At 42.4% G+C, this 60,948-nt stretch overlaps 2 protein-coding genes and 1 long non-coding RNA gene across 5 annotated transcripts; 1 reads left to right on the top strand and 2 right to left on the bottom strand.

Moving 5' to 3' along the window:
- Positions 1-2,262: 2,262 nt before the first annotated feature.
- On the bottom strand, positions 2,263-17,069 carry cmasa (cytidine monophosphate N-acetylneuraminic acid synthetase a). Its single transcript, XM_049006548.1, has 8 exons — positions 16,178-17,069; positions 15,695-15,837; positions 12,621-12,776; positions 11,694-11,827; positions 9,575-9,669; positions 9,099-9,270; positions 8,661-8,826; positions 2,263-3,249 (listed from the first exon to the last, which is right to left on the bottom strand). Exons 1-8 carry the CDS (start codon positions 16,456-16,458, stop codon positions 3,035-3,037), a joined length of 1,362 nt encoding a protein of 453 aa, XP_048862505.1. The 5' UTR covers positions 16,459-17,069; the 3' UTR covers positions 2,263-3,034.
- A 526-nt stretch (positions 17,070-17,595) lies between these two features.
- On the top strand, positions 17,596-20,407 carry LOC125738066 (uncharacterized). Its single transcript, XR_007396689.1, has 2 exons — positions 17,596-17,873; positions 19,255-20,407. It is a non-coding gene; the product is annotated as an uncharacterized LOC125738066 (long non-coding RNA).
- Positions 20,408-32,710: 12,303 nt separating this feature from the next.
- LOC125738051 (cholinephosphotransferase 1-like) lies at positions 32,711-41,251 on the bottom strand. 3 transcript variants are annotated; one of them, XM_049006565.1, is made up of 8 exons: positions 40,876-41,251; positions 39,865-40,012; positions 39,559-39,700; positions 39,124-39,208; positions 38,750-38,881; positions 38,203-38,361; positions 34,958-35,083; positions 32,711-34,785 (listed from the first exon to the last, which is right to left on the bottom strand). In XM_049006565.1, exons 1-8 carry the CDS (start codon positions 41,113-41,115, stop codon positions 34,669-34,671), a joined length of 1,149 nt encoding a protein of 382 aa, XP_048862522.1. In that variant the 5' UTR covers positions 41,116-41,251; the 3' UTR covers positions 32,711-34,668. The 3 variants fall into 3 exon arrangements, with proteins under 3 accessions (XP_048862522.1, XP_048862523.1, XP_048862524.1); XM_049006566.1 differs by having other exon boundaries at positions 38,203-38,292; XM_049006567.1 differs by having other exon boundaries at positions 38,750-38,794.
- Between the last annotated feature and the right edge of the window lie 19,697 nt (positions 41,252-60,948).

Below are 60,948 nucleotides of genomic sequence, written 5' to 3'. Positions count from 1 at the left end.
TGTGCCCTGTGATGGGCTGGCCCCCCATCCTGGGTTGTTCCCTGCCTCGTGCCTATTGCTTTCGGGATAGGCTCCGGACCCCCTGCGACCCAATAGGATAAGCAGTTTGGAAAATGGATGGATGGATGATTAAGTTGTTGTTACATGCACAACAAACCATTTTAGAAAGAACTTGGGAGTAGAAATGTCTGAAGAGCTAAAAACTGAGGCACTGTCCCACACTCATCTTTCTTTAATAAATACTTGTCAAAGGCTAATATTGTCATACCCGGCTCGTCCGCTCCTCGTGTGTGCCACGCCCCCCTGATTATCCACGTGTGCTTCCCTGATCGTACCCAGCTGTCTTGTTACTTTGATTGATCCTGTCCTTTTAAGGCCATGTCTTGCCTGAGTCCTTCGTCCATCATTGATGTTTGTCGATGTCAGTACCTGCCCGTGTTCCGTCCTGCCCTTGCCCGCAAATAAATCCCCGTTTTCCCCGATTTTCGCCTGCCTGCCTTCTCCTTGCCTGCCTGTTCACCTCTTCCCACATCGTGAGAAATATAATTTTTTAAATTGCAAAAACTCCACTATTATTAATCTAAATAATTTGTACCCATCTACATCTGCATTTAAACAATTCTCAGTTGGTAAGCGGCCCAAAGTATGACAAGACAATATCCCCCACACCATTACACTACCACCAGCAGCCTGAATTGTTGATAAAAGGCAGGATGGATCCATGCTTTTGATGTTTACACCAAATTCTGATCCTACTCATCTATCCAAGTAATATTTTTACAATCTTCCATTGTCCAATTTTGGTGTATCAGTGCCCACTGCATCCTGAGCATCCTGTTGTTAGCTGACAGGAGTGGCACCCAGTGTGGTCTGGATGTTCTTCTCTGACCTCAAGGAGTGAAGGAATTTTCATCCAGAGAACCCCTATTCACTGGATGTTTTTTTTTTTTTTTGCCCAAGCTCTGTAAACCCTAGAAATGGTAATGTGTGAAAATCCCAGACCAGATCAGCAGTTTCTGAAATACTCTTACCAGCCTATATGGCACTAACAATCATGTAACGTTCAAAGTCACTTAAATCACCTTCCTTCCTCATTCAAGTTCAGTAATAGCATTTGTTGCAAGTGAGCATGACTATTTGTAAATGGACCTATAGACAGTAACTGCATGCCACCTCATGGAAAGTGAAAATAAAGCACTGGTCATACCTTTAATTGTAAGATTTCAGTCTCAGCATCTGATCCTTTATCACCAATGCTTTTTTAGAAGCATTCTGTGGGGGATTTTGCCTATGACTATCAAGCATTGTGTTTGAAATGAAAAGTTTATTTGCCAGAAGCTGAGGTGGTCTGAAGTATTCTTAATAGCTGTAAGCCCTCCTTGGCAGGGAAGTCAGACAATCATACCATGGATTGGACACGCCAAGCCACCTACAAAGGAGAATGATGGTGTCATATCACATGACCTGGCCACCTGACATTTAAGGTATCCAAATGTTATAATTATACATTGTTTGAACAGTTCAGGCAGTGGTGAAATTAATATATCAATTTCTTGCAGTTAAGGTAACAAGCTTACACTAAGTACAAGATTACGAAACTTCTGCATTACTACTGTTCTGCGAACATCTGTTTAGGTCAGCAGCACAATGAGTTAACACTAATGGCACGTTAGCAAAAACACAGGGCTGCATATGCTGAATTCTGAATACAATGTCTTGCTTGGCGGTTAAAGGGTGTTTGATGTTCATTGGTGTGGGAAACACTGGTTCTAGTGTTAAACCACTACCGAAAAGACTACAAAAGCTGCGGCAGTAAAAACAGAAGCGCCTCTTCCGTAACTTTCCGTTTTGGCTATCGGTCCAGGTCCGTATAGGACAGCTTCTGGGTCCGGACCCAGACCGCGGTCCGCCTGTTAGTAACCTCTGGTATAAAGCCTTATGGACTGCTTATTGCCCTTTGTAATATTAATAAAATATGACATAAATATGTAACTGTGTGCAAGGGTGCCCTGTGATGGCCTGGCTTCCTGTTCAGGATCGCTGCTGCCTTGTGCATTGTGCATTCTAGCAAAGGCCCTGGGTGTCCCTGCACTGGAGAAGCAGTTATGGAAGGTTGATGGATGTATTAGTGGGAAATTACATTTGAAGCTTTTCTGGCAAATACATAAATGGGTTTTCATATTCAAGAAGCATTGGATCCTATATACCTGCAGCTTTTCAGGTGGGAAGGAAGAAAAGATACAATATCAAATACATAAACTCTTTTAGATTCAATAATTGTTTATTAGCTGTCAAACCTGGAGATACAGCATCCACTCTGAGATCTATGCGCAAATAAATCAGATTTTCATTCATTTATTATTAATATTTGCTAATTATTTCCATATCCATTTTAAAATTGAAAATACATTCAAAAGAAATGATCTTAGCAGCTACCTCCCACAAAGAATGGCTAGGATTTGGAAAACAATACGAAGAACAACTTAATCATGTCACCAATTGTCCACCAAATAAGAGATTCAAACATACTTCATTAATCCCAGTACATAGTGTCCTCCACAATATATTTAGTTATTTAGTTATTTCACATTTAGCTATAAGGAGACATGAGGTGCCCAGTTTCATTCTTGCACTGATACTGGGAATGTCCAGATATTTTAAAGAAAGTTTTAAAAGGATACCTTATTTTTTACGTCATTAAAAAAAAAAAAAAACTTGTAGTACATATTTAAATACAATTTGGAGAAAACACAAAAAGCATGTTCTTAGGCTACAAATGGAGATCTGCGTAAACATGGGGTGAACATACAAACTCCACACACACAGGATCTTGGCAGGAATCTGGCCCGTAACCTTCTAGGGGGTGAGGCCACAACGCTACCCAGTGAGCCACAGTGCCATCTATAGCAGGCACCTGTACTTAATTACCTAGATGTACACACCCAATAAATAAAAGAATTTTCGAGGAATATTAAAAAGGAAAGTAGAGGCTCAACATCAGCCTGATGGAGACAATCATGTCGCCTACGCTACATTAGAAGTTCTCTCTCCCGATGCGGTCCTGGTCCATTTTGGACTTGGCCTTCTTCTTCAGCAGGAGGATGTGTTCGGCAAACTCCCGTAGTGCGCCCTTTCCTGCGGAGCTGCGGCAAGCATACTTGGCAGCATTGACGGCCACTGGCGGAGCATCCTTAGGCACGCCGCTGAGCCCGCACAGGTTCAGACAGTCCACATCTGGCTCATCATTGCCTGGATGGAGGATGTCAAAATTGAACAGTTAGGTGAGGCTGGCTACACTTTTCTCCAAGCAAGGATACTATGAAAAGAGACTGGGTCATGCCTGGGTGCTGGTCATACCAGTGAAACCTTATACCTTTGGTCATACCTTTAATTGTAAGATTTCAGTCTCATAATTTCATAGGTGCTATGTTTCACTGAAGCTGAATGATGTATTTCAGACCATCTTTTGACAAAACACAAAATTTTAAAGCCACCAAAATGCACTAATTAAGGTTGAGGTGATTCACCACAAGCTATTTTACATTGGCAAACATTTCTCTCAAGGATAAATTAAATTTATTCATCTCTAATTTCTTCTTTATTTTTTTTATCCTATGAGTTACACCTGTATACAAACTAGGACTGCATGATTCTGGGTAAAATAAATCTTTGTTATGATAATCCTTATGAAGACAGAACATACAACATGATCATCACTGAACTCGTACGGTTACATCAACTTTGCAGAAACAAGAGGATTTTAACAATGCATTTTCAACTGCAAAAAAATACAAAAACTTAAACCTTGTCTGGTCTTAACACCCAATAGTAAAATGTTTTTAATACAATTTTTTTTAATACATAGACATAGAAAATGACTGTGTCTAACCGCTTTCAAGTGCTTACAGCTTTAGAGCCGAAAGAGACTGGGGAGGCAGCTGGGCCCTTGGACACCAAGGAGCTGCCTACCCCCAGGAGGAAGGAGGTTGTGGTAGTAGGGGATTCAATTATTAGAGGTGTAGAGGTGCACCCGTGATAGAGGGTCCTTTATAGTGTCTTGCCTGCCTGTTGCCCAGGTAGGGGACCTTCCGAATTGTGTGGAGAGGCTTTTGGCCGCAGCCGTGGTGGATCCAGTGGTCATGGTGCATGTTGGCACCAATGACAAAGGAAAGGGCAGGTGGCCTGTTCTGCAGGAAAAATTTATAGAAGTCGCGGATAAGCTTAGAAGAAGAACTTCCATGGTGGTATTCTCTGGAATATGTCCCATGCCAGGTACAAGCCAGGCTAAGTTAGCTGAGATAAGGAGATTAAACGCGTGGCTAAAAGGGTGGTGTGGGAAAGAGGGGTGTAGATTTATGGGGTACCGGAAGCCCTTCTGGAACAGGTGGGATCTGTTCAAGCCGGATGGGTTAGATAGACAGAATCTTTATCGTCATTAGACCAAGTACGGTAAAATTGGATTTTTTTTACAGCAGTGATCATCACAACTGAAAGCTCCCTTGGAAGGCAAAAGGGGCCTGCACTTAGCCGACAGAAACTCTAAATCAGGAGAACAACGGAGTATCAATGATTTGGTTGTTTGTGCACCAGCTCTTATGCACATAAATGCATAGTCCTCCTCCTTTCTGCTTACCGGAGTCTTTGTTTCTTTCCCAATGAAAAGACATACTTCCTGTTAGTTCATTGGCCTTATCCGGGATTTGTGGATGTAGTCACATCTCCATAATCATCAAAACGCAACAATCTTCTTGATGTATTTATCAGACGCGATATTAATATTCAATTGGTCTACCTTGTTGACAGTAGATGGTGTTTGGCGTTGGTGAGTAACATACTGGGTAGTGGTGGTTTATGAGGTTGTTTCTTTAACCTATTATGTATCCCGGACCGGCAACTTCACTTCTGCTTCTGATGTCTCGTCTGCCTCCGGCACTTGCAGGTGCCGACAACAATCCACAGAGAACCTGGCACATGGGCTATCTCCTGTTATACTGTAGAAGTCCAAAAATTTCCTCGTAATAGCTTGCTCATGCTGTATTCCAAAAAGTAAAAGGTCTTGACGACTATAAGGCTATGTTCTCACTGCCATGCTGAAGTGACTCAAATCAGATTTTTTGCCTTAATGTGACACAGATCTGATCTTTTCAGGGCTGTGTGGACACGCAAATCTGATCTTTTCAAATCAGATTTGTGTCGCTTTCATATGTGGTACTACATCAGATATGTATCCGATTCGCGGCTATGCAGCCTGAATGTGAACGCTCAGATCAGAATTCATGTGGATTTTTGCTTATACGCATGCGCTGACATCATCAGCCTGCGCCGGCAGGCTCGTACCCACACATCTCTTGGTGCGGCAGTTCCAGCAATAACTACGAAAACAGAAAAAGCTAGTTGCCTGACTTTTTTTCTCCTTTTCGACCTGCTCATGTACAGCTGATTCACTGTTTGTCGTCCTCCAGAGCAAAGTGTGATACATGCGTGAGCTACTAACACCTCCATTTTTAATGCCATTAGTTGTCCCACAGATATGATGTTTTTTGTTGTTGGTAACGCAGTTGACCAGTGTAAAAACATATCATTGTATGCATGTGTGACGATTTGGAGGACCAATGCGTTCACATCACAGTCAGATTCAGGTCACCTGTAGTTATGAATGTGAACCGTCAAGATAGACAAATTCGATCTGAGCAAAAAAATCGGAATTGAACGATGTGGCTGGCAGTGTGAACATAGCCTAAGATGGATGCACGCAGTTAAAAATAATATTGATACTTATGCTTAAAAAAATTAAAGTCACTCTTAAAACACTGAAAGGGAGAGACTTGGGCCTCTGCGACTATGCACGCCACCAAAACTTTAGTCTGCATCTGAACCAGAGGGGAACCAGTGTATTGGGGAGGTGTATGTGTAGAGTGGTTGAGGAATGTTTAAAGTAGGGACTGGGGGGGGGCAGGAAAGTTAGTTAAGAATATAGGTGGGAGGAGATGGAGAGCCCCAATTAATATTGAAAGTGGGCACTGTACAAGGCCTACCCTTTGCGGTTTGTACTTAAACGCTAGGAGTATTGCAAACAAAAATCATAATTTAGAGGCTTTAATTTCATCAGACTCTTACGACATTATAGGAAAAACAGAAACAGGATAGGCAGGAAGGGAGATGGTGTTGCAGTATACGTAAAAGAAAACTTGCAGGCAAGGGAGCTCAATGATAAAAATAAAAAGTACAGAAGCCATATGGGTAAAACTACAACCCCAAATCAGAAAAAGTTGGGACAGGGTGGAAAAAAAATAAAGCAGTAACTAAATCTAAGAAACTGCAACCAAGGTGGTTTACTACAGAAATTAAGAATAAAGTCAGGAGGGAAAGGGCTCTGTTCCACAAATAAAAAATAACTAATGATTTCAAAATAAAGTAGGAGTATTTAAGTCTACAGGTTGAGTTAAAAAATACCATTAGACTCGCTAAGTAGAATGTAGAAAGGAAGATTGCACTGGAGGCTAAGGATGAGACTAAAAAAGTGTCCTCCAATATTTTAACTCCAAAAGAGCTCTAAAAACTGAATTCAGTAATTTCCAGGATACTAAGGGCCTCACAAATGAAAATGATATTATTTTACACACGTGTTCACAGTAGAGAACACAAGTACCTTACCACCATACAGCGTCGTCTATGACCAATATATGTATCACTGACTGGTGTGGCACAAAGCCTAGCTAAGCTCAAAATAAATAAATCACAGGGCCCTGATGGCATCTTACCTATAGTTTTAAAAGAGATGAGGGATATTATTAGCCAACCTTTAACTGTTCAGAAATCCTTATCTGCTGGTGTGGTACCTTCTGATTGGAAGCGTGCTAATATAACACCCATATTCAAAAAAGGGGATAGAAGTAATCCAGAAAACTGTAGGCCGATCAGTTTATGTTACATAACTGGAAAGTAATGGAAGCTATAATCCAAGTTAAAATGGTAGATAACCTGGATTCAAATAACATTATGAGGGATAGCCAACACGGATTTAGGAGAGGTAGATCCTGTTTAACTAATGTACTTGAGTTCTTTGAGGAAACTACAAGAGAAATTCATCGCAAAAAGGCCTACGATGTGAGATACTTAGATTTCCAGAAGGCATTTGATGTCCCCCAGAAATGGCTTTTGCTTAAGGTCAAAGCTGCAGGGATTTTAGGAACTGTAGCAGCTTGAATCGAAAACTGGTTAACAGACAGGAAGCAGTGAGTAGGTATTAGAGTCACAATATCACAGTGGGCCTGTGTTCGTAATGGGGTAACACAGGGTTCAATTTTAGGACCAATATTGTTCCTAATTTACATTAATGATATTGACACCAATACATACAGTAAGCTGGTTAAATTTGCAGATGCCACCAAGGTGGGTGGTGTAATTGATACTGAACTAGCAGTACAGAGGCTACAACGGGATCTTCATTTAATTAGTGACTAGGCTCGGCTGGGACCTGGCAGATGAAATTTAACACAGATAAATGTAGGGAGCAGAAATATGAAGTACAGATATTTTAAGGGTTCCACTGAAATAAAGGTAGCTGATTATGAAAAAGACCATGGTGTGTATGTTGACGGTTCCATGTCACACTCTCGCCAGTTGGGGGAAGCAATGAAAAAGGCCAATAGTATGTTGGGTTACATCTCTAGGTGTGTGGAGTTTAAGTCAAGGGAGGTGATGCTAAGATTATACAATTTCTATACAATTCCTTGGTAAGACCCCACCTAGAATATTATGTGCAGGTTTGGTCACCATACCTTAAAAAGGACATTGCTGCTTTGGAAAGAGTACAACATAGGAGTACAAGAATGATTCCTAGTCTTAGAGGAATGTCTTATGAGGAGAAGTTAGCTGAGCTCAATCTGTTTAGCCTCAAGCATAACAGACTAAGGGGGGACATGATCCAGGTATACAAGATTCTAACATGTTTGGATGCTGTTCAGCCAAATGGCTACTTCAATATAAGTTTAAATACTAGAGCTTGTGGCCATACATTGAAATTAGTGGGAGAACATTTTAAAATGAATTTGAGAAAGCACTTCTTTACACAGCATGTAGTTAGCGTATGGAATGCTCCTCCTGTTAGTGTAGTGCAAGCAAAAACCCTGGATTCCTTTAAATCAGGGCTAGATAAGATTTTAACAACTCTGAGCTATTAGTTAAGTTCTCCCCAAACAAGCTTGATGGGCTCAATGGTGCCTCCCCTCGTTTTGTAAATTTCTTATGTTCTTATGTTCAAATTTCTTGTGTTAATCCAAAAATAACACAGATGTTTTTCAGTATGAGGACAACACTATTGTTCAAACTGAGGTTGGAAAGATTTCCTTCCTCTTCCTCACTGTCATGGCAGGGTATTCAAGCCCAAATAATTTTCTTCTTGTTTTCAACTTCATTGTTTTCTTTTACCTTGTTGCACAAATTAGATTTGTTTTCATATCTGAGACTGCATAGGGGTATGAATCAAGACTGCAATTAAAAAACGATTAATTGTGTCCCTAATACATTCTATAATCTAAAGAAAATATGCAATTAGTATAATAAATTGTAGGTATACTGGGACCATATACTATTCACTATGCTGAAAAAATATACAGTGGATAGAAGGATGGATTTACAGGCCTCTGAAATGTTCTCACCTAGATATGCCACTTCCTTCCATTCCAGTCCTTTCTGCTCCATGATCATCTTCACCTTTGAGTGCTTGTCCTGCACATCCAGCCATAACTCACAGCCTATCTTCTGGGACAATTTGTCTTCCAGGGCTCTGGGGATTGGACAATCCCTTGAGGAGAGGAGGATCACCTGCAGAGATGCCACCAGGGACATGCACTGTCACTTTGGTTCAAGTGACTGGGGAAGAATGATCTGTAACAGTGACTGCTAAAGTCAGGGGGGTCAGCAGAATACTGTACTAAAATAAATGTAATAAACAAAAAATACATAAAGAAATTTAATGTAGAAGTCTGCCGCGGTCTCATGTTGCTGGGAATAGCCTTCAGCTCAAGATGTGGTTGAAATACAGATGAATGGAAGATGAATGAGAGACTTTACAGGGAAAAGCTTTGCCAAAGTACCTCCACTCCCTCCCGCTGGAGCATGCCGATGCCAACCACATCCTGGCAGTTGATAGACACCATCTCCTCGCCTGCAGCAGACATGTATATCTGACCATCTGTCAGGCATCCAGAGATGTTGCACAGCAGTAGCTTTACCACCTCCAGTTTATCCATCCCAAAGTAACCATACCTGCAGGGTTGTATCACACAGCCACTATCATCCAACAGCGTAGAAATCAGTGCACTGATTTAGTCCTAGACCCAATATGATCTTCTGTGGAACTCCAGAAGAATTTGGATTGTAGTAATTGATCCACAAATTTGATCACTACTGTTCCCAATATAGACATCCACACATGAAAAACACATATCATTCAAATTAAAAACATATCCTGGGGATCAAAAAAGTACCACTCTGCTTAAATACTACTACAAACCAGTTGATTCCATTTTACCTCATTATTCAATAAACACCAAGCTTTTAGTTGTTCTACCTCAGAACTCTTTGCTCAGCAACGGGCCAATCGATGTCCACATCAATATCCACACTGTACTCAGGGAGCATTTCAAAGTAGGCCATCTTTCCACCCTGAAAAGAGAGAGAGATCCACCTCTTAGGGGGCTTTCACATGATCAGAGCGTTGTGCCAAGCCCAGTGTGAGCGCTGTCATTGTACATGAGCAGCATTGCTGACAAGTACCATAGATCCAAGAACTGAGATCTCATCATAAGGCACTCAACTCTGATGATCTTACTTTTTGGCTGTATATATTATTTATTATTAATTAGTAGATACTTATTGTAGTAATGTTTTTTTAGGTAATAATTACCACATTAGGAACAGTAGATATAGTGTGTCACTGGTGATAAACAACGATGTAACTAATCTTGTGCAAACCTCCCACTTCAAACATTTTAGCAATTTACAAACAGGCATCCGCGCCTGACTGCTGACATTTTGCCAAGCGCATGCCTTTGTTCGTAGATTATGGAACAATTTTAAAGTTGCATTACAAATCACAGAAAAATGCTCCATACAAGCTATGAGTTTTGCCACATACAACCATTTTCTTCTTGGCTGTGCACCGGAGAGCTCAGTTGCCGGTGGGTTGGTTTAACTTTGTACACTTTTCCACTGCACCGGGTACCAAACTTCCAAAAAGTATGGTACTTCTTTGTGTTGGTTTTCCACAGGTGTAAAAACTGGTCCTGCTGCTGAATGACATCACAATGCGAAGCAGGGTATTTAATACTGAATTCCAAAAATTTTATAGTATGTTATAGGACTGGGCGAAGTGCAATATAAATATCTTTTTACATCGATACCTAATGTCTAGACATTATAGCACAGGGCAGTTTAAGTTTCATAAAAACATTTTTTACTTTGTCATAAGAAACCAAACTTAGCAAGCATTGCAACTGTAATGTTTGTTCCTTTTAGAGATTATCTAATATGTTCAAAAAAATCAGTTTCAAGTTTACAGCCACTGCTTCTGCCTGAGCTCTGCATGTGCTCTCTGAGCCAGTCATAATCATTTTCATCCTTGCTGTTTATATCACTAGACGGGTTTGTGAGGAATGTATTTATTTTGAACTCCTTTTTGCTTCATAAATATCCCAATATTTTGCAGCATTAATATATTATAGAAAATACTTTTTTTTCTTGTTATACCATCCAAATCATCATCTGGTTCTTCCCACCAGATGATGGATCTCTTCATTTCTCCATTTGTCCACACATATACTATTATTACTTATTTATTGATTTTTAAAAACTGGTTTATCGTTTTCTTTTGTAACTTTTCTCCAAGACAGCGGTTGTATTGTGCTTCAAGGGCAGGCTACATGTATAACCAATCAATAATGAGCATGTTTGCAAGTCCCCCCAAAGTACTGAAGTACCAAAAAAGTACCCCCGTTGCTTTGGTAATATGGGTACTAGAACTTTTTGTTTTTTACTAGTACTCAACTGTATGTCAACTGAAAGGGGAAGGTACCGAAAGCACAGCACCAAAAGTACGGTACCCGGTACAGTGAAAAAGTTCCCTATTAGCGCAATGCTTAAATGAAAAATCTGAACATTACGCATCACTTAAGGTGGAGTGACAGTCCTCAGGTTGAGTCAATGGTTAACTCCCCATAGACAGTAATGCAATGCCCAACTTATCTCATTAGTTGATGCTTACCATGTGAAAACCCCGTCAGTCGGGTAGAGTAATTGGCAGTGAAAGGAATGAACGCTGTTGAGAGCTGGATGGGTCACGAAGGACCAAGGGCGAGATTGGCTGGTCAGAGCAGTGTACATTGTTGCTGCTAATCTCACTGCTCACATTCTGTCATGTTTCATGCTCTGCTAACTTTGCTGTAATTCCCCAGGGTTTCAGGCATGTAACATCTAACCATTTTTCTGATAACATTTGTCATTTTTTCCGTTGCTGATTCTATAGGAATCCATTATCTGCCTGCTTCTGAATACCTCCTACATGCTATTTAAGTGCCACAGAACAAACCAAAACAATAAAAGCTTAAAAGTTGGATGTCAAAATGCAGCAAGGAACCCTTGAGAAATCATGGTCACAGAAATGAGCTGAAGCCCAGGAATCAGGCTTTTACCTGCAAAAGGCCCTTGTCTACCAGTTCACGGGTAGCAAAGTAGAATGACCCATTCTCACAAAGCTCCCCTGCCCAGTCCTGCCTGCGGGGTCGATGAGCTGGGTCGAGGTTTAGTGGCTGTGTGCAGCTGCCTGCTAGAGAAAGTCAAAGAGTAGGAGCACTTTAATGAGGCAAGTTTTATCAGACAACGCCCAACAATAGGGCTTGCAAAAAGCATCCGTACACCCTTCCAGCCAGCTATCCAATTACCCAGCACAGGGTCACAGAGAGTGAGGAACGGACCCTTATACCCCAAGGAGAATAGGGAATAGGGCAGAGGCAGATATGTGTAATATACGTCATTTTCATGTTTTTGTGGGGACTCTCCTTTCCTATGGGCAAAACACTTATCCCATCAATGACATCCTTAACCCCTATCTAGCCCTAACTTTAACCATAAGTAAACAAATGATATACAAAACTTCTGACAATTTTAGTTTTTTGACTGCAGTCACAGATTTTTACAAAATGAGTTTCCCAATATAGGGACCAAAACAACGTCCGCCCAGTCAAAACAACAGGTTTTTTTTTTGCATTGTGGGGACATATGGTTATATGTCCAAAATGTTATATATGCATGTCACACACACTCACAATTTTGAATTACCAGTTTTACTAACTGTTTCGGCTGCTAGAAGAAACCAGAGTGTACACAACACTAGGAGAACCCAAACTGCACCCACAAAAAGAGGGGGGGCAGAATTAGAACCCATACTGCTGGAGAAGAGAGGCAACAGTGCTATGATACCATAGATTTGAAAAAAATGTCAAAATCCACACATACATGTAACAGACAGATAATACAAAGCAACATTGAATGGGACAAATGTGATCATTCATGGCAAATACACACTTGGGATGTAATGATTTAGTAACAGTGAGCCATACCTTCCTTCTTGACTTCCTCCCAGCGAAAGTGATGCCTCCGGACCACAGAGAAGATCGACTCGTAGCCTTGCTTGGTGATCATCTCCAAAGCTTCCTTGAGGTGATAGGGGTGCAAGCAGGGCGAAGTGGCTTGGATGTTGCAGATGACATCCACATCTGAGGAAACAGAGAATCAGGGTTCAGCACCAAATGGTAGGGGAAATCAGATTTCTTGTTCCTTCTCAGGTACCGAGATTAATGTAATTCTTCAAAATGCTAAATGTGTTTTACATTGATCTGCTTGATCCTATTAAGTACACCCCCAGTGGCTTTCTGTTAAAGCTTAATATTAATAAGATAGATCCTTTTTCATTTACATTTATTTTGCAGACGATTTTATTCAAAGTAACGTGTAATTGAGAAGGCAGGTCAGTCAGTTTCTGGGGCAACTGGGGATTAAAGGGGGCCGCATACTTCAAACAAAATCAATGGAATCAATGTTGTTCTAACAATATGGCAGCATATCAAGGTACCGTCTGTGTACAGCTTTTTAGGCAAACTTTTTCATTTTTTGGATCCCACCCAATGTCCACAACTGACTGACATAAAGTGACACCACAGGGTTGGTAAGCAGGACTAATTATGCAGTTACTGAGAGACTTTATACTAAATCGCTGATATCTAAAGTAATATGTGTATTCATGTTGTAAACAGTAAAATATTGTAACCATGTAATATATGCATGTCATTCATGTGTAACTGACTATTTTACGGCCTTCCTTTCAAACTTCAGATTATAGTATATACCAAAGTTTGCTAACCATTTACTTACACAAGCTAAACAAATCTCCCATAATATTCCTGTTCTTCATGATTTACACTAGTTCTCAGTTACTTCCAGAATCCAACACAAAATTATACTTATTACATGCCAATCTCTCCAGAGTTACCCCTCACTATTACAATTTCTTCTTTCCTACACCCCAGCATGTGAATTAAGTCTATCATGCTGTTGTTTCATCGTATTTAATTAAATGTATTGTAAGTGTTCTTAAGTGTGAGAAAGGTGCTACATAAACAAAACTTATTATTATTAGTATTTGTCAAGCAAATGTTGGCTTCCCTGTCTGAGCCACTGCTAGACCAGTAGTGCCTGCAAATAAAAAGAGTAAATTCCATTTTAAAACAGCCATCATCTCCTTTATTAATTGACTCATGTTCTCATCACAATACACAATTTATTTAAGCTGTACTTGTGGGTCTGCTGCATCAAAAAAACTGTGCACTGCCTACTGTTGTGGCATGAAATAGAACAAATAAGGCGTGGTTTTGTGGTTTTGTGATGTCCTGTCCAGACATTCTTGGAAGTATGCGGCCATCTTAAGGGCCTTGCTCAGGCGCTCAAAGGTGACATCTTCCAAGCTCGGGATTTAAACATGTGACGTTCTGATTATTGATACAGGATTCTAACCTGCTGAGCCACATCCCATTAACTTTATGCCTTAAAGTAAAATAAGGTTTTATGTTGAGATCTAATACATTATATTTTTTATTACTGCTCAAACAAACCTAGTGAATGCTTAGAAACAGCTTTTGTTACAAGGACACTTTTGCTTGAATTACACCAACATATCATGTAAACTAGGGCTATTACTATTAATTTGATGATTAATAGAGTAATTGTTTATATATAATATATAAATATACAATATATTACTATATATTGGAACTGGCAACCATCAGAGGATGTACACTCACTCACTCTCTCATATACAGGATCTATTTAGGTACTCCAATTAACTTAAGTTGCATGTTTTTGGAGTGTGGGACAAAAACGGAGAATACAGTGTAAACCCATGAAAAAAATCCAAATATCACAATGTGACATTTTTCCAGTATCACTCAACCCTACTTAATACACAAAATATGTTCACAATAAAGAATACAACTATACACAACTGTCAGATATATTTATGTACTGTATTATATGTAATTTGACATGGCAAAGTGACAGGGCTAGTGCTTGTTTCATCAGCAGTTATCCTACTATACAGGAATTCGCACCGACCACACGACAAACCACAGTGCAATCCCACCCAATGGAAATGAATGTGGCAGATAGACAGGCAAGTGTTATATGGGCATCCCCTTGGCCTGGTCCAGCCGCTCGGGTCCTCAGCAATGAGGATCCTGAGAACTGGATCACCCTCAGGAAATCAAGCCACATGGCCGTAGTGCCATAACTAACAATCCCTCACAATGCAGGTGCCTCATTTGGAACTTAATGAGCAATCGCTCATTCAGCACAAAGTCAAACCAGTGGTACCCAAGGATTCTCTGAAGAGAGACAGTGCTAAAGGAGCCCAGTCTTCGTCTCAAGGTACTGAATAAAAGAAATGTAGAAAGTAAATGAAACTAAATAATTCAAATCACAATGATGACAAAATATGCTAGGCTACTCCAAGAGGCTATCGGGCATATAGTTCATAGTTGTCTATGGCTAACCACACATTACTGGGGGAACAACATCTGCAGGCACAAGACGAATCCTCTTTACAATTCTTGACATTAACTAAAAAATAAACAAAAAATACGCTTGCTACAATATGTAACGGTAAAAATATCAAAAATTTGCAGAACAGCAGAAAAAAAATCAGAGGAATTTATTTCCCATTAAAATTCCAGTTATGTTTCTTGAGTAGAGTGATGGCTCTGAGGCTAGGGATCTCTGCTGGCAATCGGAAGGTTGCTGGTTTGAATCTTGTGAATGTCAGGAGTAATTCTACTCTGTTACGCCCTTCAGAATGGCCCTTAACCTGCAATTGCTTAGTTCTGTGCAAGACAATCTACATCCAGCTCTGCAAGCTGGTCCTTAAACTTTCAGGAAAAATTTTAGGGATTGGTGACAAGCCAACCACTAGTGAAAAAAACACATTATTCCATTCCACTCAAACTAGTGTGCAGCTGAGGTATCACCTGCCACAAGGCTGCACATGGGCTCTTGTCCCTGAGGAGGTTTGTTGTATGGTGGGTGCAGCAACGCATGGTATCAGCACATGCTCCTTACCTCTACGTTTCTTGCATTTATATCTTACCTGGATTCAGCCTGGAAAACTCCTGAATAGTTTCCAGGGAACTTGTGGAGTCTTTGGAAACCTCTGGGCTTCTGCGATGGACTTTTGCGCCCCATGCTTCTGCCACTCTTTCAATTTCATCATGGTCCGTCGAGACCCACACACTGGCACAGACGCACATTTTATGTTATTACGTGATCGATTTATCCATAAAGTGAACTTCACCTTTATGGGTGTGAGATCGCAGTTAAAGATGGAACAACATTTTACAAAATATGCATATATGTTAAGATCTCAAACCTAACGAATTTTGAGTACAGCATGCTTGAGTAAACGAAAGCCTGCGAACTGCTTGTAATATTGCCATTTAGATTACTTTTAGATACGCCAAAGGGACCTTAACTACGCCTTCAATATGAACAGTTGTTCTACGACTGTCAGTAATTACAGCATCTGTTTACGGCAACACCTTTTACATTTTTTTACATTGCGTCGTGCAGTTACCTGTCAAACACCTGGGAATCCCTCGCCGCTCTTAAGACCCATCCGATGAGGGGCACCCCGGCCAGCATCTTAATGTTCTTAAGGGGGATCCCTTTGCTGCCTCCTCTCGCCAGAATTAATGCGGCAATGTGCCCGCCCTTCTTCCTCTTAGCCTGGGAAGCACGGCCATCTGTGGCTTCTTCAGAATTAAGTAGCGAGATCTTACCATTAACTGCCATATCGTTCGTCTTTCGCCTTCGCGTAGACGTGTCACCAGCATTTACGTTCTCGGAATCTTCCATCAGCTTTACCCGCTGCAGTTTTGGACGACAAATACAAACTGTGCGACCTTTTCAACGGCTAACTAGGCGCGTTGTAATACTACGGGTGTGAGCAAACAAACGACTTTCGCGAAAATTAGTACATGGAAGCGGACCCAGGGAAATTAAACTCCACGCAAACACAGTGCATTACCGTATAAAATACTGTGATGCGCAGAATTTTTTACGTGAAGGCAGTCATCACGCCAGTATCTGCATACCTACAAAATATCCTCCGTTTAAAATTTTTGTTTAATTTACAGTATATTGTGTTGTTAATATCAATATTATTGAAACATATTTACTGCATTGTTAGATATTCACAAAATTCGTCCTACTCTATTTGAAAATATACGGCTATTACTGGGAAACACGTTGCCATGGCCAAGACCAAGTGCTGTACATAATTTGCGCCGGTTTTATTTCCCGTCGCTTAAACAGTACACAGTCGTAAACAGTCACAATAATCAATCCAAAAATTTATCTAGCACCGAAGTACACAATTTAGGTACACCCTATCGTCACTGCGTATTACGTAAGAGCTTATTTAAATACACGCATTTTCCGGTCTGCCTCCGGGTGCGTTAAACGGAAGTGTGGATGCCAGAACTGCGATCCTGGACCGATCTGCGAACGCATGCGCACACTGGTTTTCAGTGTACGTCACTATTTGATCTGTATACTGCTAACAGTGATTCTTGCAGGGAACATTGCAAACTTAGTAGGCATATGTTAAAAATACTTCAAGTGAGAAGTAATGCAACACTGGCAATCAGTGTCCATCTTTAAAAAGAAACTAAACAAAAACATTCAATAGGATAAAATATTTCTTCCCTTGGTACCTCGTTGACAAACTCTTTTCCTTGATCTATTATGATTTTACAGCTGCAGAAACTTCATATGCAGACTTGGACTTCAAGGGCTCACCCACGACCCAGTTTATGAATAAATCTGTCATGGTTAAGACATATTTATTGCATCTTGCATGCCGTTTCACGAAGTGGGCCAATGAGGTCCAAGCCCAAAACTGTCCAGGGTTCTTTAACCTGTTGAAATAATATTTATTAGTAATATAAATAAACCAGTGTGCGCATGCGTTCGCAGACCGGGCAAGGATCATGCAAACGGGACTGAGGCATTTCTTCGTTTCATTTGAAGGAAGTAATCTAGCACACAGTTAACCATAAAGTGTAAATGCAGGTGCAATGAGACGCCGTAACGCTTTCTGAAATTATCATAATGCGCAAATTCCCAGTTTTGTCTTACAGTAGGGTGCCGAGCCTAAACTCAAAGAAGTTATTTAGATATACACTCAAAAAATACAAATGGGACCAGCGACTGCGACGCAGATGATATGCAACATCAATTTCACCCGTCGTTTCTCCATTTTACACAAGGTCAGTGGTTATATAAATTCCCACGTTTACATGATAGAAATTTATTTTGTCCTTAGGGATACAAGTACCTAGCCTGATTTATTGCCAATGAAGGCTTCCATATATGACAAACCACAAGATGCCACTGCCTGACCATGTCTGTTGAAATTAACTTAATTTAGAATTCCACTAGCCTTAGGAGGCTAGCGAGTTAATTTACAAGTTCTAGAGCACAGCACTGCTGTTTGCTAATCGTCGTATACTGACATTCAGTCACCAATTATTATATACCTTTTTTTATTGCATACTAATAGGCAATTTGCGCCGATCACCAAAGCAGCTTCTATGCTTGGAAAAATGCCAAGGATGGCGATAGGCTGGTATTTACAGTAAAAGTCTGTAAGCCTAGCGATGAACGTTCTTAAAATGTAAATATTTAAAATACACAGAATACAATCTCTCAGTCTATTTTGTTACAAATTCGCCTACATCTGATTTTTTTCCGTCCAGCAAAATACAAATTACGAAATGCTCAAAAGTAAATGAGTACGCATTTTAAATGCATTTAACTGAAATACTGCCCATCTCTGCCCATAAGGCAATTCCCAGAACACAGAACGTGCCACTTCTTTACAGTATCGTCGTTCAAGTTCTTCCAATCGATGGATCGATAGATTAAAATCTATTCTGCTTTGGATTCTAAATTGTACTGTGCTGCTATTTTCATTGACTTGGCCAAGGCCTTTGACTCTGTCAATCATAAACGTCTTATTGATAGGCTTCATGACACAGGCATCTCTGACAAATCCTTGTCTTGGTTTTCCAATTATCTTACTGATAGAGTGCAGTCCGTAAAATCGGAACTACTCCTTTCCCAGCCTCTCCCAGTCACCAATGGTGTCCCCGCAGGGATACTTGGACCTACACTTTTTTCTATTTATATTAATACTGTCGCTAATTCGGTTACAGAGTCATCTATCCATCTTTACGCTGATGATACAATTCTTTACTCTACATGTCCTTCCCCTGCTACAGTCTTGCAGCAACTCCAACCTAGTTTTAATAGTTTGTAACGGACTCTTTCCAGTTTGCACCTCCAGTTAAATACTTCCAAAACTAAAGTTATGTGGTTTGGTAAAAAAGGTCATATTCTACCAAGCTCTCCAGGTATCAGTTCCCTTGACGGGACACCACTGGATCAGATTACTGAATACAAATATCTGGGAATTTGGCTGGATAATACTTTATCTTTCTCAAAACACATTGACAATCTGAAGTCTAGGATCAAAGTAAAACTTGGGTTCCTTTATAGAATGCGTTCTGCATTCACATCATCTGCTAGGAAAACTCTGGTTCAAATGACAATCCTTCCCATGTTTGACTATGGTGATGTTATTTACAGATCAGCATCCAAAGGCCTGCTTCAGAAGCTTGAAGTTCTTTATCATTCTGCCATCCGGTTCATAACAAATACTCCTTTCAAAACCCATCATTGTACCCTGTATTCTTCTTTCAACTGGTCTTCATTGTACACCCGCCGTAAAATCCATTGGCTTATGATTATTTACAAAACTCTCCTTGGTTTTTCCCCTCCTTACTTACAGGAATTGTTACACTTTTCTACTTCTGTGTATAATACTCGATCTGCTAATCTGATTTTGTTGACAGTCCCTAAGGCTACTTCTGTACTTGGCCTGTTGTCTTTTCAGAACGCTGCTGCTAGAGACTGGAATGACCTGCAGAAAATGTTAAAACTGGATAATTTCATCCCTAAATCAGCTTTCCAATCTCGGATTTCAGCTCATTATAAAGACATGTGTCGCTGTTATTTAGACTAGCTGCTCCAACTCACTGCTGCTCTTTTCATTGCTGCTCTAACGTTCTTATTGTTTATATATTAGTTTATGACATTTTTCGTAAACATGCAACTTATTCACTGTTTCTTGCTTCATTTCTTTATTTATTTATTATTATTATTTTTTTTTTTTCTATTTTCTTTTTCGTAATTTTGTTTATATTGTATATATGTATCTTCCAGGCCACAGCTGTAAATAAGAAACATGTTCTTAATCTGTCTTGCCTGGTTAAATAAAGGTAAATGAAAAAAATGAAAAAAAAGTTTTCTGTCGCCTTTCCGGCAGTTCTTCGGTCTCTTTGCCTTGATTTGAACGATCTGAACCTATACAGAAGAAACTTACAGTAGATTCGGGGTTTTCTTGCTGCTGTTGTTATTCGTACCAGTGAATATTAAAAAATGCCCTAAATGTTATTACTTTTAAGTCCTTGCTAAAACAATTTTATGTTCTTTTAATTTTATTTTTTTGTCTATTTTTACTTTGTGTTTTATTTCTTATTTCATTTTATGTAAAGCACTTTGAGTTGACCTTTGTGTATGAAAATGTGCTGTACAAATAGACTTAATTTGACTGACTTGACATCTATATTCTTTTTCCCTGAGTGTTAGTCCTAGCCCTTGTTTATTTTTAATGGCTTAGCCACCTTTGTTATGACTCCTTGTCATCCTTTTGGTTAAAAATAAAGTTCCCCATTCCTCAGCTGCACGTGTGTTGTCATTTATAATGTCCCGACGTGACCCATGGTTTGTGTAGTTTACGTTCATGTTGTGCTTACTCTCTTTCCCTTGTGTGCATTTTATATTATACTACAGTATACAGCACTTTGGCAGTATTTTCAAACAACATGTTGATTCATTGTTAACATATAAATTTTCCTATATATTTGTGTTATTTTATGTAGATTTAAGTATTGCCAAAGAAAGCTTTAGGGATCAGTTCTAAAAATTTTTAAATAACTTGGCTGCGCTGGGCCAATTCCAAATTAGCTAATTAGGATATACGAGTAGATGGAATCACCCATTTGACAAATCTAGCTGGCCCCATCATACCAGTTAGTAAATTTTATGGAATGAGGGAAGACTAAATTTGCCCATCTGCCTTTCAACAGAACTCGTGATGTTAGATATTCAGCACAGTTGTACTATAAAAACTGCTTATCAAGCTGACTTTCTCCTTCTGCTACAGAGATTGTGTTGGATGTTATAAACCAGTCTCCCCCTTCTGGCCAAATGCAAACAGCTACAATAACAAGACCGTTCAAGCTGATTACATACACAAATATGTTCATACAGTACAGGTGTGGTGACCCCACAGCTTGGGGTCAGAATCCGAAAAAGGTGTCTGGGGTTGAACCAAAAATTGATTTTTGCAGGTCCATAACTTTGAAGTGCTTCCCCTGAGCTTAATTTTAGGTTAATTTTAGTTTCTGAAGGAGCAGGGAAAAGTATCCCTGGAGAGCAATTTTCAGCTCTCTAGCATGCTTAGAAATGAAGATATGGTCTCCTGAAAACCCTTACAAATTATATGCACGATTCGGGAGTGCAAAATAATTGCACCTAAATTTGAAAGGGCCATAAATTTGGACTGCATCAGAATTTTTCAATAAAACTTCAGTGTTAAGGATCAAAATACCAAGTTTTCATCAAAATGAGGAATGATGCCCATGGAACCTTTCTGGACATTGGTTTATTTGGCACGGACTGACCCAGTATCAAACGTTTTCCAGCAGAACATTGACCAGAGTGTCACACTGGCTCAGCCAGCTTGCCTTCTTTCCATAGTCCATCCTGGTGCCATCTCTTTCCCAGGTAAATGATGCACACTCACCAGGCTGTCTATATGATATAACAGAAAACATGACTCATCAGACCAGGCCACCTTATTCCATTGCTCCATCCGTTCTGACACTCATGTGTCCATTGTAGGTGCACCTGAAGGCCAGGCTCACAATCTCTGTTCTAATTCATCCCAAAGGTGTTTGATGGGGTTCAGTGGACAGAGGTCAGCATGGACACTCTGAGTGTTCTATGGCTATGCAGCCCCATATGCAGCAAGCTTTTCTATCATGTTAATGCTTAATATCAGAATACACAGGCTAGTCCTAGCTCCCCATACGCATCAGTGAGCCTTGGGCGCCCATTAACCCATCTCTGGTTCACTGGTTGGCCTTTTTAGGAGAGCTTTTCATATGTGCTGACTACTGCATACTGAAAACATCCCACAAGACCTGCCAGTTTTAAGATGCTCTAACCCAGTTCTTGCCATGACAACATGGCCCTTGTCAAAGTCAGATCCTTATGTTTGGCCATTTTTCTTGCTTCCAACACATCAAGAGCTTACATAATATACATTCACTTGTCACTTTATTAGGTACACTTGTTTGAATGTTCGTTGAAGCAAATATCTAATCAGTCAGTCATAGACTAAATGGACAAAAGACTTGGGACACCTGTCCATTACACCTATAGTTACTTATCCCATTCTAAATCCATAGGCATAAATATGAAGTTGGTCCCCACTTCGGAACTATAACATCTGCTACTCTTCTTCTGGGAAGGCTTTTCATAAGATTTTGGAGTGTGTCTGGGGGAATTTTTGCTCATTCATGCAGAAGAGCATTTGTGAGGTCATGCACCTGAAGGCCAGGCTCAAAATCTCTGTTCTAATTCATCCCAAAGGTGTTTGATGGGGTTCAGTTTAGGGCTCTGTGCGGGCCTGTCAAGTTCTTCCATGCCAAACTCAACCAGTCCGGTCATTATGGACCTTGTTTTGTGCACGGGGGCACAGTCATGCTGGAACAGAAAAGGGCCTTCCCCCACAAAGTTGGAAGCATGAAATTGTCCAAAATGTCTTGGAATACTGAAGCATTAAGGGTTCCCTTCACTTGAACTAAGGAGCCTAGCTCAACCCCTGAAAAACAGCCCCATACCATTATCCCTTCTCCACCACTTTACAGTTGGCACAATGCATTCTGGCAGGTAACATTCTCCTAGCATCCGCCAAACCCAGACTCATCCATTAGATTTCCAGACAGAGAAGTGTGAATCGTCACTCCACTGCTTTATAGTCCAGCATGGCATGCTTTACAATACTCCATCCGACGCTTGGCATTGGGCTTGGTGATTTGACGCTTGTATGCAGCTGCTCAGCCATGGAAACCCATTTCATGAAGCTCCTGGCACATAATTTTTGTGTTAATGCCAAAGCTAATGCCAGAGGAAGTTTGTAACTCTGCAGTTACAGAGACAACAAAGTGCTGGCAACTTTTACATACTATGCACCTCAGCACTTGGCAACCCCGCTCTGTTACTTTATGTGATCTGCCACTTCAGGCTTGAGTTTCTGTTGTTCCTAAATGCTTCTACTTTGTAATAACCCCACTTACACTTGACTATGGAATATCTAGTAGGGAAAAAAATTCAGGAACTGACTCATTGCAAAGGTGGTATCCTATGACAGTACCACGCTTACACTCATTGAGCTCTTTAGAATCGCCCATTCTTTCACAAATGTTTGTAAACCTGACTGCTTCATTAAAAGTGCATGATTTTATACACCTGTGGCAGTGGGTCTGAATGAAACACCTGAAACACTCTCTTGATTGCGATTGTTAATGTTTGGTGTTTGATGTATGTACTGCTTACTGTCATGACCCGTCTCGTCGGCTCCTCGTGTGTGCCACGCCCCCTGATTACCTACGTGTGCTTCCCTGATCGTCTCCAGCTTTGTCCATTTACTTTTATTGGTCCTGTCTTATTTAAGTCCTGGTCTTACCTGTTTGCCTTGTCTGTCATTGATGTCAGTCAGCGTTTGATGTTCCCCGCACCTAGTTTTTCCCAATTAAACCCTGGTTTTGTCCCAATCCTGACTGCCTGCTTGCTTTTCTGCCCACCTTCTTGCCCGAGTGATCACCCGCTCCCCAGCGATCGTGGCGAAACGTTTTTTTTTTGTAATTTTTAAAATCCCCATTTACTTTTGACTCCTCGTGGTCCTTTATTTTGTTGGTGTTTTTTAGTTCAGTTAATAAACCCTATTTGTCCTTTCAGCCGCAAGTGGGTCGTCCAACATTTCTGCCTGCACCATGGTTTGTTCTCACTCCTGAACCGCCTTGTTTCGTGACAGTATGTTGTAGAAATGTCCACCAGAGACTTGGCTCATATATAAAGAGAATATATTATTTTCTATTTAGACTAACACAATGTATGTAATCCAGGACTGCACACAATTTCCCCACTGTTCAAACAGAGCACACATACATCGACAAATGTGGATACAGTGTGGACAAATGAACAATTACTCAGGGCAACTCTATGGCCTTCGGGGGGTCAGAGAACTGCATAATTAAGAGATACTATTGTCTAAGACTTTGTAGAACATTATATCTCTACTTGTCACACCTGGGTCTAATTCAAAACAAAGCGATCCTCCCTGTCTCATAAGTTGAGGCTGGGAAGGATAGGGAGTACAAAAGAGAAAATATCTAAATATCTAACACCAATAAGTAATCTGAGGGGGGTTGCTTTCTTAATGTTAGCTGTTATGTGCCATAAGAGTTTTTGATATGTTTACAGGACACCTCAGTCTTCTGCCCCAAGCTCCACTCGCTAATTGCTGCTTCAGCCCGCCTTCCAGCTTCCGGCCACGCCCCTTCCACCCTCTGACCTCTGATCCTGGCCCTGTGTTCCGGTCCAGGATAAAGCCTGCTGAACACATCCAGCGGGAGCTCTGCTCATTGTTGGCTTGTTGTTGGTTGGATTGCGTTTTGATTGCTTGTGTATGACAGATTTTTGGTTTCCTGGTTTTTGACTTTTGTTTTGCCCTTTCTGTACCTTTGCTGTTGGTTTGATTGTCTTCTGGTTTTGATCTCTCGCTGTCCTCCTGACTACTCTCTGTGCCTCGCCCCTTTGGATACTGTGTTTCGGTTTTTGTGTCTCCTGTATGTTTGTGTCTGTTAGGTGTGTAGGAAGTGACTGCTGTTTTGTTTATGCGTTCGTCTGGTTCACAGTTGTTTTGGTAAGGGAGTCAGATTTAGTTTTGTCATTTTGTTTTCCTGTTTTCATTTCGTTTAGTATTAGCTTAATTTGGGACGTGTTCGTTAGTGCTGTTTTGTTTATTGTTTTGGCCGTGTCACTCCCGAAGTCTGTTGCCCTACTGTTTGTAAAAGAGTTTCTGAATAAATATAAAAAAATACAAAAAAGATCCCTTTGTGTCCCGTGTTCCCTTTTCCCATCCCCTGGTTGTCTCGTTTTCCCTCTCCTTTCCCTTTACCTTTCTGTCGGTCCTCAACCCTAGACTGAGGATCGTAACATAGAAAACTGAAAAATGCATCCCCTTGTTAACTTTATGCCCCCCCCATTCTGCCACAGAAAAGTGGTGTATGTGGTTAGTGCTAGATAAATTCCCAAACCTGTTGTATATATTTTCATCTGCATTCCCCTGCCTAAAGCAATTTTAAAACCACCTCCTGCCATGTGATTTGCGCTGGAGAGACCCAGCACAAGATGAGAGGAGAGGCACAAATTACTGCAAGAAGCTTTGCTTACCCCCCGCGACCCAGTAGGATAAGCGTTTTGGAAAATGGATGGATGAAATGGAAGCTTTGCTTATAACCTGAATGTATGAAGTGAAAATGGGACCAAGAAGAGGAAGACCTTCCTTTATATTAAAAAAAAACAGGCAAGAAAGTAGTTTGGATTTGGAGTATTTGATGTTTATTCAACATTAAATTAATTATATACAAGCGTATATGTCATCACAAATTAAATAGCCTACATTTGTACATCAAAATGAACTTCATTTTTGTTAATATATTATTTACACATTGGGTCAGTATAGTAATTTATAAAAATCAAAAGCACACGACAGAATAGTTTAGGGCAGAAACAAAAATCATGTACTACTGAACTTTCAGTAATTTTACACCTGTCACACATTGAAGATGCAAATAGCTACAATTTATTTAGATTAATAATTATTTAAATTGAGGAGTTTATGCAATTTAAAAAAATATATTAGTCTGTTACTGTACAAGTATTTTTTGAACAAAGATGGGTTCATAGCTCTTCAGACATTTCTACTCCCAAGTATTTTCCCCCAGTCCTCTCTAAAATGGTTACAACAAATAATGGCATATTACAACAAATAAATTATGTAATTTGCTGATTAGAATCTGGGAGATATGAAATAATTTCAGGATATGAATGGGATTATGGGACCAAATGAAATTGTTCTAGGTTTCTTTTTTCCCTCATGTACAGTGGAAACCACAAACAGTGATCATGGTTATAGTAATCAACCACTTTTGTGTATCAAAAAGCTTGGGACAGAATCATTCCTCTACAAATACTGTTTAAATTACTCACTTATAGTAATCAAATAGTCTGTATATAGTGTTCATTTTGGGTTTTTTTAAACATAACAACAGATGTAAAAAATTAAACTGCAGTAATTCTTTTTTTTTCTACTTCAATCGTCCCACTTTGCTTTGCAGTAACCCATCTGCTTCTGGCTAGGTACCTGAGACTAATGCAGTGTGCACTGAAAACATGACTGGAAAAAGAAAATCATTTTCTTTTAGTCACAAATATAGACTCATCAAAGCTTACGATAAACTGTCAAAAATGAGCCACCGAGATGCAGCAGCAAAATTACAATAAGATCTTTGAGACAATATAATGTTCTGAAAATGCTCTGTATAAATAAAATTGAATTGAATATTTGTGTACAGTACTGTACTGTCTTATAGCATATTTGAATTATACACAGTTTAGTAGTTTAATTTGTACAGTACTGTAATTTGTAAAGAGTTTGAAATACCTGTACTTTATGTTGAAATAAAATTAAGAAAATAAGACTTTTATTAACTTTTGTTCATATAGTAATTATACACATCAGTTAGATGCTAATCTGCCTGAGAAGTAAAGAAGAAAAAAATCCGTTCTAAGGATAATCCACATATAGTGATCGATTTCACCCAGACATACATGATCACTATATGCAGTTTCCACTGTATTTAGATATTTCACAGTTATGGTTCATATGTCATGCAATAATGTCCTTTGGAAGGTGTGCATTTTACTTCATGAAGATGCAGCCCAGCATGACAGTGCTGGTGATGAACCCTGCTATGTTCTGCAGGATCAGGAGAGTGATGGTTGTCAGGCAGTGCTCTGTGGTCATGAGGCCTCCAAACCCAATGCTCACCTGAACCTCGATGGAGAACAGGAGAGCTGATGTGAAAAACCTGCAGGTGAACTGGGAATGATGATAGGGAGGGATGAAGGATCTGTGTGATACAATGGCTAATAAAAGCAGAGGACACATTTCGTTGTTGCGCACTGTGTGGTGTGGGTTAACACTGATCACTAAATTCTAATAAATGTATTCATTAATTTCATTGTGCTTTCCAAACCAAAAAATGATATACTGTATATACCTGACATATATGTGTACTGTTACAGCCCAATGATGTATTCAGATGAAATATGGCTGCATACAATCAATGAAAAAAAAATTGACTTATTATTACTTAGACTATCAATATCTAGACAAGAGACAAGTTTCTCTTTGGAGCAGGGTCCCCTTCAGCACCACAGGATCTCACCAAGAACAACAAGTGTGTTGAACTACTCCATAAAGCCTCCTTCAGCACATCCCAAAGATGTTCAATGAGGTTAAGGTCACAACTCTGTGAAAATGATTCCTCATGCTTCCTGAACCACTGTTTGACAATTCTAACCCAATGAATCTTTTGATGATTGATGGAGATGTAACCTGGCCATTCAGTAGATTCAGGTACTCAGCTGACAATACTTTATTGCTGCATAACATTGCTGAACTGTAATAATGATCCAAACATTAAATCTTTGGTATTTGTTCATATAAATTCAAATGACAACTTTTTTTGACCGGGCAGTGTATTTTACATTGACTCTTTATTGAAATAAGTTTAACATATACATGATATAAAAACACAATCTCTGCAGCTTATGTCATCTTTTGAATTGTTCCAGGTGTTATCCCAAATGTGACTTTTGTGACATAGCAGGGAGCAGCTAATTCAGCGCCCGGGGTGCAGTACCTTGCTTAGGGTATCTCAGTGGTGCCTTGCTGGTCAGGGATTTGAACCTGCAATCTTTCAATTACAAGTGCACTTCCCTAACCATCAAGCCACTACTGCCCACAACAGGGATGGAACCTAAATTCACAAGTTCATTTCACAAGATGGAAACATAATGTTAATTGTGTCTGTGTTATGGCTAATGCTGGTCACAGTTAATATAGTGGGTAGTTTTGGAACATTTTGGCTTCCCAATAAAGTATCAGCATTTGGGAGACAGTTGTTGATAAGATCAAGGCTGTACTGTATGCCAGCTCTCTAATGCTGAACTCAGATATGCTGCTGAAAATTCTGTATTCATGAAGGCCCTAGTTTTCAGCGAGGCTGTATACTGCCTGAAACAGCCAGAGGTCCAGGAGGACCCCGCGGCTGGTGCCCTGGCGTTTCATACGGGACATATCCTGAGGGGGATTTCCCCATCAAATGATGCTTTCCTGACCAACGAGGTTCGGCTGAACTTACGGCAGTTCCGGAGTTGAGCGGCGGAAGCGAATAGGCAGCAGATCGCCCTAGATAGCCTTTAGATCCCAACCTCTCTGACTTGACTCAACCTCCGCTGACAACATCTGGCTGGAGGAAGAGGAAAAAGCGGAAAGATCGGAGACCTGAAGACGTGCCGACGATCTTCCTGGGGTCCGTCTCCATTATATTACCAATCATCACATTCAATCTTCCAGTTCACATCTAAAAACACAGAAAAGCCTAAATTAATGTAGCACTGTAACCGTTGATCTAAAGTGACAAATTAGTTTAGGTGTGTGTGTGTGTGTGAGTGTGTGTGCATGTGTGTGTGCGCGCGTGTGTGCGCGTGCACAGGCTCACAGCCTGTGACAGGGTGAGAGGGTCTAAGGTTACCCTTTATCACTGTAGTGGGAATTGATATTGGCAGCAGGACAGTCAGTGAAAATCTGCTAGAGTAAGTCAATACAGAACAAAGAACAAAGGTCCAATGTACCCTGCCCTGTACCATTCATGTAGTTACATAAACTCTTAGAAAGTAATATTAGTTAGTTCATTCCTATCCCTGAATAGAGTATACTAAATACAGATTAGCAATAAAAAAACAGAGTGCTCTCATCTCATAGGATTTAACTAATCTCGTAGGGAAAAAAATTGGTGAAATATAAAATGTATCCAGTAACACTTTACTTCAGAGGGAAATACATTGTAAGAACAAATACAGTAGCTACTTGACATAAAAGATGTCACAATTCATTAATGAACAAACATGACATCAATATTTCACTTCTGCTATTCATTATTTATTTATTCAGTAGATCCGTCAGTAGTTCACAAAGGCTCATAGAATTAACAGATATAGTAACAAATCTAGCAATTGTGTCTGTCCTGCCCATCATGTGTCTGCCTGACCCTCCTATCTCCACGCCAGCATGGCCCTAATGAGCCACACCTGTTGTTCATTGTACCCTCTTTAGTTTTATATGAGTGCCTGCCTGTCTAGTCAACCCCAGTCTGCTTATTGACGTCATCCATCCTGTTGCCTGTGCCCATCCCTGTGTTAGTTTTCCCGGATCTCCATTTAATCGGGCAGCAGCTCTGCCCTCTGACGTGCCGCAGCCAGTGCCCGCCATTCCACCCACAGTGTCTGAAACATCTGCTGCTGCTGTTGCTCCACCCACAGTGCCTGATTCTCCTACTGCTGCTACTATGTCCCCAGCACCTCTCCTGCTAGCTGCTTTGCCTGAGCCTCCAGACCCTCGGCAGTGAGAAGCCGCTCAGCCGCTTTGCTGGCAGAGCCTGCTGAAGTCACTTTGCCCATCGCTTGACCACAGTGAGATGCTGATCCACCCACTGGCTCTCTGCAGCTTGTTGCAGCTCAGCCTGCTGGCTGTCCAAAGCTTGCCACAAGTCCACTCTCAGCACCTCACTGCTCAGCCAGCTTCAGAACTCTGCCGAGGGGAAATCACTACATGTCCAGAGCCCTGCCCACGGGAGACCCTGGGAGACCCTTAAAATTTTGAGGGTTATTTTCCAGTCATTGAAATGACCTGGAAACTGATATAAATGGCCAAATGTCCTGGAAATAATCTTTCTTGTCCTGGAATTTTATTTCTGTTTTTGTTTTTTAATTTTTCTGTTTGAAATAGCTCACTGTTCGTAAGTCTAGATATAATGACCGCTGAGCTAGGTCGTGGCCTCTGCTGTGTAATGTTTCCATCTACTGAGACATGTATACGCAATGGGTTGTATTAAATTACATGCGTAATACGTCACGATTTGTACGTAGCGGCCATTTTATCAGGGAATATCAGAGACGTCCGTCACACAGATGCATAAATTTCTGTGTTTCTTTTCAATGTTAAACAAAATTTCATATAAACTGAATGTATAGTGAGTGCTCAGGACTATGAAAAGCTGTATTTTGTTCAGGCAAATGGGACTGAGGCATTTCTTTGTATCATTTGAAGGAAGTAATCTACCACACAGTTAACCATAAAGTGTAAATACAGGCGCAATAACGTGCCGTAACGCTTTCTTATATTATCATAATGGGTGAATTACCAACTTTGTCTTACAGTAGGTGCCGAACGTAAACTCAAAGAAGTTATTTAGATATACACAAAAAAATACAAACGGTACCAGCAACTGCAGATGATATGCAACGTCAAGTTCACCAGTCGGTTCTCCCTTTTACAAAAGCTCAGTGCCTATAAAAACTCTCACGGTTAGATCATAGAAATTTGATTTGTCTTTAGGAACAAAAGTAGCTAGCCTGATTTATCGCTAATGAAGGTTTCCATCCATCCATCCATCCATCTTCCAAACTGCTTATCCTACTGGGTCACGGGGGGTCCAGAGTCTATCCCGGAAGCAATGGGCACGAGGCAGGGAGGAGCTCTGCAGCAGCTGCCCAAAGGAAGACTGCATGCACTATGAAGGGGATGGGGGAAAGTCCTTAGGAGCCTTATCCCTGGAGAAGCCATTGGAGAGCCAATGCAGTCAGACCTGTTGGAGATCAGAAATGGCGTAATACCAAGGTATCACCTGCTACATGGCAACTCTCTGGTACTAATTTGAGGCAGCGTACCCATGTAGGGATATGTAACATCTTGTGTCTTTGGTGTGATGACTGTCTTCTCCTGCTGTCTGGGGAGCTTTGTAAACTTCTCATTTCATGGTGGCACTATCTGAGGTTGGCAGACTGGGGAATGATTAGATCTGTAGGTGGATACGCCTATTATTGGTCTGGTTGCTCTGATGGTTGTCATAATCAGGGAGTAGCTGTTGCTGTAGTGGATTAGCTCTTTCCAGTGATGTCACTCTTTTCAACGAGCATATTATGAGACTCAGGGTGTACTTACACTTGGCGATCTGTACTGTGCCCAAGCACGTTTGACTTCCAAAGTCCAGTTTGTTTGAGTAGTGTGATCTCCATATCATGCCCAGGTGCGGTACCCTTAACTGCACACTGGCCCACTTGGACTACTGGATTAGTCCGACTCAGTCAGAGTACAGATGTAGTGTAATCAGTAACCGTGCTCAGGTACAGAACACAGACAGGATATCAATGATGTGACTGATATATGCATGTGCACATCTACTCTATACATGAAATGAACCTGAAAGGAACGGATCAAGTAGACTGTACAGATCATATCTTTTTTTTTTTTTGCGAAACTGCATTGTGAAAAATTGTCTAAGGAGAGTATTGGAGGTGGGGGCTGAGAGGGATCACTATGGATATGATTTGTTATATGGATTTTGAGATTATTTTGAGATTATTAGCAAGAAAATGTCTCATCTTTGATTCATCAAGGTAACCTCTGGCAGTTATAACAGCAGAGAAAATTCAAGGCATTCATTCTACAAGGGACATATTGTTCTGTTTCATGGGATGAACGTTAATGAGGACAAATGAAGTTAAAGGACAACCTAAAATTTAATTAAGCCATCATCATACAACTAGTTAATAGGATGTCAGACATGAATTGTTACATACTCTTATCATGTTATAAAAGAAACTTGTTTTATTTGGCTTATATTTTCATTTATAGTTGTTCAGTCAACTTTCCAATGCTTATCAAGAATAATAAAATCTGCAGTTTATAACATAGGTGGTCAGGTCAAGGTGGGGAGCATGCGCTAATGCAGTGCGTTGCTGCACCCACCACACAGCAAAACTCCTCAGGATCCCAGCCGGTAATCCCCCAGGCAGATACACAGTCCAGTCCCACCCTCTGGAAACGGCCATGCACCATGTAATCTAGCACACAGTCCACATGTAGCATGCCTTTAACTTGACATGCACAGGGTAAATGTGCATAGAATGAGCATCACATAAATTCCTCAGCCTCTCACTCATCGTCAGTTGGCTTTTGAAGTCAGAGATGAAAATATTTAAATATTATTATGTATACATTGTTGCAACCTTTTGGTTTTATTAAAACACAAATTTTCACTATGCTGTCATGAACTCATTTTTTAAAATAATACATGATGTTTGCTTAGACTATTCATTAATATCTACTAGTTCTTTATGAGTAATTGTAAAATCTAATCTAGTGGATTACCTCTCTCTCCTCATGAACCTTTTGGCTCCTCAAGAAGGATATGGCTGGATAATGCTCCACAAATCTTTCCAGCATGAGAAACAGAAAGTTCCAGAATGTCTTCAGATCTACAGGGTGGGCCATTTATATGGATACACCTTTATAAAATGGGAATGGTTGGTGATATTAACTTCCTGTTTGTGGCACATTAGTATATGTGAGGGGGAAAACTTTTCAAGATGGGTGGTGACCATGGTGGCCATTTTTAAGTCGGCCATTTTGGATCCAACTTTTGTTTTTTCAATAGGAAGAGGGTTATGTGACACATCAAACTTATTGGGAATTTCACAAGAAAAACAATGGTGTGCTTGGTTTTAACATAACTTATTTTATTATTAGGGTCTCTCGAAAACCCTAATAAAAGCCTCCAGTCAAGATCAGTGAATCTTTATTCACCAAAAGATGCTCCAGAGCCACTGAACCCCATAACTCTGGCCAAATCCTAATCCAGTCCATGAAAGCAGCAGGAGCACGATGAAGGCTGCAAAGAAACTCTACCGATATTCGCAATTCTGCTTGATGAGATCCATCAGTGTCAGAATGTGGTCGATGGAAAACTTCTTAGGCATAAAATCAGTCTGGTCTGGTTGCTGGTATCAAGCTGTGCACTGTGACTCTTCTCAATAATATCCAGGGTACCCTGCAAGATGAACTACTGGACCTAAGCTGAAACTCCAGAGTAGAAATGACAAGTTTTTGGTCAGAATTCACAAACTGGGCACTCCTGTAGAGCCTGCAGTTCTGTAGGAGCCTTCAGCATCTGCCCACTAGGATGGGATCAATCTCCTTTGTCATACCACCAGTATTGGAGTTTAATGTGTGATGTGCACTGGAACCAGGATCCAGCAACCGGCATAATCTGACAAGACAAGCCAGTAATGCCTCATCATCACACCAGTTCCAACCACCAAGAGGACTGACCCCACTGGTTCTCTGGCATTTTGTCACACAGGCAAACAGGCTAAACAATTTCATAAATAAGTCAATGCCCTAAATGTGTAGAAATTAAGGCTAAAATAATTCATTTGCAATACAGGGTCTTCATTCCTGCAACAGCCCATCATTGTGATAATTTCCATAACATTTCACATTATACCATTATATGACACATCATCTGCATTAATATATTAGTAAAATAAAGTTGCACAAGGTGGGAGAATAGTTCATAGTATCTGAATAATTACCAAACTCAAATTTCTAAAACGAGAATACATTATAGGATTTCAAATTTTAAAGTAAAGCCTTTGTTATATTTTTCTTTGTGTTTGTTTCCTATTTGTTCAAGTGGCAGCATTAAAACTAAGTACTGATTTAAGGATTTTTTTCTAATGGAAAAATAAAAAAAAATGCCTCAATTTAAACTGGACCTTAAGAAACAAGAGGATCATATCTAATTGGGAGGATATGTAAAGTACATTTTGATCTAAGAAAACTCACAATAAATGCATGATAAAAAAATGTGACAATGGAATTATTGACAATGGAAAATGTATAACACGAGTACCTAGACTTAAAACTATAGACTGATGATGAATACAAGGCAGGGGTGCCCAAACAGTCGATCACGATCAATTGATTGCATTGCTAGTGTCCGTGCATTTGCGCTATTTTATTTTATTGCAGCTATTTTACAATGTGCAACTAATCATGCACTGTAAACATTTAAAACACAAATAAGTCAGAAGGCAAAAGATCGAAAACGTATCATTTTCATTCAGAGTGGGAAGAGGATTATTTTTGTTTACTCAAATTTGAAGTCCATATGTCTTATATGCAATGCAACCGCAGGTTTACCGAAGAAGGGCAATTTGGAGCGCATTTGTAAACGATGCACAAAAGCTATGAGACTGAGTTACCTGCTAAAACAGCCATACGCAGCTGAAAAGTGCGAGAATTGAAAAGTTAGCAGCACAGCAGTCAATTTTTGCCTAGCTGCATCTTCCCAGTGCCAGCTGTCCCACTAAGGTAGAGAGATACATTTATTTACACTTTTTCAATTTGGAAAATGAGCTGGATTTGTCTGGATTTGCTGCGTGCATGTTAACTATGCAGAAAGGCAATAGCTAGAGAGTAAAAGAGTAGTAGCTATGGCTTCCTGTTTCAACTGGTAGATCTCGGCACACCGGCCACTACAAAAATAGATCTTGAGTTAAAAAAGGTTGATATATGATATATGATATCAGTCCCTTTTCCAGCTGCAGCAGTGTATCAGAGGTCTTGGTTTTGGTCTCCCCTCTCATAGACCAAGCTTTTTCCAGGAGGACTAGTCATTATTCATGATGATTGTTGGACAGCGGAGTGATGCTAAACACATGGATCTTCAGATGGGTAGCAATTTGAAGGCACACACCTGTGCAGTAGCGTATCAGATCCACCAGGGACAAGAACTAGAAAAGGCCAGAAGAACAGGGATAAAGATATTAAGAAACTGTGATTTATTGGGGGGAAAAAGCTATTTAGCTATTATAGAGGACACTTTTTGTATCACTTTCCCATTTCTGGGATATTACAGCTGAACTCAAATTTTCAATTTAATCATACTGAAAAAAGGTTACTCACAAATGAAATCCAAAGAACAAGATACTCGTCTACAAAGCCACTGAAGTACTGATTGAGGAACAGGAGTCCAGGTCCAATAAAGGCAGTATCCTGAAGGTGAAGCTCACTTTTGGTCATGTGTGCCACCTGTAATGGAGAGGTATGATGTAGCAGTTGAAGACAGTTGTGTGGGACCATCAATGTGTGTTTGGATAATGGGAACATGCAGTCAATTACACGTTGTTCAAATAGGAGTTTACATTTATATGGAAGCTGTCCAATGAAAACCACTTCTGTCCACTTCTGACGATTGTGACTTATTACTATAAATGTTCATTCACCTCTGACTACTGATTGCATTTGACAAGTTGTTGACCAATAAAAACATATTTAAAATGTTTTATTGTAATCTATTTAACTAATATTTCTATTATATATCAGAAGTGTCCATCAAAACCACTTATATCCCACCCTTGTTTTTCACTTAGCATCAAGATCAAGATTTTGTCTCATGCTTCCTAAGGTATTATTATTATCATTCTTTAAATAAAAAAAACAATATTATAGCATTCTTGACTTTGCTCCTTGTTTCAGCATTGTAAAGTAGTTCTTTCATATAATTAAAGTAGCTCATGGAAGGGTCTTTTCAGCTCTGCTGGTATGACAAGGTGAACTGGCTGACTGGAAGTGCTGTGACAAAGAAAATCTACTGTTATCCATGCCTCTTGATGAAACCTTCTCAGGGAATGGGATGTGTTGTTTGGTCAAACATGGGTTTTAGGGATCTGGGTAAAGTGCAAAGAACATATGAATTCATGTGCAAGGTTAAGTTGTCTGGGCAGGGTCAGGGTTGAACATGCAATCAATGAAGGTCTTCGCATTCAGGTAGCAAAACATAAAGAAACAGTAGAAAAAAACAGGGCCTTCCTAATTGATGTGACTTCTGTGCTTGGCCATCAGGAGCTGGCATTCAGGGGTCATGATGAGAGTAGTGAATCAGCAAATTAGGGGAATTACAGGGAATTTACAGAAACATTAGCTAAATATGACTCTGTCTTGGCCACACAATTTCAGCCATCACCAGGTGGTATGTCCCACTCAATCCAAAATGACTTGATCTCTGCTCGCATAGCCACTGTTTCTGATATATTCAAAGGTGAAATTCAGACTGCTCCATTTTTTGCATGGCAGGTGGATGAAGCAACTGACATATTTTCCATGCCCAACCGTCTGTCATTGTTAGATTTGTGGATACTGCAGGCAAAATTCAGGAGCGCTTCATTCAATTTTTGGATGTGTAAGGTAGGAGAGATGCTCAGTCTATGTTTGAAGTTTTAAGGGAGAACATGCAGGGCTACCATTTTAGAGAAAAACTTATGGCACAAACCTACAACGGGGCTGCTGTTAGAGTAATAGCCCCTAGTGCAATATTTGTGCATTGCTATGCACACAGACTGAACCTGGCATTGTCCCAGGGTGCTAAACGATTGCCTGAATCAAGAATATTTTTTGCATGTCTCTTTGGATTTACCACATTTTTTTCCAAAGTCCACAAAAAGGATGTATTTTCTTGAGTCTGCAGGGTGTTCAATATGTACAGAAAAACTCCTACTTTATTGAATTTCATATCACATATAGTGAGCACTGTGGCAAACAATTATGATGGGTTCCTGCGGACTTTTGACAAGATTACCCAGGATGAGAGCATGGATGATGACACAAAAGGTGCTGCCAAAGGCTTCATAATGAAGCTGGAGGATTTTGAGTTTGTTTTCATGTTGTATACATATGAACAAATCTTCTCTGAGACAGATGTTGTCTTTGATATTTTCCAGCAAATGGCTATTCTTTAATGCACAAAAAAGAATCTTTCCTTGCTTTTACCGAGGAGGTCAGAGGAGGCTTATCAAGCAGTTTATGCAAAAGCAGCAAATCTCACATCAGAGATGAATGTGATGAACCTATTACTGTACATTACAGGATCCCCAGGACTGCTACAGAAATCTGTACATGACCATGCTAGACAATCTCATGGAGCAGATCTCTCAGCGTTTTTCAAATTTGGAAAGCATGAGCTTCTTAGAACTAGTCAATCCAGGTATATTTCATGAAATGAGACAAGTGTTTCCAGAGGAGGCATTTGAAAGTCTCCTAAAAAGTTATGGTCATTTCTTTGACTCAGGGAGACTGAGATCTTAACTTCAAGCACTATATTCAGATCATGACTTACAGGAGAGCAGGGGTAAGCTGTGTGATTTCTTGGTGTTTTTTAAAGATACAGTATGGAGTTGGATAGTGCAATGCCTCAGCTATACAAGCTGTTGTCGTTAGTGGCAACAATTGGCGCTACATCAGCAGGTGTAGAGAGGAGCTTCTCTTGTTTAACACGGGTCAAGTCATACACTCGCAACATAATGGGCCAAGATTGTTTGAGCAATCTTGCTCTCCTGGCCATTCAGAGGAAACTAGTTAAGTCCCTGGAAAATACAGCCAATTGGTACGACAGGGTTACAGACGATTTTATGAAAAAGGAACGGAGGTTTCATGTACAAATAACATAATAAATTTTATGATGTAGGCCTAATATGAGCTTCCCCTGTTTGAAAGACTAGCAGCCGCCACTGAACTTAGAATGAGGCACCAACCAATCATAGGTGATGATATATATGTATATATGTGTGTGTGTGTGTGTGTGTGTGTATAGTACACTTTACTATTAATTGCCATCTTGCTGCTAAAAACCAGTATCAGTCACAAATACCTGCAATAACACTATTTATTCAAATATCAATTACCGACAAGCACAGTTACTACTATCGACTGCACTGTATGTTGTCTTGGCTTGTATATTGCCCTTGTGTAGTCCTGTGTTTTTTCTGTCCTTTGTTGTACATCTTGTCCCTGGAGGAACAATATTTCCTTTCACTGTGTACTGTGTATATAACAAATAAACCTACTTGACTTGAATAATAGCTATTATTATTGTTGTTGTTGTTAATATACTGTGAAGATGGATTCATTTGTTAGTGTCATATAATGTGTACAGGCATACAGTATGTTTGCATTATTTTTTATATATTTCAAGGTTACAGTTTCAAAATAAATCTACCCCCAGCTGAAACCGCCCTTGACAATATTCCCCCACTTGCCAGTCTTGAGAACCTGAAAAAATATTTATGCCATGTATAGCCTACAATCCTGCAAAAGATGCAGGAAAAAATATGGCGAGGACTGAAAGAACTGGTACAAAGAAGAAAAAAACTCACCACTAGCTTGTTGGAGATCTTTGCAATGACAAGGCCAAATGTGAGGATGTAGAGACAAGGGTGGAGTTCAAATAGCTGACTAGAGGATTTCTTGAAAATAATAAAGGCCAGCGTGAGGATGAGACCAATATGGAGCCCGGGAGACAGTACACTGGTTCCCTGCAGAAAACACAGCTTTTGTCTAGTCATCTTGACAAAGAAATTCTTATCAAATAACCACTGTATTAACTGGAAATAAAGACAAGACCTTGCAAGGAGATATAAAAAAAGTTAATAAAGTGACTATGTACTGATGCAGAGAAAAACAGGGTTATGTTTAACACTGGGCAGTTGTATTTTTGCCAGGTCCTATGATGCTAACCATGTACCAGGAGCTGATTATGGGAAATGAGCTAAAAGATTATACATTAAACAAAAACATAGCAGTCCAAAGCAGTTCAACTAAATCAGCAAAACACCAGCATCAATTAACGTAATGCCATCTATACTGCGGTTAAAATCCCATTGCCAATCAAATCAGGAGTACTGGTAACTGACAGACACTTACTGCTACTGTGGATCCATTCTTGCCAACACCTCCACTTAGAATAACCTGGAAGTAGTTGAAGGTGGAGGACAGGAAACCACCAATTATGCCCAGGGTAGGAAGAGTGATTAGCTTCATGCCTAGAATGGGTAGCTAGAGCAAAACAGACATGCTAATTTGAAATGTAAAACCATTTCGCATGAGAATTACACTTGATATACAGATAATTATTATTATTGTTATTATTACAATTGTTCAATAATTATTCAGAACATTATATTTCTTCAACTGAAAAATCTAAAGGACTCCAGGGCTGTATGGACTGTGATCATCCATCCCTGACCAATGAGATAAAGACAATGTGATATAAATGGGCTTAATTATTTGTGTAGTACCTTTTTCTCCCATAAACCCACACCTCCAAATGCAGTCATTATATACATGATGGTGATGGCAATCTGGACCTCGGTCACATCCAGCCTAGGAAATTGTAAGCAGGGAATGGATTATAACTCTAATGCAGAGGTCTCCAAGTCCAGTCCTGGAGAGCTACTGTCCAGTAGATTTTCTATCATACCTGGCTTCTTATGAGCCACACCTGCTCTCAGGCAAATACCAGGAACAGGTGTGGCTCATCAGAGGCCAGGTAGGATAGAAAACCTACTGGATAGTAGCTCTCCAGGACCGGAGTTGGAGACCCCTGCTCTAGTGGGTTTAGACTGCTGACATCAGTTCAACACTCCAGGGTCAGGAATATATACTGATTTCAATTAGCACTCCTCCAGCATTAATACATGTACAAATGCCTAAAGGTGATGGGGAACACTTACAAGCCAAAGCGGAGTGTGCCGGACACATAGGTCTGCCAGTGTGCACAGAAGAACATGAACATGCCCACAAAGCCATAGAAGAACATCCAGTTAGGGTATATCCCCACTCCACAGGAAATGCATGATCCCACAGCAATAAACACTGCAGACAAAGCACAATACAAAATTCAGTTCGGGCAGCAGAATGCCTCATGAGAATTAATCCAAAGACCTTTGAATTATGAGTCTATGTTCAAGCCCATAATGTTGCCTCCTATCTGGATATGTGTTACGATAACAGGCAGCTCTTACAGTAAGGCCCCATACCTGTGGAAACAGCATCACACCCATGGTCAAAGAGCTCCCCGAGGGCCGAGCTGCTGTTAGTCCTCCGTGCCTGCTTCCCATCGATAGCATCCAGTGATTGGTAGATGAAAACACCCAGGGCGCTAAGGAGAAAGATCCATCCTGGACCCTGGGACACAGAAAAAAACCTATAAAAAGTTTGCATGGTCAGCACTGTTGCCAAGGATTAGCCCATGCTCACAAATGGGGGGGGGAGGGGTACTACATGCAACACAGTGTACACCATAATGAATAAGTTACTGTTTGTGTGATCAAAGTGGGCTTGCTGTCAATCCATTTCAGCTGTGGCATATGCCAGTGATGTATATATTACACAGATATACTAAATTCTACATTACACCACAATAACAGTGTTACCTTTGCCCCCCTGTCAGCCTGAACTCTACAGTAAGCTTTCCTGCACTGTCCTCTGAGTAGGACAAAAATATAACCACAGTCAAATAAACTGCCAGCAAGCCTTTCCGACCTGGACAAAGTTCATGTTAACTATCAAAAGATAACAGCTCTGAGAGTGCCCTGAAGGGACTATGACAATGAAAGAGATTCCTCAGAAAGGCAGTCACTGCTGCCATTTAGCCCAGGGCCATCTGGAACTTGTCGATCTAGAATTTGTGTGTCAAATGAATGCACCTTCATTTCTAATTCATTATTCGTGCAGATCACCTGATTTCTTCTAGGCTTTTATAACACTGTATGAGTAAAGATAGCAGTGGTAGAAACCATCCGGAGCAGATCACACAGCACTCATTTCAGGAGTAAAGTTCATGCCATTTAGTGCTTGACCTATCCCCCGAATACACGGACGACTAGAATATGTTTAAAATGTACACCCAGAGAAACAGAATACAAAATGTTGTCTCAATAAAACGAAACCGAAATATACAATTATTTTATCATTTAAGTCTCCATTCTAGAACCATAAATTAATATTGCGTATGTGTTAAATTTTAAAGACCTGACAGTTTAACTTACCTCCTCCGTTGCAGACGGACAGAAGTAGACTAGTATGACAGTCGTGATAATGTTAACAAGGAGGCCGGTGATGGTCAAGGTGTTAGGCGCAACCCAGGTGGGGATCCTCTCAATAAGCCAGTTCCAGAAGAGCTGGCAGGGTGCATCAAGCAAGGAGCGCCCGGCCGCGCTGTACCGGTGCCCATCCAGCCGCTTCAGCTGTTGCGGTGATAGCGGATTCGGCCAGAGCTGGAAATGCATCGAGACGACTTAACGCTACTCGCCGTCCTGAGCTTGTCTGATTAACTATGCAGATACGGCACAGAAAACACGATTATTTATACATCCGGATTACACACTCGATCACCGCATACCGGCAAGATACTGAGTACTCACTTCTGTCTAAGGGCAGGAAACTTGTGCCCGGAAACGAGACAAGTTGGGAAATTTAAATACAATGTGTATGTTCATTCAACTTGTACTGATTAAATAATATGCGCTCTTTATACATATAATATTTTTTCTCATTTGTACAAGTGCAATGAAATATTTAAACAGACTTAAACAATAAATAACGATAAAGAGCAGCTATCCACCCATCATCTGTACTTGTTTGTAAAGAAATAGTAAAGTGCATGCAGTATATATACAATGTGCAAAACACGTTCAATATACAACAACACATAAGTAGGACAACAAACAAGAGTATGAATACAATGCACATTTAGTGTGTAGTGTAGGTTGGTGTGTGTGTGTGTATATATATATATATATATATATATATATATATATATATATATATATATATATATATTCTCAATTTAATGACTTTTCGCCTTATATTTACATTAACGACACAGTTATTCCAAATAGTTTAAGTGATTATGAAACTTGCATAATACTCAATGGTTTTAGCAGATCTCACTGACGTGACATATTTCCAGTGTTATATGATTAGATGGGGATTCTGACGCCTTGTTTGACTGAAATTGCGATGACCATCTCGAGTAAGCGCTTGTGAGTGTGGGTCTTTAAGTATGTAACAATCACGCTGACACCACCGTTGTTTTATTTTAAGCAACCAGAATTTCTTTATAGTTGAACTGTGACGGCTGGCGGTAGGTGAGTAAAGCCGAGATTAAATTTCAAATAGGCAAAAAACGCGTCTCATATGCCTTCTATTAATAAGGCGTGTCGTTAGCCCTGTGTTACCCCGAGTAAACCCACGTTGATTTTGGGGTGGGAAATGACGTCGATTTGCCTCGAATAATTATTCTGTGATTTATTAGTAATTGCAGCACTCCACTGTTTTCTCAGCTCGTGGTTTGATTTTTTTCTGAAAGATCCTGGTTGCGAACTGATTTGAAATCATGACGTTACCCATTAATTTGTAGTTATACGGCTTTGGTGTCGCGTTAATGTTTTTCTTAATGTCTTTAATATGCTGAGGGAAACAAACCAATTATGCAGAAACATTGCCTGTCTTTCCAATATCTGCGTGTCGTTTAAAGATAACTGAAACCATTTAAATCGCTGGCAATAGGTGTTTGCTGTTAAAAGGAAGAAAACGGTTGTATTGTTTATAGGACATCACGAATAGTATGCGTGACCATCGAGGTAATATTGTTTATTCTATTTTTGACTTAATTGTAGGTAACTTGCCCATCTACATTTAACTACTGCTGTCAGCGATGTCTTTCTACCCACTGAAACATAGTCAAGTTCTATTAAAACATTGTGATGCATGATTTCCTATGGTAGCACACAGATCAGCAATTACAGGACGCCAAATTAGTGATGCAAATATGTTGACATAGAAATGCGTAGCTGAATCATTTTTTTAGCCATTAGATACGATTTATGATTTCCCCTACTAAAACAGACGCGAAGCAATTTGGACTGATAATACTAGTTTAGGAACAAGTTACATGTCACGCCCGGCCGAGGCAGGCACGCAGAATACGGGGAAAATTATCAAAGAGACGGCTACGGGAAGAACAGGACATCGCCACGATACTGACATCACAACGGTACTAACATCAATGACGGACCTCAAACAGAGCAAGACGTGGACTGATATTTCGCCTTGTCTATAACAGGGCAAAGCTGGGCTAGATCGGGGAAGCGCACGTGGATAATCGGGGGCGTGGCACACACGAGGATCGGACATGACAGAAAACGCATCAGATATCAATGGGGGAAAAATCATGCTGGATATCTATACTGATGTAGACTGGGTAATGAGTTAGGAACGAAAGGATGCCACGTTGTTTGATGGAAATGAAATTATCAACCTACAGAGGGCTGAATTCAAAGACACCCCGAAAATCAAAGTGAAAAATGATGCAGCAGGCTAGTCCATTTTGACAAAATTTCATTACAGTAACTCAGAATCATGCTCAGTAGTTTGTATGGCCCCCATGTGGTTGTATGCATGCCTGACAATGTTGGGGCATGGTCCTAATGAGACCATGGATGGTGTCCTGGGGGGATCTCCTCTCAGATCTGGACCAGGGTATCACTGAGCTTTTGGACAGTCTGAGGTGCAACCTGATGGCATCGGATGGACGAAACATAATGAGGTGTTATATTGGATTTAGGCCAGGAGAGCGTGGGGGGCAGTCAATGGTATCAATTCCTTCATCCTCCAGGAACTGCCTACATGCTCTTGCCACATGAGGCCGGGCATTGTCGTACACCAGGAGGAACCCAGGACCCACTACACCAGCATAGGGTCTAACAATGGGTTCAAGGATTAGCATCCTGATACCTAATGGCAGTCAAGGTGCCGTTGTCTAGCTTGTAGAGGTCTGAGCATCCCTCAGGGCTCCAGCAGTGTTCATCCTGTTCCTCCTTGCACAAAGGAGTAGATACTGGTCCTGCTGATGGGTTAAGGACCTTCTACGGTCCTGTCCAGCTCTCTGTGAGTATCTACCTGTCTCCTGGAATCTCCTCCATGCCCTTCAGACTGTGCTGGGAGACACAGCAAACCTTCTAACAATGGCACATATTAATGTGCCATCCTGGAGAATTTGGACTACCTGTGCAACCTCTGTAGGGTCCAGGTATCGCCTCATGCTACCAGTAGTGACACTGACCGTCGCCAAATGCAAAACCAGTGAAAAAACCATCAGAAAAGATGAGGAGGGAAAAATGCCAGTGGCCTCCACCTGTTAAACCATTCCTGTTTTGGGGGTCGTCTCATTGTTGCCCCTCTAGGTCACCTGTTGATAATTTGTTGAAACTAAGCAACCCCCTCCGCTACTTAACTGACCTGATCAATATTCCTGAAGTTTAATAGACTTGATGCGGATAATAGACAGGCATTTGCGGATCTTCGCTTCCCCAATACATCCAAAATCTTTTTTAGATGGGGATATGGTCAGAAACAAATATCAAATATTCATTAATACATAGTCAGAAATAAACATTAAATGATGTGTACTTGTGACATAAAAATACATGAATGCAAATAACGCTACAGAATGATTACAGTAAAAAGAAAAAAGTCACTTGATTGTGTGTGGGGAGAAGTGAAGAAGAGGCGGAATTTATCTATCAGCTAGAGCAGTGTCATGCTCCGATCATGCCAATCCTCTTCTGTGACACGCCCCCGCATCTACCTCGTGTGGAATCCCTGTGTTACCAGCTGTTTCAAGTCATGTTGATTGCTGTTGTGTATTTCGAAACATTTCGAAAGACAGACAGCATTGTTAATGACACTGATATTTAAGTTTCATAGAGTGTTACATTGTCTGACGCATATGTGACTCAGAGGTGGGTACTCAAGTTTGCGACTCGGATTTGAAATTTCTACACATGCAGAGCACTGAGTGTACAACTCTCCCCAAAGCAATAAGGCATGGGCCGTTGTGCACAGAGCATAGGAGCTGGCACCAGAGAAGCATAACACCAGGTGGCATCAACAATCTCTAACACACTTTTTCTGTTTTGCCACTAGTTCAAATTGAGGACTTGATCTGACAAAGTGGGGGATATTTCAAGTGTAATTTGGGCTTCTTTTTTTTTTGCTTTAGATGGCATTGCTTAACCTCCATCCTAAATTATATATACAGTAGTCAACATTTGTGTTATACAGTGACACAGATCAGCATAGATTGTAATAAATCTGATAATGCAGCAAGTATGTCCCAAAAAGCATGATTTAGCAGGTATATCCCAAAAAATATTTGACATACCCTTCCAAGTCGAACAGTATTTTCTTACAACTAAAAACATGCCTCCGCCTTTTCATTCTTCTCCACATACAGGGTGTAGTTTCATGTCTTAAATTATTCGTATTTCCATTACGCATTCAAATTTAATGGTTTTAGTAAATTAAAATAATGGCAGCAAATAATTGGATTGAACAATAATATTACTGAGCCCTCTCCCGTTGACTAAAGGAGCAGCACAACTGCACACATTAATTTAAGTTTTTAGAATGCAGTTCGCGGTGTTACTTGCATAATCATTTATCTACTTATGCAAACACATGAGCTGAGAGACAAATCAATTTTATCCATTAATTGTAGTTTATGCCTTAGAACGATTCGTAAAGATGAAAATCGCAATTTATTTTAACATGTATTTACTTTAGCAGCACGACAAATGGGATCTTGGTTATACTGATCTATTAGCTAATCACATCACTTTAACGTAGTTGAGGCCCGAGTCTGGCATCGTTTGGTCTGGCTGCCTCAAACAGGTTGGGGAGCATGCAGGAAGCTACTTTTTTATTAATTATATTGGGAAAGGGTTTCGTGTGTGTGTGTGTGTATGTGTGTGTGTGTGTGTGTGTGCATAGTTGATTGTGGTTGCCAAGTTTGGACCTTCTTTGGGCTATGTTTGTAACTGTAACTAAAGTTTACTGGTACTGCTCAAGAATATCTTCATCATAATGTTATTTTTGAGAAAGCATTAGTTTTATAGATAGATAGATAGAACTTTATTAATCCCTCGGGAAGGTTCCTCTGGGAAATTCTAGTTTCCAGCAGCAGTACACCAGCATATTACAAGTTATAAAAATATAATAAAAAAATACAATATAAGAGGAGGAATTTAAAATACAAATACTAAGGTAAGAGCCAACATACTGATAAGGATACGAGTAGGGAGGGGGGAAAGGGAAAAACTATTCACAATAAAAGGGAAATAGAGGGATTTAGCAGCAGTTATGTAGAACCACAGTGTGTATAGAGATTGTGATATGTATATGCCAATAATCTATAAGGTGTATATATAAATAGATATTGCGTTATTGCACAGGACAAATTGCGGTTGTTGCATTATTGCACAGGAGAAAAAATGCACATATATGTTATAATAGTAGAAGTAATTTATTGTTCCTGTTTCTCCCCGGGGCGGCATGGTGGTGCAGTGGTTAGCACTGTTGCCTCACACCTCTGGGACCCGGGTTCGAGTCTCCGCCTGGGTCACATGTGTGTGGAGTTTGCATGTTCTCCCCATGTCGTCGTGGGGTTTCCTCCGGGTACTCCGGTTTCCCCCCACAGTCCAAAAACATGCTGAGGCTAATTGGAGTCGCTAAATTGCCCATAGGTGTGCATGTGTGAGTGCCTGGTGTGTGAGTGTGCCCTGCGATGGGCTGGCCCCCCATCCTGGGTTGTTCCCTGCCTCGTGCCCATTGCTTCCGGGATAGGCTCCGGACCCCCCGCGACCCAATAGGATAAGCGGTTTGGAAAATGGATGGATGGATGTTTCTCCCCGTCCTACTCTGACCTCCTGTTTCCCCTCCTCCTCCTCCCCCTCAGTGAGGAGTTGAACAGTTTGATGGCGGGTGGGACAAAGGAGTTTTTAAGTCTGTTGGTTCTGGACTTGGGGAGAAGCATCCTGTCACTGAACAGGCTCCTCTGTTTGTTTATGACAGTGTGCAGAGGGTGCCTAACATTGTCCATAATGGACAGCAGTTTGTTGAGAGTTCTCTTCTCAGCCACTGTCAACAGAGAGTCCAGCTTCATGCCGACTACCGAGCCGGCCCTCCTGACTAGTTTTTCCAGCCTGGATGAGTCCCTCTTTGCTGTGCTGCTCCCCCAGCACACAACAGCGTAAAAGAGGACACTGGCAACCACAGACTGGTAGAACATCCACAGGAGCTTCCTACAGATGTTGAAGGACCGCAGCCTCCTCAGGAAGTACAGTCTGCTTTGACCCTTTTTGTACAGGTGCTGTGTGTTGATTGTCCAGTCCAGTTTGTTATCCACCCACAGTCCTAGGTACTTGTATGAGTTGACCACCTCCACTTCCTCTTCCCTGATCAGAACTGGTCGTGGACTTGGTCTGGACCTCCCAAAGTCAATGACCAGCTCCTTAGTTTTTGAGGTGTTAAGCTGCAGGTGGTTTGTGTGGCACCAAGCTACTGTAGAAAATGTACTGTAGAAAAGTACTTGGGTTTTTTAAAAATGCATTGCTTCAAAGCCATTTTAAATAGTGATGACTGAAAATGTATAAAAGCCTAAGGAACTATGAGACAAGCAGTTTTTGAACTGTTCAAGCAGTGATTCCCATTTAGTCACATCAGTTACTATTAGGGAAAAAAAAGAAATAGGTGGTTACATTTTTGATAAATGTCAAATTGGAACCACGATGGAGACTTGAGACTTGACTCGGACTCTAATTTTGTGACTCGGGAACATCTCTGGTGTGACAGGTCTACTCCGCTCAAGTTCTCTCCCAGGTGCAGCCATGCTATGTCCCAGTTAAATAATTTATAAGACCCAATCTTGGACAGCAGTAAAGGTTTCCTCTCATGAATGTTGCCTGACCAAGCGGCATTACCACCTGCTAAAGTTTTTACAAATTGACTATTTGAAAACCTATTTGACAACTTTTAAAATGAAGAAAACTCAATCAAAATAACACATTATACAATCTTTAGTCTTGTTTCCACCAATGCCGTGCCGGAGCTGGTGCCGGACTTTTTCCCAATCCGGTACTGTCTCCACAAGATTACGCGGCAAAAAAAAAAAAGAAAGGCAATGGGCCAAAAAAACAGCTCCAGCATGACACCAGAGAAAGCAGAGCACCATAACGTCAGCAAAAGTGGGACAGGCTATGGCATCCAAACCTTTCTTATACCAGAAAATTCAATCCATAACCGATATAGTCTAATAACGGCTGTGCTGGCAATGAAACAACTTGTCAGCTTATTAATGGAATAAGGTTACATTGGTTTCTTTATTCTGAGAAAAACGAAAGATCAATGTGCTGGACAGATTTAATAATAAAGTACAAATAAGTCGTAGATCAAATAAAATATTAGAATGTTTGAGTGGAGAAGAAGTCATGAGGCAGACAACAAACTTCAGTTTTTAGCAGTTTTTAGCATTACTGCATGATCCTTAAAAGGACAGCGGTGAAACAGCAAACGAAAATAACACACGCCGATGAGGGAGACCAAATGTCTTCTAAAATAAGTGTTAGTCTTAAGCTTATGTTAAAGGAAAACCAGCTTTTTGATTTGCTCATTTGCAGTCAACCCCAGAGTTACCCCAGAGTTGCTTCTCTTCTCTATTTTTTGCAATGCCAAGTCTGATGCCATTTGCCTAGCATAATTCACTAGAAATGGATGCCATCCCTTTTAGGAGTTGTAGGTTATAGCTAGACATCTACTCCCAGTGAATTACGTTAAACTATATTAACAGTGTCAGACTGGGCATTGCAAGCACAGCAAAGAGATCTAACTCTGAGGTTAACTGTAAATTGACTAATTTAAAAAAACATGGCATTTTTCTTTAACACTTCACTTAATTTGAAGTACAATATTTTACTTTAATTTATTGTTATTTGTTTGGTTGCCATTCATTTCATGTGATATTTATTTAAGGTGCTTGATAATATGTATTTGAAAAAACCTGTAAAATAATTGTATTTCTCTGCTGAACTTCTGGTGTGGTCATTTTATTAAAGGTGATTTGTTGCAAGAATTTAGGAGATATCTATAAAATAGCAATATTTAACTGTTGAACGTTTGGCACTGGCCTTTTAATTAAGGTATTTGATCACAATAATTGTCAGGTTCGCGGGTGAGCGGGTAAGTGGACGGGCAGACAAGCAGGCAGGAAGCAGGCAAGGAGGCGAGAATCAGGGAAAACTGGGAATATATTAAAGGAAACGGGGCAACGGAGATCAGGAAACATCTGATATAGACTAACATCAATGACGGACAACAAGGCAGGGCAAGACGTGTACTAAATACACAGAAGACATGGCGAAATAACAAGGTAGAGCTGGGTACCATTTGGGAAGCACACGTGGATAATCAGGGGGGCGAGGCACACTTGAGGATCGTACGAGCCGGGCGTGACAGAACCCCCGCAAAGGGGAGGCAACGGGTGAGACGAGAGATACGGGACCTGGAAAACAAGAGCATGAATATTACTGGGGAACAGGGAACAGAACTGAAACACAAAACAAGCACAAGGGCAGAAACCAGGGCAGGACCTGACACAGGACGGGGAACGTGGACAGACAGATCAGGAAAGGGGACACAGAGGGAACAGGCGGAACGAAAGGGCCGGGAGTGAACAAGGGAGCCACAGAGGGACAAGGAACACAAACAGGAAAAGTCAGGGGACAGAAGGGAGCCCGAAGGAGCCACGGTGGGCGACAGGCACCAGCCAGAGAGGCCATAGGCGGCCGGGAGGTCGGAGCAGAAGGGGACCTCGGAGGGGCTGAGGAGGCAGGCCTAGGGACAGATGAAGCGGACAAGGAGGAAGTTGGAGGGAGTACCAGGGGAGGCGATGCAGGAGTCGAAGGGAACACCGGCAAAGGTAAGGAGGGAGGGGGAGCCGCAGCAGGCGACGGCGAAGTCATAGCCGGCCCAGGCGACGTCCCCTGACGCGCTGGAGTGGGGGGACTCCGCAGGTGATGGAGGAGCTGTAGCGGGGGAACCCGCAGGCGACCGAGGAGGAGTCGGAGGCATGACCGAGGTAGGGCGACAAGGCTTCGGAGGTGGACCTGCAGGCGACCGCCGACCTGGAGTCCAAGGACCCGTAGGCGCCCCCCCGATCCCTAGTCAAGGCAATAGAGGGCGAGCCAGGGGGCAGGGCGGGTGCGACCCTAACCCCGCACCTGTGTCCTCTCCCCTTACGGGACACTGACATGCGGGGTCTAGGTTGGGGTCGATCTCGCCTGGGTGAGGGTGGAGGAGACAGCAGGGAGGTCCCCGAGGGGTCCTATTCAAGCTCCTCCACCTCGAGGGAGGAGCGATGGTTGGACTGTCCGAGACCTCCTAGTGGACTGGGGCAAGAGGGACAGGTGCTGGAAGGACTGGAGTGGGGTCAGGGACAGGAGTCACAGGGGTTACAGTCACAGGCGGAGACAGAGGAGTCTCGGGCGTAGCTGCAGAAGAGGCAGAGGGAGCACCTCGGGCAGAGGTAGAGGGAGCACCTCAGGCGGAGGCAGAGGCGGCTGCTCGGGCTGCGGAGCTGCAGGCGGAGGTGGCTGCTCGGGCTGCGGAGTTGCAGGCGGAGTCAGATATGGCTGTTTGGGCTGCGGAGCTGCAGGTGGAGGTGGCTGCTTGGACATAGGTGCCGGAGGCGGCTGCTTGGACGTAGGTGCCGGAGGCAGAGCTCTCCGTATCAGGAGAAACCTCCTCAGGGCCTCTGCTAACCTCTCCAAGTTGCCTTGAGGAGAGGCGGAAGAGAATGCGGCGAAGTATCGCTGCAGCTGCGTATTGAGATGGACCGCCTCCGGGGAGTCTTGTGTGGCTGGTTCTTCCATCACCCTCCAGTAAAGTGGTGCCTCCAGCTGGGGCGCAGGGGCTGGAGCAGGCATAGGCCTGCAGGCGGCGGGACCAGCAGAACAGGCGCTGGTGGGATGGGCATTGTCCCCTTAAGAGTCCAGGGAACTCGCGGGATAGCGTCCTTGACTGCACTGGCCCCTTTATTAGCCAGCCGCGCTGGCCGGAAGGAATACCGCTCGAGGGGCGGTGGCAGCTCCATGGCAGCCAGGCGCATTCCCAGGAAGGGGGAAGCTGCCCGTGAAGGCAGCTTAGCGCTGGTGGTGACCTCAGGCTCGACCGGGGAGTCATCCTGCTCACCGGCTGGGAGGGAAGCGGTGATGAACGTGCACGCCCCCAGGACGATCATCGGGATGACTGCCGGCTTTCTCTGCCTTCGGGTCACGGTGGCCGCTGGAGGCTGCGTTGAGTCCGACAAGGCGGACGGGGGGACAACAGTCCCTGTGACGTGCAGCGCGACCCACCGCTCTGTCCTGGGATAGGTCAGCTGCTGGAAGTTCTCGCGGACCTCCTCTGCAAGGTGCACGTCCTCCTCGAGGGACAGCCCCTCTAGGATCTCCCGGCTCCGGCTCACAAGACCCCATGTCCGGGGATCCTCCCGGATGCCGGGCTGGTTGATCCAAAATAGCACCTGGTCTACGAGACCAAGGTACTCCTCCTCGGTCACAGAAGGTGCTTTCTTCAGTTGGTCTGTCATTCTGTCAGGTTCGCGGGTAAGCGGACGGGCAGGCAAGTGGGCAGGAAGCAGGCGAGAATCGGGGAAAACTGGGGAAAAAGGAAACGGGGCAACGGAGATCAAGAAACATCTGACATAGACTAACATCAATGACGGACAACAAGGCAGGGCAAGACGTTGACTAAATACACAGAAGATGTGGCAAAATAACAAGGTACAGCTGGATACGATTGGGGAAGCACATGTGGATAATCAGGGGGGCCAGGCACACTCAAGGATCGTACGAGCCGGGCATGACAATAATAACTGTAAGATAACGGTATTTCTCTTCAGAACTTTTGGCACCGCCCTTTTAATTAAGGTATTTGATCACAATAATATTAAGAAAAACTGTAATATAACAGTATTTTTCTGCAAAAGAATAAAAGCTGTTTTCTTTCTTGTATTTCAGGACCTTCCCAATGCTCTCATCCTTCTCTTGTGTTGTTTTGATTTCTTTAGGCTTGAAAGGGCGTCTCTGTGGGAGACTGCTGTCCTGCACGAGCTCTAAAGTTTTCACTTCAAGGTGACCCAGCCTCTTTCCAGGCTCCTCAAATGTAGTTGTAGCACCCGCCATAGATGCCCTGATCACTGACTGATCCACTGTCTCTGAGCACTCCTGCATATACTTGTGGATGCCCAGTGGCATTCAGGACAGTCCATCTGCATCGCTGTTGGTCTTACCTGGTCTGTACTTAATCTGTACTTGTAGTCTGCTAACTGAGCGACCTACCTGTGTCCTGTAGTGTTTAGTTTGGCTCTGGTAAGGATGTATGTTAAAGAGTTATTATCCATGTAGATTACAAAGCATGGTACAGGTAATCCCGGAAATGTTCACACACCACCCACTTTAATGCCAAAAACACCAATTTCCCAGAATGCAAGTGGTAGTTCTTCTCTGGTGAGCTTATTGTCCTGGACCCATAGGCAATAATCACCATTATCCCATTCTGCCTTTGATGTAGGAGAGCATCAAGCCCCTCCTGTGAAGCATCACAGTGCAAGGTGAAAGGATGTTCAAAGTAGGGATAACTGAGAATTGGAGGGTGGGACAAACAGTTGAACCACTAAGTGGTTCAGAATATCTTGCTCAGCCACTGAATTGGTGTGTGGGCAGGGTTCCCACTCTTTCTAATGAATCATTTTCCAGGACATTTCTAGGAGCTTTTTCCGGAAATTCATCACAGGATCTGGTCATATAGTCATATATTTTAGTCGCAGGCTTAATGGCATTTTAATTGCTCTTTGATTATGCAGGGACTTGGTGTCACCGATTTACATAAAGGTAACACCAATTAATGCACTGATGTATAATAGAGTTGTTTGAACTCTTTTTTGGTTTTAAACTGCAAAACTCTTTTAAAGAAATAAATGCCTCTTGGATTGTGGGAAACTATCCAAACACTGGCATATACTTAGCAATTCCATAATGTTCATTATAGAGCTGGAAATAAGCCACCATAGTGACCCAATTTCAGTAAAAGTTACTTGCATATTGCATATTACATTTAATGTCATTGTTTGTATCAAATAAATTTATGTACAATGTTTGTATTAAACAAAACTGCATAAAGCCAATTTATTGCCTATATCATGTGTATGATTCCTGTAACCCTAATATATGCAACAATTGGCACGCAACAAAAAAGAAAGTCAGAGTTAACTTTCAACTAGTAGCTTTACTGGGAATACAGCGGCTGTAGAATTTGCATAAGTCAATGACAAAGATAATAATAAAGAACTGTGGGAAAAGAAGCTGCACTGTAAAAAATTATTCATTGACTCAACTTGTGACGCCCGCTCCGTCCGCTCCTCGTGTGTGCCACGCCCCCTAATTACCCACGTGTGATTTCCTGATCGTGCCCAGTCGTGTCTTGTTTCCTGCTGCCTTGTTCCATGTATTTAAGTTCCTGTTTTGTACTAACCCGTTGTCTGTCATTGATGTTAGTCGTGTCAGATGTTATCCGCCATCCGTTCCCCGATTCCTTTATTAAAACCCCAGTTTGCCCCGTAATTCGCCTGTTTGCCTGCTTCCAGTCTGCTCGCCTATCTGTTCGCCTTACCGGCTTCCAGCGTCCCGTGACAGAATGACAGACCCACTGAACAAGGCACAGCAGCAGACCGAGAGCCATCGTCTCGGTCTGCTGCAAGAGGTGTACCATTGGCTGAACCAGCCCGACGTCCGGGAGGACCCCGTCGCGCTGAAATTGGGCCACCGACAGCTGCGATCTCCTGCTGGCGATGTCCCCATCGGAGGGCGGGCATCGTTTGGGAGAGGTGCGCGCCCTCCTCCATGAGCTCATCCAACGGATGACAGCTCGGAGGTTAGAGTTGGACGCGCCATGCGTCGCGGAGACTGTTCCCCTGCTGTCTGTCCCACCGGACGAGGAGCAGCCTTCCGCGACTCGCACGACAAAGAGGAAGAAGAGGAGGAAGCACGCGATCGCCCCTGCGATCGTTCTGGGAGCGTGCACGCTCATCCCCGCTTCTCTCCTCACCGGGGAATTGGAGGACTCCCCGGCTGACCTCGACGTCATCGCAGCTAAGCTGCCTGTGCAGGCAGCTTCCCCCGTCCGGGGAGAACACCCAGCCGCCGCTGAGCTGCTACCGCCCCTCGAGCGGTACTACTTCCGGCCCGAGCGGCTGGCCAACAAGGGGGCCAGCGCAGTGCGGGACGCTATCCCGCGTGTGCCCCGGGCACTTAAAGGGGCCACGTCCGTCTTGCCCGCACGGGACCTACCGGTCCCGCCGCCTGCAGCCCCTGCTCAGCCCGAGCAGCCGCCTCCTGTGCCTGCAGCCCCTGCTCAGCCCGAGCAGCCGCCTCCTGTGCCTGCAGCCCCTGCTCAGCCCGAGCAGCCGCCTCCTGTGCCTGCAGCCCCTGCTCAGCCCGAGCAGCAGCCTCCTGTGCCTGCAGCCCCTGCTCAGCCCGAGCAGCAGCCTCCTGTGCCTGCAGCCCCTGCTCAGCCCGAGCAGCGGCCGCCATTGCCGGCGGACCCCGCTCCCGTGCAGCCGCCGCCGCCTGCGCAGCCGCCTTCGCTGCCCCCTTCGCCTGCTGCAGCTCCCGGGCCGGCGCCCCCTCTGCAGCCACCTGCAGCTCCCGGGCCGGCGCCCCCACAGCCGGACCGCGCTCCTGTTCCTGACCCGGCGCTCCCTGCTGCAGCTCCAGAGGCACTCCCTCTGCCAGTTGACCCTGTTCGGGTCCCTGTCCCGGGCCCCGCTCCTGTCCCGGGCCCCGCTCCTGTCCCGGGCCCCGCTCCTGTGACCCCTTATCCCTCGCTCCGGCGAACTCGACCCCGACCGAGGGTCGTAATGTCTGTGTCCCGCAAGGGGAGGGGACACAGACGTAGGACTGGGGTCCCTCCCGCCCTGCCCCCTGGCTCGCCCTCCCTCGCCTGCGCTCTGGCTCGGTTGGCGCCTGCGGGTCCCCCTCCGAGGCCTCGTCGCCCCGCCTCGCTCCCCTCTCCAGAGCCTGGTCGGTTGCCTGCGGGCTCCCCGACGGCGGCTCCTCGGTTGCCTGCGGGGCCCCTACCTCCGGCCCTCCACCGGACGTCGCCGCCTGCTGCGGCTCCCCCCTCCTCCGGGCCTTCACCGTGGGCCCCTCCTGCTCCCTCGTCCCCTTCCCCGGTGCTCCCTCCTGCTCCCTCCCTGGCCCCTCCGCGGGTCCCTCGCCCTGTCTCCTTGGCCCCTCCGGGGTCCCCTCCGGCTCCGGCCTCCCGGCCGCCTGCGGCCCCTCCGGCTGCCTCCCGTCGCCCGCTGGGGCTCCCTCGGGCTCCCCTTCCTTCCTCCTCCTTCTCTCCCTTCTTTCCTGTCCCTGTCCCGCCTGTCTTTGTTCCTCCTCCTGCCTTTGTCCCGCCGTCCTCTGTTCCTGGTCCCTTTGTTCCGCCCCGCTCTGTTCCTGGTTTCCCGTCGTTCCCTCCCGTCACTCCCGCTCCTTTTGTTCCGCCTGTTCCCTCTGTTTCTCCCTTCCTGGTCTGTCTGTCGGCTTTTCCTGTCTTGTGTAGTGTCCTGTCCTGGCTCCTGCCTCTTTGTCAGTTTTGCCTGTCTGTCTTGTTCCCTGTCCCTCGTTGATGGTTTTGGTTCTTGTTTTTCAGGTTTTGGTTCCCTGGTCTCGTCCCGTCCTTCGCCTCCTCCCGGGCGCGCCCGGTGTAGCGCGCCTTTGGGGGGGGTTCTGTGACGCCCGCTCCGTCCGCTCCTCGTGTGTGCCACGCCCCTTAATTACCCACGTGTGATTTCCTGATCGTGCCCAGTCGTGTCTTGTTTCCTGCTGCCTTGTTCCATGTATTTAAGTTCCTGTTTTGTACTAACACGTTGTCTGTCATTGATGTTAGTCGCGTCAGATGTTATCCGCCATCCGTTCCCCCGATTCCTTTATTAAAACCCCAGTTTGCCCCGTAATTCGCCTGTTTGCCTGCTTCCTGTCTGCTCGCCTATCTGTTCGCCTTACCGGCTTCCAGCGTCCCGTGACACAACTTGACTTAGTCGTCATCTTGTTGCTTTGACAGAGTTAATTTATCACTTTACATAGATATAATGTAACTACAATTAAATAAATTAGTTGATACATGAAGCATGTTGACTGAACATTTTGTGTCAAATAATTTGGATTAAAAAAGTTTAGCTAAAACAACAAACCAATGCTGGGTGAACTTATTTCATGAAGTTGTTTTTACAAATGTGAGTTAAGCTTGTTCAACATAAAAAACATTTTTTTCAACTTAGTCCTCAAATTTAGTTTGGTTAAGTTTACAGAGGTTGATAGAGCATTCAAAAACCTACCAAGATATGCAAATAAGACCTACAAAGCTACTACTAATCTACAAGAGAAGTAGTCCAACAAATATTAGCACAGAAAATAGCCCAAGACATATTTCAATCTGGAATATTTATTCTCAACTGCAGACAAATGTCAACTAAGACACATGGTCAACTGTCATAACATCAAACGTACAGGTACTGCTTAAATGTAAACTCTGTTCAAGGCTCCTTTAAAACGAAATAAAATAGTGTCACAGAGACACAATTCCTCTGAACAGCGCATCCACAACAAAAAATATCAAATGTCAAGTATACAGCTGCCAAATAACAATAATAATAAAAATATTATAGTGTCTTGCTGTTACATTAAAGAGATACTTTAAATATTACAAAAATGCCTCTGTTCACAGGAATAGGGCTGAAATACATAAAGTGTATAAGTAAATATATAGACACATTTGCTTCAAAGATCAGCAAGAACATCAAGACACAGAAAATCAAAACATAGCCTATGAAGATGCTTGCATTGTCTAATTAAATGAACAATTTATTCTTCAGAGAGTGGACTCTGGCAGTGCATACGTCCAGCCCTACCTATATAAATATTGAAGATTTAACAACTTCTCTGCTACACATACATGCATGATTGAATGCAGTTTACGTTAAAACACTCCAGTGCTTGAAACGGATTTTCGCTTGAAGCGAGATCAGTTTGCTATAATATACGCGTATCCACTCACCCTAACCTTATACTAAAAATAAAACGCGGCATGTTAAAAGTTAGCCAAATTATCACATCATCATAAAAAATCCAACCAACGGCTAGCCAGAGCTACCTAAGATGCTAATGTATGTCCAATAACCACAACGAACTAAATATCAAATATGCATAAAAGGTTGTGGTGACTGGCCGTGTAAGACAGAGTAATTGGTAATTAACAATGTTTCCCAATAAACTGTGTCCAGGTACTTGCTTGTTAACAGCATTGTGGTTCCAATTTTGACGAAATGGCGGGCAATTTCTTCGTCGGGCTTTGTGTGTCATGTGACCCTGGCGCATGCGTGTTATGTAAAATGCGGATGCTGACGCATTTTTTGCAGTTAATTGAACGAAATATTTTGAGTTCATGAGTATTTTTGTGAGTTGGAGTTGTTCTAACTGATCTTATTTAGTCACAATGAGCAATGAGTTCACTCAGCATGATTACACTAGCCCATCTGACTAAAACCCCAGATCACTCTTTACAGTGTAAATACATCCATTTTAAAAACTTAAATATAATGGGTCGTATTAAGTTGACGTCATTGCCCAAGGTACGCACTGAAAACGAGGCGGTGGCCATTTTACTGGGGTGCGAGTGGCAACAGCTTGCCCCGAATCTAAGTTTCTTCTGTACACCTTCGGATCGTACAAATCAATGCAAAGAGACCGAAGAGCTGCTGGAAAGGCTACAGAAAACTTGGCTAAGATCCATCGATCGTAAGAACTTGAAGGACGATAATGTCAAGAAGTGGCACATTCTGTGTTCTGAGCATGGGCAGTATTTCAGTTAAGTTCAGTTGGCCATTTCTGTCAGTTTCCAGGTCATATCAATGACTGGAAAATAACCCTCAAATTTTTGTGGTTTACCAGGACGCGTGGGAACCCTGGTGGGACAACAGGATCTCCCATGTTTTTGAAGTTTTCTTCTCCGCTTGTTCTCACCTCTGGTTCTGGCCGCTTCATGCCAGATGCCTCCTTTGGTGTTTTCACAAGTGCATAGAAGTGACTGGGCAATGAAAGAGAAATTAGGAATGCAAGCCCAATAGTATGACAGGAATCCCATCAACTTCCTCAAATCACCCACTGTAGCTGGAGTTTTCTGCTTTAAGGCCTGAACTGAAGTGATCTCTGCAAGGACCATCGTGTACCCTTCTCCAGACAGTTTTTCCCAGGAACCTTCCATTTATACAGCTTACTCTTTCTGGGAGTTTGTTTGACACCATGCTGTTGATAGCGTTGAAAGACTGCTTTGACATGTGTCAAATGGTCTTCAAAGCTGCCACTGTGCACCAGGTTGTCATCAAGATATGGCTGACAGATGGTGTCCCTCAGGCCAACCATGCATGTCTCCATGCTCCTCTGAAATTCAGCCAGGGCTGCATTTAACCAAAATGGGATCCTTACCCATTCATATAGCCCCAGAGGGTAATGAAGGCAGTGAGCGGCCGGCTGGCTTCATTCAGAAATCCTTGGTACTATGCCTTCCCTTGATCCAAGACAGAGAACCAGCTGCTTCCACCCAGGGAATCAAACATGTCTTGCGTTCTTGTAATGGGATGGCGGTAAAGCACCGATTTCCAATTTAGCTCCCTGTAGTCACAACATAGTCGCAGGCTTCCATCTTTCTTTCAGACACACACCAATGGAGATGAATATGACGAGCACAATGGTGTTATCCATCCCCTGTTGAGAAGGTCTTGAAAATACTCCTTTACCTCTTGGTGCAATGGTTTTGGGGTTGACCCTGTAGGTCTTCAGAACTGGGCTTGGATCATGCAATGTGATGTGCATTTGTAATGATGGAATACATCCCAAATCCTGGTCATCATAGGCAAATGCTTGGCATTCTTCTCTCAGTACCTCTTTCACAGCTCTCTTTTCACTCTCACTGAGGTGGCTCAGGTCCACTGGGGGATCCCACACTGCTGTTCAGGTACTCTGGTGGGTCCTATACCTCGATCGTTGCTGAGGGCACTTCACTTGACTTTGTAGCAGCAGGGTATAGAGTCTTGATTAGCTGAATACGGCCCACATTAATACGCTTCTCTAAGTGAAAGCACTGGTTAGCCATGTTCGCTATTGGGACTGGAATCCTCATAGGTCGATGGAATTGAGGTTCTGACCAAGACTTCGCCAACAGCCAGTCCTTCTGAGAGTGGGTGGTCATTTGTAGAGGAGAACAGCTGGTCTTGTCCCTGCAGCTGTGGGTCCAAGAAGGAGTGTAGAAACACAGTAGTTTGCTGCTAGCATCATAGCATTCCGGCTCACATTAGCTGTTATTTCTTCCTCCACCCTGTGGGAATTTTGAATCAGGCTAACAATTTCTTGTGCTGTTCTACCCTTAACTGCAAAAGCCTTGGTCACAGACAAAATAATTTCCCTCCTGCCATCCTGGAGCTGGTGTTCTTCTGATTATTTCACTAATAATGTTGAATCCCAATATTCGCTCTTCTGCAACAGCATCATCACTGGACACCAGTAATGGCACTCTGAATGTTAGTTCTTGCCCTTCTCTTACCAGTTGGAAATTTACCTCGACCCAGAACTGCCTGACCCAGCAAATCTTCTAGTAGCCTGATTTTAGTGGTAGGTGTTGTCCATGCCATTTTTCATTGATGACACTTACCTGTGCCCCCATGTCCCAAAAGCCTTCCACTAGTTGACCATCAATCCAACAGTTAACTAAACACCTTCTTCCAATCAGTGAGATAAGCTTTGACTGTATTCGGGGAGGTAAATGATTAACTGGACAGCACTGAGCCGAGACTGCAGGCGAAACTAGCGGTGGATCATTGAGTGTATCAGTCTGATGCCTCCGACTGTACAGGTCAGGAGGTACATTCTTTGGTGTTATTAACCCTCTGGGATCGAGTGCATCATCGGTGATGCAGCGTGCTTTTCGCGTCTATTTCAGTTTATATCTCACTGAAATCTTTGTGTAGAATCATGAAAAAAATGCTGACTAAATTCGTAATCTGTCTTCTTTTCAAAATGTCCATTGTCGGAAGTATAAAAGTTCTTAAACTTAGGTTAGATATGCAAAAAAGTAAAACGTGTCTCCGTTATTTGTTTTACCTGCATCGGGGGCGTGTAGTGCCGCAGTCACCTGAAGATCAGTATTCGCATTCTAAATAGCCGCATTAGCGCATATTCAAATTGCATTTGCATGGTAATTTGATGAAGAACGCATCAATGGAATATATTCAATGGAAGGAGACCAGAAATAGTGACATGAGTTAGGTTTTTCTTATTTATTTATCTAACTGAATGTTGTAACTACACCATTTAGTCATCTTCATGTAGCCAAGACTTTGGTGATCAGATATCTGGGATCAAAACAAACTTCCACCATTGCTAACTATGTACTTTTGTAATGTTTCTGCAAGTCTTCCAAACTGCATTTTGCAATGTCTATACTTTGATGTCAAACTACAAACTTTACATAAATCTGACATATTTACATGAGTACACTAAGATTAAGGTGAGTTTAATGCCAAAACAAATGTATAAGAAATAATGTATTTGCCATGAATTAAGTTTATGATATTGAATGAAATGTGTGACCATGCTCCAGTCAGTGAAAGTGTGCTCCCTACCCCTAGACCCCAGAAGGTTAAACAAGGTTGTCTGTGCTTGCTTGAAGAGGTGTGCAGAAGAGGCAAAGACCAGGACAAAATATCGAGAGAGAGAGAAATACAGTTTCACCAAACTGAAAATTTTCTCCTTCCATGGTAACCGTTTCTGCTCAAAAAATGTGCTAAAACTGTACTTTGATTATGTCATACCTTAAAGTGGTAAGTGTTTCCCTTCCCAAATCAGTGTTCTCAGAAGTTATAGAGACAATGGGTTATGCCCTGGATATTCCAGGTGGAGGCTTCGGTACTTCTGGGACTGGCAAAGGAGTACTGCAACTCTGCAACTTTCTGGGGTTAGATTTCCAAAACGTTCTTCAATATTGTACATACAGTGTAAAACCACTCCATGCTAAAGTAATCATGGCAAAAGTTTAAAAACTAAATACAGTTACAACAGTTATACCTTCTATTCTGGAGCAATTGATAATAGTTCAACATTTAGAAACCAGTTATGTCTGAAAATTTC

Source organism: Brienomyrus brachyistius, chromosome 3, assembly GCF_023856365.1.
Source record: "Brienomyrus brachyistius isolate T26 chromosome 3, BBRACH_0.4, whole genome shotgun sequence".
Taxonomy (NCBI): Eukaryota; Metazoa; Chordata; class Actinopteri; order Osteoglossiformes; family Mormyridae; genus Brienomyrus; species Brienomyrus brachyistius.
This window is presented reverse-complemented; position numbering and strand designations above follow the sequence as displayed.

Excerpts from the sequence above, each read along its gene's own strand:
- cmasa (XM_049006548.1), bottom strand. The coding sequence starts at position 16,458 with ATGGAAGATTCCGAGAACGTAAATGCTGGTGACACGTCTACGCGAAGG. Across the intron at positions 11,828-12,620 it reads GGAGGAAGTCAAGAAGGAAG|CAGGCAGCTGCACACAGCCA; the intron begins GTATGGCTCACT and ends GACTTTCTCTAG. Across the intron at positions 3,250-8,660 it reads GAAGGAAGTGGCATATCTAG|GCAATGATGAGCCAGATGTG; the intron begins GTGAGAACATTT and ends TCCTCCATCCAG.
- LOC125738051 (XM_049006565.1), bottom strand. The coding sequence starts at position 41,115 with ATGCATTTCCAGCTCTGGCCGAATCCGCTATCACCGCAACAGCTGAAG. Across the intron at positions 39,701-39,864 it reads GTGTGATGCTGTTTCCACAG|TGTTTATTGCTGTGGGATCA; the intron begins GTATGGGGCCTT and ends CTTTGTCTGCAG. Across the intron at positions 38,882-39,123 it reads TGGGTTTATGGGAGAAAAAG|CTACCCATTCTAGGCATGAA; the intron begins GTACTACACAAA and ends GTTTTGCTCTAG.